Below are 70,861 nucleotides of genomic sequence, written 5' to 3' on the forward strand. Positions count from 1 at the left end.
TGCTAAAATGAGCAATTATGTGTTTATTATTCAGCAAATTGTTAATTACCTCGCTACAACTGCCAAATTCCTCAGGACTAGAAGCAATGTCTATTCAAAATAGGTACTGAACTTAATATAAATGTTCTGTTGAATGGTAGCTGATTGTGTTGGTCTTGTGGATAAAAATGTAACTATGAACAGGTTGCAAAAAGCCCCTTTAAATACTGTACCTTAATCCAATTTTTAACTATTGGTGGCTGCCTGTGACCCACCCAGTGAGTACGCAAATTTAACCAAATGTAGACCAGCAGACCTGATGCTGGTGTCAAACTCAAGGCCCGGGGGCAAAATCTGGCCCGCAAGATCATTTTATCTGGCATGCGAACACCTTGTGTGTCAATAAAGTACATAATATTTTCTTTTATTAAATGTAGTTGATTTTTAAAGATTTTGACAGAAAAAACAATATGTACTGCTTGAAATTGCATAATTTTTTAACTTTATTAGTATCCATTATAGCAGGGGTCGGGAACCTTTTTGGTTGAAAGAGCCATGAAAGCCAAATTGTTTTAAAATGTATTTCCGTAAGAGCCGTATAATATTTTTAACACCGAATACAACTGTCAGGTTCAAACACTGATGAAATCTATTAAACAGACAAGAAGCAAGGAATTAAACAGAGACAGGATTCAATTTAGCTCAATGAGGAGAAACCCGTAGACCTGTACCCTTGTACAATGTCGTCCCAGGCTCTGACAAGAGAATTCTACACCTCCTCTTTTATTTGGACTTTCCCTGATTACAACAACTAAATGCGTGCATCTCTTATTCTTTTTAATAACATTGTTATTCTGAAGCTAAGCAATAATAAATAAAATACTTTTGACATCTTGAACAGGTGCGATAGAAATGGATGGATGGATTCAAATGCATGAGAATGTTTTATATTTTGAACGTTATTTTTAACACTGTGATTACTAGCGGAATTACTAATTACTTATCGTGTTAAGCAACGTCAACTAAAATTTATCTGAGAGTCAGATGCAGTCATCAAATGAGCCACATCTGGCTCTAGAGCCATAGGTTCCCTACCCCTGCATTATAGCAACAAATGTTACTGTATATCATCATACTTTCCAAACATGTTTTTTTCTTAATAAAAATACCTAACTTTACCCATCAAATTAATAAAAATGACAATACATTTAACATTGTTCTTGTTCTATACAGCATAATACCGTAAATTGAAAAAAAAATTACTTCTGTTTTTTGCGTAAAAATTCTGTTGACGGAGCTGCCAGTTTTTGACTGTAAAATCTACGATTGTTGTTTTTAACGGTGTTTTAATATAAATGGTAAAACGGTACATTAGTTTTCACGGTAGAAAAACTGGCAGCAAAGATGTCGGAATAAAAAAACAACTTGTGCTGTTTTTCCGTTAACAATATAATGTAAAAACCAATGTCAATTTAATACAAAACTGACAACCAAGCTGTCAACTTTTCTGTAATGGTGATACAGAATAAATATATAATAGAAATATGGCTATGTGCCATAATACCAGCATTTTAACTTATAAAGGAGAGATGTGTATTTTCCTCCTTCGGAAAACTTAACATTTGCAGCAATTAAGACTTTAGCACTTCTCCATCCGCAACGGTGACTTCATTTTTGTTCTGTCCTGAGCTGAAGTCATGCAGGATCCTACTGTTTTATAAGGGGTCTCCATTTAATTTGATTTGTATCATTATATCTGAGTCTGTGTATTTTATCGGAGTGTTTATGTCGGATGTTGGTGCTGTCTAACTTAACTCTTTGTGGTCCTTGTTGTATAAACCATCATCCTGTGGGAGACTGCAGATGGAAATTAGCCTTTGGCTACAATATGGCAGATTTATATTTTCTATGTTCAATAATGAGGTGGTTCGGGCATCTGGTCAGGATGCCACCCGAACGCCTCCCGAGGGAGGTGTTTAGGGCACGTCCAACCGGTAGGAGGCCACGGGGAAGACCCAGGACACGTTGGGAAGACTATGTCTCCCGGCTGGCCTGGGAACGCCTCGGGATCCCCCGGGAAGAGCTAGACGAAGTGGCTGGGGAGAGCGAAGTCTGGGCTTCCCTGCTTAGGCTGCTGCCCCCGCGACCCGACCTCGGATAAGCGGAAGAAGATGGATGGATGGATATTCAATAATGTGCATTGTCCCAGCAACAAAGATATAACAAATGTCAACTTTTATTGTACTATACACTATAACAAGCCTTTTGGTGTGTCTAGTGCAGAGATGTCAAAGTCATTTTCTCTCAGGGCCACATCATAGTTATGTTTGGCCCTAGAGGGCCGATTCTAACAGTGAATACTATTATTACACAATGTTTTAATGCTTTTGTTAGTATATTTTTAAAAACTAAAATGTAAAAAAAAAAAATTTGGTAAGTTGCAATAATTTCACCTCAAAAAGTAGTGAATATTCCTGTATATGGAAAAATAGTACTCCTGTTTTTAATGGTTAGAAAAAAACTGGCAGCTCATTTGGCAGAATTTTATTGGAAAATTTACATTAGTTTTTTTATTGTAAATAAAAAAAAATGCAATTTACAGTAAAATTTGGCACCTGAGCAGCCAGTTTTTTTTGTTTTTTTTTACCAAAAATAAATTGTAAATTTTTCGGTGTGTTACTGTAAATGCCAAATCGGCACCACAGTTTATCACAGTAAAAAAAAGTACAGTTTTTCTCATCTAGAGAAAAATGTCGTAAAAACCACAGTAAATTTCACAATTTTACCATGAAATCTTTTGTTACTTTTACATTACACAATTTCATGAATAACTTGCTTTGAAATCATTATTCCATCCATCCATTTTCTACCGCGTATTCCCTTTCCGGGTCGCGGGGGGCGCTGGCGCCTATCTCAGCTACAATCGGGCGGAAGGCGGGTTACACCCTGGACAAGTCGCCAACTTATCGCAGGGCCAGCACAGACAGACAACATTCACACTCACATTCACACACTAGGGACCATTTAGTGTTGCCAATCAACCTATCCCCGGGTGCATGTCTTTGGAGGTGGGAGGGGCCTATCCCCGGGTGCATGTCTTTGGAGGTGGGAGGGGCCTATCCCCGGGTGCATGTCTTTGGAGGTGGGAGGGGCCTATCCCCAGGTGCATGTCTTTGGAGGCGGGAGGAAGCAGGAGTACCCGGAGGGAACCCACGCATTCACGGGGAGAACATGCAAACTCCACACAGAAAGATCCTCAGCCTGGAATTGAACCCAGGACTGCAGGACCTTCGTATTGTGAGGCAGACGCACTAACCCCTCTGCCATCGTGAATTAAGTATTAATTTTTTTTTTTTTTTTTTTTTTTTTTTTTTTTTTTTTTTAAATGGTATAAATGGTCATATATTTTTGCATAATTTACATAATATTTAAGTTAACATTATTTGCGATTACAGGAGTAGATTTTTAATTTTTTCTCCCAAAATTGATAGAAAGAATACATTTAGTAAGAAATGTTACAGTACTTTAAATGATAAATGATAAATGGGTTGTACTTGTATAGCGCTTTTCTACCTTCAAGGTACTCAAAGCGCTTTGACACTACTTCCACATTTACCCATTCACACACACATTCACACACTGATGGAGGGAGCTGCCATGCAAAGCGCCAACCAGTGATGGAGGGAGCTGCCATGCAAGGCGCCAACCAGCACCCATCAGGAGCAAGGGTGAAGTGTCTTGCTCAGGACACAACGGACGTGACGAGGTTGGTTCTAGGTGGGATTTGAACCAGTGACCCTCGGGTTGCGCACGGCCACTCTTCCACTGCGCCATGCCGTCTTTGATACATAGTATTTCCAGGCTTTCAAGGGCCAAATATAATGAAGTGGCGGGCCTTGAGTTTTACACCGGGGGTCTAGTGGGACAGGCAAAACTTAAGTCAGAGAAAAGGTGGTCTTTTTATAAGCTTTCTGTGCAGGCCGGTAGCATACATGTCAGAGACCCATACTGGTCCCCAGGCCGGTGGTTGTGGACCGCAGCAATTAAGCATTGATAAATCCACAAAGGTTTTTCAGGCAGCACGGTTGAACAGATTAGTGTTTAACCTTTCAATGGATAACATGTGAAAATCCGCTGCCTGCGGGGTCTGTATGTTTGAACACACACAAAAACACAAAGCATCAAGCTGGACACACACTCCGGCTGTCTGTGTCGTGTCCAAAACAGGACTGACCCGCAGGAGTCAGGCCAGATGCTTCCCGCCACACACGGACTATCACAGGCGAGATTGCTGAGTAATCCCAAACAAACCACACACTGTAACCTTGCCTATGTCTGTTTCTTTTCACTCCCAAGCTGGAAAGGTTCATTTTTCGGCCCAAGTGAAGCAAGTCACCTGCCAGACAAGCTGCTTCTCCAACAATAACACAAATTTGCATTTTCGCATCGGAAAACTGACTGGCGAGAAAATATTTGCAAAAAAACACATTTTCTTGAGTCTTCCTATTCTGGGCTGGAAGGTCACTAATCATTGAAAAAATAAAGTAGTACCTCGATTTTAGAACGCCACTTTTTCATAATTCACCCAAAATGTTTGCCAACATATTGTCTTAGTTTTAGTATGATGTCTCAGTTAAGGCATGCGCGTAACAAACTGCTGAAAATTATGGAGGCAAAGTTGGGGTTTTTAAAGCAGATTTGAACAACTTCCTGCTTTTCAAAACCCATCCATCTATTTTCTATTGCTTTTTGTGGGGGTGGCTGAAGCCGATCCCAGCTGCACTATAACTAACATTTGTAAACGTAGGTATGTTTGTGCACACCTGGATGTAAGAAACACAAACAAAAACAAAAGTGATCTCCTGACAAAACCAGTATCTTTATCGTCCAGCGCCATCACATCCATAATGAAATCACAGTTTGTTTAATCCCCCAAGCAGTCTTTGGCAAACATTTCGCACTTTTCAAAAGCTTCAGCAATAGGAACACACCTTTCTTTGCAGCTAACTTTGGGGCAACTTTTTAAGAGGCAGGAGTCTTTTAATATAGGCAATTAAAACCCTGTTGTAGTGATGCTGCCGTTTTAGGTGACTAATAAGTACAGATGTCCGATAATGACTTTTTTGTCAATATTAGATATTCCGATATAGTCCAACTCTTAATTACCGATTCCAATATCAACCGATACCGATCTGTAGGTTTCAGCAAGTCAAATTTAAGACTTTTTAAGACCTTTTTAATGCCACCTTGAATGAAATTTAAGACTGAAATAATAAAAAATCTATAAATATAAGTGATGGTTGGGGATCCCACTGTACTACAACCTCAATGACAATCAGTCAAGTTAACTTTTTGTATAAAGATCGCCAATCCCGTCATTTGAGGTGTAGGATTGATGTTTCACTACAGTGTGCAAGATGCATAACACCTCGGATTTTAATGTTGCTGTCCCGCCGAAGATTAGTGTCAGGTCAGTGCTGCTAGCTGGGGGGGGCGTTGGCGCTGGACCCACGCAAAACTAAGAGATGCCCGGTCTTTGTTTTTGGCTCTCTGCCGCGATTTTATGCTTACCGCACTGCATGTGCGATTCGACCGCTCTAATTCCCATGGTGCAAAGTTTGAAATCCCTCTTACAAAGTATGCACCTGGCCTCCTCGGGATTGGCAACAGGCTTAAGCCAGCTTTTAAACCGGCTGTCCTCCAGCCAACGCTCGCAAAACTTGCATTTCCCCATACTGACTGAAAGGCGTCCGCGAGGCAGAAAGGAAGGACTCTGCGCGCGACTGACACTGAAATCACTCACTTTTACTCAAAGACGTGCCCCTGAAAAAAGAACAAAAAATCTGGCCCGACAATTTAAGACCATTGAGTACTGAATTCAAGACCATCTTAGGAATTTCTAATAAATTTAATACTTTTTAAGGCCTTAATTTTAGACACATGAATTTAAGACTTTTTAAGGATCCGTGAATACCCTGGATATATACAGTTGTTGAATTAACACATTATTATGCCTAATTTTGTTGTGATGCCCTGCTGGATGCATTAAATAATGTAAAGCAACTCAAATTATGGAAAAAAATACCAACATAGCATTGCCATATTTATTATTAAAGTCACAAAGTGCATTTTTTTTTTTTTAACATGCCTGAAAACAGCAGCTTGGAATTTGGGACTTGCTCTCCCTGAGAGAGCATGAGGAGGTTGAGGTGGGGGGTAGGGAGTAGCAGGGGGTGTATATTGTAGTGTCCTGGAAAAGTTAGTGCTGCAAGGGGTTCTGAGTATTTTATTAGGTTATATTGTTGTTTATGTTTTGTTCCGGTGCATATGTTCTCCCGAAATGTGTTTGTCATTCTTGTTTGGTGTGGGTTTCACAGCGTGGCGCATGTTTGTAACAGTGTTAAAGTTGTTTGTACGGCCACCCTCAGTGTGACCTGTATGGCTGTTAACCAAGTATGCATTGCATTCACTTTGTGTGAAAAGTTGTAGATATGTGACTGGGTCGGCAAGCAAAGGCAGTGCCTTTAAGGTTTATTGGCGCTCTGTTCTCCCTACGTCCGTGTACACAGTGGCATTTAAAAAAGTCATAAATTTTACTTTTTGAAACCTATACCGATAATTTCTGATATTACATTTTAAAGCATTTATCGGCCGATATTATCGGACTTCTCTGCTACTAAGGTTTGATGTGCTTAAGTTCTTTGTTTTTTCCCTCCCCATGGAAGGTCTGCAGAACATTCATCCATTCTCTACAGTTTGTCCTGTTCGGGGTCGCGTGGGGTGCTGGAGCCTAAGCTGCTTGGGGCGGAAGGCGGAGTACACCCTGGATAAGTCCCCACCTCATCACCGGGCCAACACAGATAGACAACATTCACACTCACACACTAGGGCCAATGTAGTGTTGCCAATCAACCTATCCCCAGGTGCATGTCTTTGGAGAATATTTGGTGCAAAAAAACAGTCAAAATGCCTCAGTCTAAAACAGTCAAGAAGTCCCACAGCATCAATGCCATGTCGACAATCAGCTCAGGGGGAGTTTACGGCTACATTTGCTCACCGTAACCCGCTTACCAACAAATATGGCACATTGTTTTTTTTTTTTTAATAATAGGTCCTCAAGGTTATCAAATAAGGAAAAAAAAGCTATTTACTAATGAACATTAAAAAAAAGTAAGCTGTGAAGGTGTGGCTACCAGAGTGGCCTGTATTAAAATGAGCAACATCCCTAATTAAAGCTGCAAGCAGCGTTGGTCGGGTCCGCCTTTGGCTGCTGCCCCCGAGACCCACGGCCGGATAAGTGGTAGAAGACGCCTTGGTGCCACTATTTAATGCATTGTGAAAGTAATGCAGTTGTTGTATTGAAGTGAAAATATCAAGCTTCCTGTTGATTTTTGCCAAAGTATGTTAATTATTAAAATGTAGGTCTAAATGAGACCTACATAGTGGTTTTTGTTTCATGTCTCTCTGACATTCCTACCGGAAGTTACAAGCAGTTTTGTCTGTTTTCTTCATAGGAGCAGTTTGTCTGTGTTGTATTCCTAGGGGGCGCTAGAGCACAATTTTGAGTTTTGGGGTTTGTTTTTTTTATTAGCTCGCAATTGTTGCCAGTCCTGATGTGTGTGCCAAGTTTGGTGAGTTTTGAAGCATTTTAAAAGGGGTCAAATTACAGCTGAAAGAGGCAAAAATTACATTTTTTAGGAAACTTTGCGCAGGGGTTCTTTGAAGGCGCGTAAAATCCAAACCGGAGCAGTAATCAAAACTTTGTTGGACAGTTTTAATCAAAAGGGTTCAATCTCTCTCCTCTGCGAGTTTGAAGCCGAAACGACAAACGCACTCGGAGTTTTCGTTTGAAGAAAGGTGACGGGTTTTCACAAAACTTTTATCTTGAAGGGGTAATTGCCAACTTCCTGTTGATTTTTTCTGCTGGCTGTCGATTATTAAAATGTAGGTCTAAGTGAGACCTACATAGAAGTTTTTGTTTCATGTCTTTCCGGCATTCCTACTGGAAGTTACAAGCAATTGTGTTTGTATTTTCTTCCTAGGAGCAATTTTTTCTGTGTTTTATTAAAAAATTGCGCTAGAGCGCATTTTTTGATTTTGGGGTTTGTTTTTTTCATTAGATCGCAATTTTTGCCAGTCCAGATGTGTGTGCCAAGTTTGGTGAGTTTTGAAGCATTTTAAGGGGGTCAAATTACAGCTCAAAGAGGCAAAAATAGCATTTTTTGCGAAAATTTTGCTTTGAATGGGTTTTTGCAAAATTTTTGTTGATTTTTGCCCTAGAAGGTACGATTATGAAATCTAGGTCTAAGTCAGCCCTATATAGAGGTTTTCGTTTCATGTCTCTACGACATTCCTAACGGAAGTTACAAGCGGTCTGTTTTTTTTTTCCTAGGGGGCGCTAGCGCGCAATTTAGATTTTTCTGGTTTGGCTGCCTAATAAGTTGGGAAGGCATGCCAGACCGATGTGTGTGTCAAATTTGGTGAGTTTTGAAGCATGTTAAGGGGGTTAAATTACAGCGCATAGGTGCGGAATAAAGAAAGTGAGATAAAACACAGCGGTTTCAATAGGGTCCGCCAGGCCCATTGCAAAGGACTCCACAAGAGTCGTTTGCAAAGGGCCTGGCGGACCCTAATCAAAACAATATCCAAGACTGTGCACTCTCATTGCATTGATAAATGTGTGCTTGCTGTGCTTAATGCTATGATGGAATAAATGCAATGTGTTGCCCATAGATTAACTTTTAATGTCATTTAACACGTAACGTGTGCAAGCGGTCCTGACTGTTTCCAGGCCTTGGTGACATCAGCAAAGAAGTCTGACAGCAGTGTGACAAGGAACAGCCCTGCTGCCATTTTAGGAGTTTGTGTTGCTATGTTGTTCAATACACGTTAGTGCTGTGATGTGAAAAACATTTGAGCTGCATTTGAGTCGTACAAGGTGAGCTGTATGAACTACTGTGCATCAATGGAGTGAATGTTTACACTGTATTAACAGCGCTGTCAACATTAACCTGTTAACACATGTGATTAGTTCAATCAAATTCATCGTGTTACCATAAATAAATGATTAATTACAGTGGGGGTTTTTTATGCGGCGGAAGGCAACGCGCAAACTCTGAATTTTTTTTTTTAGATAAAACTGAGGTATTTAGTTGGTATTGCAGCGACAAACTTTCTTGTCAAGTTTAAAATAGCATCTTAAAGCAAAACATGAACATAAAGATGGCGTAACGAGGCCTTTTAGATTTACTAAGGTCTGACATGTTTCTTAACTTTCCTTGTGGCAGTAGGTAGACGCACAAACTGCGTAACTGGCAACCTGGATGTAAAACACTCACGGACTTTCTAATTGGTTAAAACGTTGAAGGGTGGGACGTCGAAAAGTAAATAAGATTTCGGGTCTGTAAATCTTAATTTTGAAATGAGCATATTCCGGCTGGACTACTGTTATCAGTTAGAGGTATCCGAAAATATGATTTATGAATTCCTTTTGACATATCAGGGCCACACCATTTAATGACTTGGCAAGGATTTTTTTACATATGGCTCCTTTAAGGAGAATTGAAAAATATTAAAAAAATATTGTGCATCCGAATCTTTTGAAATGGATATCACAAATGCATTTGACCCCTCAAACATATTTTTCTTAATGGATTTTGGTTTCCTACTGGCTCCACTGTGGACGGGACTCTCTGCTGTGTTGGATCCACTTTGGACTGGACTCTCACGGTTGTGTTGGATCCACTATGGGTTGAACTTTCACAGTATCATGTTAGACCCGCTCGACATCCATTGCTTTCGGTTCTCCTAGAGGGAGGGGGTTGCCCACATATGCGGTCCTCTCCAAGGTTTCTCATAGTCATCATTCTCACCGACGTCCCACTGGGTGTGAGTTTTCCTTGCCCTTATGTGGGCTCTACCGAGGATGTCGTAGTGGTTTGTGCAGCCCTTTGAGACACTAGTGATTTAGGGCTATATAAATTGCTTGATTGATTGAATCTTGACAGGTCAAAGAGTTGAACATTCTCCTGGAATTAATTGTGTTTTTGTACTTAGGGTCAAGTTGCTGTAATAATATTTCTTGCATTTATGACATCCGCTGCAGCTACTCTGAGGCCTACCGTCAACACAATATTAATTTCTATAAATGCAGATCAATAAAGGTAAGGCATGCAAGAGCACTGAACAAAAAACATTTTACAGACCATAGGGCGCACCAGATTATAAGGCGCATTAATGAGGTCATATTATATATATTTTATCAACATGTAAAACAATTCCTTGTGGTCTACATAACATGTAATGGTGGTTCTTTGTTAAATTTTGATTAGATCATCTTTAAGTCGCTTTCTGACAGTCGCTTCAGGATATGCCATTTTGTGGGCGGTCTTATTTACGTGGCTCACCTTCGACAGAGTCTTCTCCCCGCCATCTTTGTTGTAGCGTGCAAGGACGGGAGTGGACGAAGTGTCAAAAGATGGAAGTAACTGTTTCAATGACATTCAGACTTTACTTTAATCAATAATGTATCTTCTCATTCGGAAACAACAAACCAGAAATGTGTCCCGTGAAAAACTGTCTGACCGGAACTCTAATAACTAAAGTTTATTTGGTGAATAATAAAACTCACTACAACGGTATGTTTTAGTGCTTTTCATGGCAAGATTACTGACAGATATATGTACAAACTTTGCACTACTTTATATTAGAAATGGCAACAGCGGAGGAGGAATGTCCCATAAAAAGAAATAGAAGCTCATCTACTATGTCGGCAGAGACTACACAGGCGGAAGCGCGCCGTTTTTCAGGATTTATGCAGATCCCAAATACAGATCAGCAGGTACCAGAAGGTAAGAAAAGTTGCTTTCGCATAATATTGCGAAACAAAATGCCAGATAATAAGTCTTACCTTATACACACTCAATAATAGTCGTATGTTTAAGCACATCAAGCGGTGCGGCTTCATAGCTTACCAAAGTCGTACTGAAATTTTTATGGATTTTTCAGCGCTGTGTGTAATGTTGTATATTTTCAAAGGAACATAGAAAATATTTATGTTTACTTGAGTCATATTGCCATCATAGTGCAGTCTACACGTATCTCTTATGTTTGACTGCCATCTACTGGTCACACTTATTACACCACGTACCAAATAAAATGCTTCGAGGTCGGTAAGCAAAACCAGAATTCATCTGTACATTAGGCGCACCGGTTTATAAGGCGCACTGTCAAGTTTTGAGGGGAAAAAATTATTTTAAGCGTGCCTTATAGTCCTTAAAAATCTGGTATTATCACAGCATTTAAAATATTGGAGCCCTTTGAAGTTTTGGGACATCAGATGTCAATATTTTTGATTAAAACATCATGAAAGAGATAGGTTGTGTCTAAAACAGGTGATATTTGCACATATGGCTTCTCCATCTAGGTCTTGTCCTGTCCAACACCATTACACCATGGCCATTATATCGGCCATGTGTGCACACACAAAAACTTAAACACACATTCTGTATATAGTGTGAGACTGGGGGCGATCGTTCTCCATTATTAAAACTAGGTCAGGGAGGAATGGGGCAGTAATTATTTTCATCATTATTAATTTCCACCTCCAGGATGCACCAGGGCTTTTTTGTCCATTTCAATCTTCATTTCAGACCCCCTGCCTGCATCCATACACTCAGGCACCACCATCACCACCACCACTGTCTTTATACAGGCTGCGTGCCAAACCAGGCAGAACAGAGGGCGGGGGCACAAAAGTGAAAAGAGCTAAAAGGGATGCAAAGAGCGCGCAATCAGAGAGGGAGAGATGAGCAGAGGAAGCAGGAGGGGTCAGATTCATCACTCACTGGACTACTACCAGTTGTTTACTCGATATGGCAAATGAAAAGCTGGTGTTGGAGGAGGGGAGGAGGCAAGGAGAAAGAGAAGCCCTGCGGGAGCACTTCAGCTGTGATGGCTTGTACACTCCAATTAGTCCCAAGAAAAGCTACTAAAGGCTGTGGCCCCACACCCCAAAAAAGAAAGTCATAAGGAGAGGGAGCTACTTCGGCGAGGAATCAAACCCAAAAACTCAATACCACTTCCCCTCTGAGACATCAATGATATCACTGGGTGGCACGCTGTCAATGTTAACCCAGCAGTCAATAAACGCAATAAAAACACACTTTATTTGAACTGATTTACACTCTGGTTTGTATATACCGTATTTTTCGGACAATAAGGCGCACTTAAACTTTTCGATTTCTCAAAACTTGACAGTGCGCCTTATAACACGGTACGCCTAAAGTACAGAATCATTTTGTTTGTACTTACGGACCTCAAAGCTATTTTATTTGGTACATGGTGAAATGATAAGTGTGACCAGTAGATGGCAGTCACACATAAAAGATATGCGTAGACTGCGATATAATGCCAATCTAAGAGATAGGTGTGACTGCCATTTAATGGCAGTCACACATCGATAAACGTAGACTGCAATATGACTCAATTAAACAACACCAAAATGTTATATGTTCCATTGAAAATATAGAACATTACACACGGCGCTCAAAAATCTATCAAAATGTTTTAGTACGACTTTGGTAAGCAATGAAGCCGCACCACTTGATGGATTGTACTGTGCTTCAACATACGTGTATTATTATGCTGTGTTTATAAGGTAAGACATTATCTGGCGTTTTGTTTTGCAATATTATGCAAAAGCAACGTTACTTACCTTCTGGTACCTGCTGATCTGTATTTGGGATCTGCATAAGTCCTGAAAATTTACGCAGGTCTGCCTGTAGTCCGTGGGGACACCATAGTCGATAAGTTTCTTTTTCCTCTCTCTTCTTGTTATAGGACATTCATCCTCCGCTGGTGACATTTGTAATATAAAGTAGTGTGAAGTTCTTATATCTGTCAGTAAACTCGCCATGAAAGCGCTAATACATACCAGTGTAGTGAGTTTACATTACTCACCAAAGGAACTTTACTTATTAGAGAGTTCCGGTAGGACGGTTTTTCACAGGACATATTTCCGGCGTTGTCCTTTCACTAGTGAGCCACGGCTGAGGAGATGCTGCTCTGTTATTGATTGAAGTAAAGCCTGAATGTCATTAAAACAGTTAGCGCCATCTTTTGAGACTTCTTCCACTCCTCTCCTTGCACGTTACAACAAAGATGACGGGGAGAAGACACTGTCGAAGGTGAGCCACGTAAATAAGACTGCTCACAAGACAGCGCATCCTGAAAAAACTGTCAGAAAGCGACTTGAAGATGATCTGTAAAACATAACCTATGCAACATCTTGACCAAAGAACCATCATTACATGTTATGTAGACCACAAGGAAGTGTTTTCACTTTAGAAAATAAAATTATATGACCCCATTATTGCGCCCTATAATCCTGTGCGCATTTTGTATGAAAAAAGACCTGAATAGACCCGCTAATCGGCAGTGCGCCTTTTAGTCCGGTGCGCCCTATGGTCCGAAAAATGCGGTGAACACAGCCTCTAATTTATTAATGGTCTGGGTATTTACGATAATATATATAATAATGTATTTGGCAATTAATTGATAATAGAACCATTTACAGTTTAAAAAGGCTCATAATTTGGCTGCTCACTTATGCAAGAACCGATTGTGTAATCTCCTATTTTATTATTTTCTCAAAACTTGTATTAATCTACTTGCTGATTTATTGTTAAAATCTGGTTACTTTGGGCTGCAACACAGTTCTATCTACATTTCTGGTAAAATGTACCAGAATGTCTGGAGACTTTAGACTTAGACTTCCTTTTTAATGTCATTCAAATTTGAACTTTACAGCACAGATAAGAACGACATTTTGTTACATAAGCTCATGGTAGTGCAGGATATAAAAAAAAGCAATAAGGTGTATGTATAAAATAAATATAAATAAATCGATTACTGTACAGATAAATATATTGCACTTTTTCACGTGTCCACGTTATGGATGTATGTTATATTGTCTTTTTTATTCCAGCGAGTTAATCAATGTTGGGGAGAGTTGAGGGGATAATTTAATGACGTCTTCAAGAGTCTTACGGCCTGAGGGAAGAAGCTGTTACAGAACCTGGAGGTTCTGCTTCGGAGGCTGCGGAACCTCTTTCTAGAGTCCAGCAGTGAAAACAGTCCTTGGTGGGGGTGGGAGGAGTCTTTGCAGATTTTCACATTTTTTACATCAGTTTTGTGCGATTCTACAAATTTGGGTACCGAGTACAGGGGCAGTATTGGCCATACAAATGCTGATACTTAAAATTTTCAGATTATTAAAATAATACATTTTAAAATAAAAATTGTAATCATAAAAAAAACACAGGATGGTATAACAATATCAATTAAATATTTAAATTGTTATCGGCTTTAGCGGTTTAGCTCAGTTGGTAGAGTGGCCGTGCCAGCAACTTGAGGGTTGCCGGTTCGATTCCTGCTTCTGCCATCCTAGTCACTGCCGTTGTGTCTTTGGGCAAGACACTTTACCCACCTGCTCCCAGTGCCACCCACACTGGTTTAAATGTAACTTAGATATTGGGTTTCACCATGTAAAGCGCTTTGAGTCACTAGAGAAAAGCGCTATATAAATATAATTCTATAAAATGCTATTCTATAATGTCCTTAAAAAGTCCTTTTGCATCAAATTACTTATTTCCTGAGTTTATAAACAACAAATATGATTAAAAACATTTTTGCGATATGAATAATAGACCTCACCACTATAGTATCAAATATATTGATACTATTGCTGTCGATATCTGTATCGATCTGCCCACCTTTGTTAACATTAAAGAGCTCTCGCTTGCGTTTACAATGTCCTCCTGTAGTGTGTAGTGTAGCATGTTTAGCTATCAACATGCAGTATCACGATATAACTAAAGCATTAAAAAAGCTCCATCTTCGGCTAAATGCTTCTTGGTTTTAACGTACGTCGTTTATATTGCGCAACCCCAGTTACAATGAGTAGTTTACAATATGGAGTAAAGTCTCTGGACACAACTCTAAATCAGTTACGAGTTAGGTTTACCTTGAATCTTTATGTCTTATCTTAGCAAGACATTACTGTGCTTCAGAATGTGTAACAACAGTTTAGGGAGGGCACCTGATGGTGTGGCCGCAGTGCACAAAGCAAGGATTATGAATATGTTGAATGAGCTTCCAAGGAACCCTTAACCTATATCCTATCAAAAATGTTTGGATCAAATAGAACAAGATGTGGCACAAACATTTGGTAGGGCTGGCGTAGCCATTACTCACAGAAAAACTACTTTTCTGACAATGTGCTCAAGGGCTGCAACAATTAGTCGATTAATTTCATGACAAAAAGCTTTGATATCCTGTTGCTTCTATAAATCATTTAATGAAATAAAAGTAAATATGTATAAAATCCGGACTGAAACTTAAAATATGCAGACAGTTTCTGTAAGGCCGCTGCAATAGAGCTTAAGGGCCGATGTGCACATGTTAAAAGTGCAATTTCAATGATGAAATGCATTTATTGCAAAAACGATTGAAGGTTAATGGATGGCAGAAAAAAATATATATTTTAAATATTTTTCGTGAAATACACATTGAGGCTATGCAGACTTATTAATTGAACGAACTAATCTATGGATTACTCAAATGCTAAAATAATCGATAACTTCATTCAGAGTGTGCTCTTTACTCTAGAGCAGTGGTCCCCAACATTTTTGTATCCGCAGACCGGTCAATGCTTAATAATTTGTCCCGCGGCCCGGTGGGGGGGATCCTTTTTTCTTTGTCATGAAAAAGGGACGTTTTTGTCATGAAAAAGGGAGGTTTTTGTGGTTGGTGCACTAATTGTGTTTATTTTGTTTTTTATGTTGATTTAATAAATAAAAAATATTTTTTTTTAAATAAAAATTAATTAAAAATTCTTCTGCGGCCCGGTGGTTGGGGACCACTGCTCTAGAGCACCGGTGTCAAACTCAAGGCCCAGGGCCAAGACCGGCCCGACACGTCATTTAATGTGGCCCGCGAAAGCCTGGGAATAATGTGGATACTTCATCTTTCTTACTAAATGTTATGATTGTTTCCATTACTACAGAAAAAAAATGTAGGTAATACATGAAATTTCACGTTTATATACGTACAAATATTCAATTGTTATTGGTGTTAATCTTTGAGCCCCTCGCCATTCGATTTCGATTCTTGGGGTGAGGATTTGATTCACAAAAGATACCCGATTCAACACAATTCTCGATTCAAACTAATTTTTGCAATGTCTTTGGTACAATAATAAGAACACCAAAACAGAACAACTTACAGGATACAAAACCTTTTGGTTGCTGACGTAAGACGTATACATGCACCAAGTATAGAGATGGCCTAAAAAAAATTTAATTTTTTATTGATTTGCCAAAAAATTTAAAAAAATACATTCAATTAGGGCTGGGCGATATTGGCTTTTATTAATATCTCCATATTTTTAAGCAATGTCACGATACAGCATATATATCTCCATATTTTGCCTTAGCCTTGAATGAACACTTGATGCATATATTCACAGCAGTATGATGATTCTATGGGTCTACATTAAAACATTCTTCTTCATACTGCATTCATATATGCTACTTTTAAACTTTCATGGTGAGAGGGAAATCACAACTAAGTCAATTGACCAAAAGTGTATTTATTAAATACTCTTCATTCTCTCACGGGTGACTTTTTAAATGAAAGAACAAATTAATAGTGTTTCTACCTTTTTGTAGTAACACTTCTGCTGCATACTTTGTATATTGCTGTTGTCTGCTTAATATCTTCCCGCTTGGAGCCAAACCACCGCCAGATGATGGATCCCCTGCTCTTTATTTTGGGCATTTATTGTTCTTCCTCCATTTGTGATCAGTTTCGCACAGTCTCTCTCTTGTAATGTCCCAAGCTCCGCTCCGCTCTGCTTGTACGACCTGCCTCAGCTAACGTAAGCCATGCTGCTACCTCTCTGGTCGGCGAAGGTATATGATGCTACACTCGCGACAGTATGCGACGTAAGAAGGCGGGCTTGTTTTCCGTCTCCGTGAGAAGGAGAGACGAGGAGGAGTGAGAAACGCCTGTATTTTAATGCCCTCAGCTAACGGTAGCCATGCTGCTACTTCTCTGGTCGGCGAGAGCGTATGAAGGTAGACGCACGAGAGTATGTGATGTATGTAAGAAGGCGGGCTTGTTTTCCGTCTCTGTGAGAAGGAGAAATGACGAGGAGGAGTGAGAAAGGCCTGTAGTGTAATGCCCGCAGCTAAAAGCAACTGTGTGGGAACATATAATCAAATATTACGATAGTCATTTTCTATATCACACAAAAACAAACCTGCGATATATCGTTTATATCCATATATCGCCCAGCCCCACATTCAATTTTTGAAAATTACAAAAAAAAAAAAAAAAAAATCGGGATTCGAATGTGATGGAAAACATTTTTTTAGCAAAGTTAATTATATAGAGTATGATAGTTGAAAATAAATGACCAAATAAATGAAAATAACAATACTTAAATATCTGCTTGTCACATTGACTTACGATTTCAAAGCAAGTTATCCATCAATTAGTACGTACATAAATCAAATAACCAAATGCATAGGCAGTAATATAATGAGGCGTTTTAACTTTTATATTTTTGTATTTACTGTTACATGCGACCCTCAGAGGACGGCCATGACTGCGATGTGGCCCTCAATGTAAACAAGTTTGACACCCCTGCTCTAGACTAGTGGTTCTCAAATGGGAGTATACGTACCCCTGGGGGTACTTGAAGGTATGCCAAGGGGTCTGTGAGATTTTTTTAAAAATATTCTAAAGATAGCAATGATTCAAATATTGTTTATAAATATATGTATTGAATAATACTTCAACAAAATATGAATGTAAGTTCATTAACTGTGGGAAAAAAACAACGCAATATTCAGTGTCGACAGCTAGATTTGTGGACATATTCCATAAATATTGATGTTAAATATTTCTTTTTTTGTGAAGAAATGTTTAGAATTAAATTCGTGAATCCAAATGGATCTCTATAACAATCCCCTAAGAGCGCACTCTAAGTTGATTACTTATGTGTAAAAAATCTTTATAATTGAATCATTTGTTTATTTTTCAACAAGTTTTTAGTTATTTTTATATCTTTTTATCCAAATAGTTCAAGAAAGACCACTAGAAATTAGCAATATTTTGCACTGTTATACAATTTAATACATCAGAATCTGATGACATAGTGCTGTATTTTACTTCTTTATCTTTTTTTTCCAATCAAAAATGCTTTGCTCTGATTAGGGGGTACTTGAATTAAAAACATGTTCACAGGGGGTACATCACTGAAAAAAGGTTGAGAACCACTGCTCTAGACTATGTCTACTCTCTCATTGCAGGAGCTAAATTCAGCTAAAATCAAATATATTGCCTTTAACAAAGCCAAAGTAAACTTAACAGGTTAGAAAAAGAGGTTTTCCTTGATTTTTTTTTTTTCAAACTTTCCTTGAATGCTTCTGGCTCCTCCCAGTGGTGGTCTGCCACTCATTCAAATGACAAACTCCAAAATCTTAGAAGAAACTCCATCCATCCATCCATTTTCTACCACTTATCCGTTTTGAGGTCACAGGGGATGCTGGAGCTTATCTCAGTTACAATCGGGCGGAAGGCGGCGTACACCCTGGACAAGTTGCCACCTCATTGCAAGGCCAACACTGATAGGCGGACAACATTCACACACTATGGCCAATTTAGTGTTGCCAATCAACCTATGCCCAGAAAAGTGGAAGCGTTTAAAAAAGGGTCTAAAACGTTGTGTTTTTATCCATTTTTACTGTTGGTTTGATCGCGCACGCCATAAAAAAAGAGCACGTCATCTTGCTAGTTAGCACAATTTACTACAGGGCATAAGCACATACACAAAATAAGAAGATATTAAATATTCTTGTCTGCCTGGTTCACTGGTGGAACTAAAAAACGTGCTGTCTGAGTCTGCAGGCCCCACAGCAGATGCAGTTAAATGGTGACGACACATGGCCTGGCACCATTTAAGTGTGATACATTTTTCAACAGCTCTGAGTCACCGTTGTGAGCTCTGAGCATGGCAAAGTGCGCCGCTCATGGCTGCTGCCATGCACAGACGGCTGGCCTTGGACTTCTTATGCATTTGTTAGACACAGAATCCGCTTGCCAAACGTTCACTGTCACTAAAGCGCCCCCTCTCATGCTGCCGTCATGGTAACAAGAGCTGTGAAAGAACAAGCTGAGAATTATGAGAAAGGGAAATGACGGACACAAGGCCACGTTGTCACAGAGACAGACGAGTGCTCGGTGGCTTTGTAAAACCAACTTTTCCCCCCATCAATCATAATGCATGCAAGAAATTAAGTCTCTTGGGGGGTATTCATAAGCACAATATGAGGAAAGTATTTTCAAGTTTTTATTGCTCAAAGTGCAGTTTTATTTGTGTCATTTCAATATTTATTGTAATTACAAACACCTTGACCAGCTCAACTTGAAGCTCTTTGTCAGGCTCGAGCAGGCTATGTCAACTCTCTTAAACACAGCTCCTGTCGACTATCTGGGGGGGCTGTATAGCTCAGTTGGTAGAGTGGCCGTGCCAGCAACTTGAGGGTTCCAGGTTCGATCCCTGCTTCCGCTAGCCAAGTCACTGCCGTTGTGTCCTTGGGAAAGACACTTTACCCACCTGCTCCCAGTGCCACCCACACTGGTTTAAATATAACTTAGATAGTGGGTTTCACTACGTAAAGCACTTTGAGTCACTAGAGAAAAAGCGCTATATGAAATTCAATTCACTACTTGTTAGCTTTTTTCCTTGCGAGTGAACGATGAGTGTTTTTGTCACTTGAACTAATCGATGGGTTATAGTTTTTTTTTCATTGGCTCTGAAGGAGAGTCCTGAACGAGTCCTACAAAGCTTGGCAAATAAGTCTTGCAGGTTGTTCATTCAATTGTCCAATATTGTTTAAAAAATATATATATATAACAGACATGACACAAAACTAATCACATTTGGGCTGTAAGAAATACTAAAAGACATCAAGAAAATAAATTGTAGTAGATCTTGCCCTATGTAGAGGACTTCAAGTACCTCAGAGTCTAGTTCAGGAGTGAGGGAAGAGCGGCTCGTGATATCGACAGGAGGATCGTTGCGGCGTCTTCAGTAAGGCGGACGCTGTATCGATCTGTTGGGGTGAAGAAGGAGCTGAGCCGGAAGGCAAAGCTCTCAATTTACCGGTCGATATACGTTACAATCCTCACCTGTGGTCGTGAGCTTTAGGTTATGACCGAAAGGACAAGTTCACGGGTACAGGCGACCGAAATGAGTTTCCTCCGGCGTTGGCGGGGCTCTCCCTTAGAGATAGGATGAGAAGCTCTGTCAACTCAAAGTAAAGCCGTTTCTCCTCCACATGGAGAGGAGCCAGATGAGGTGGTTCGGGCCTCTGGTCAGGATGCCACCCGAACGCCTCCCTACGGTGGTTACGGCACCTCCGACCAGTAGGAGGCCACGAGGAAGACCCAGGACACATAGGGAAGACCCAGGACACATTGGGAAGACTATCTCCCGGCTGGCTTGGGAACGCCGCAGGGACCTGTAAAAAAAAAATCGTATGTGACTGGATAAACCACTTGTTTGTAATCTTGAATGACATAATACTTCAACCACTCACATTGAAATCAAGCCGTGACGCTGATGAGTAACGCTGCGAAATCCAAAACAGAATAGCCGACATGTTGGATAACGAAAGAGCGAAAAATTCTCTGTTCACCTTTTAAATAGTTAATATTCGCTAGGTTTGATAAAACAGTTGCAATAGCAGCTTGGGCTGCATGCCACCATTGTGGTTTGAATCAAGCAGTAGCTTTTGCGCTACGTCACATCGATGAAACCCCGCCCAGCGATTCTGATTGGTTCATTATTTGTTGCTACCTGGAAGGACTTTGCAATGCCTTCAAGCCCAGATCCTTGTGTGTAGCTCAGCGAACTACAAGGGTCTGGCGAGAGTCATGTTAGCAATCAGGGGCTTGTTTGAAATATCTTAAGGTGTAGTTTAACAAGAAAAAACAGCAAGTCACTAATTTTAATAACTGACTCGTAATGATGATGTAAAGACAGAATATCAAATTCGGGGGGCACATATGCTCAATGTGCATCACAGGAATTCAACATGCTGTTACTTAGGATTTAAGAATCAAGAACGAGGCCACATCGCTACAATGGTGGTTCATTGAATTTGCACATCACAAATAATCTCTACATTGATTAAAATAAAATGTTTCCTGTAGACATACACATAAGTCATATGATGGCGCTTGTTTAGCAATGTGTATGCAGCTGATAGCTAGGAAAACTGGCTGTTGCTTCAAACTGCGCTTTAAAATTGGCCTGTTGTATGGGAATTGAATACACCTGGCTATCATGCCGATAACTGTATGTGTTATTTTTGCACCACTCTGCTTATGCTTTCATATCCATTTGTGGGATTTCACTCACAGGGGTGTGTTAATTTTTCATTTGTCTCTGATGTAAACAATGTGAACTTTCTCACTGTAATTGTCTACATGCTTTCTGGACACAATGAAAACAATTTTTTAAAAGTGACCTAAGTACTTACTTGCCATGCCAATGACAAAGCCAACTTGTTATCTTAACGAGGTAGCTCATTTCAATGGGTATTTAACTCAAGAAAACGTCATTTCGAAAGAACCCTGGAGACAATCTGGCAAATGACAGTCAACTGCATGTGCTGGAGTTCAAGAAAATAATTACAGACTGAAGCCCACAGTCAAGGTGAAAGACATTTGGCACATTAACCTTTTATTTAAAACCAAGTGTTAGCTTGCGTATGCCAAAACCACTTAGTGGACCTAAAATGTACTGCATTATTTAAAAGGACGTACAGGAGATGAGGGGATTGTGTACTTTGCGTATGGAAGTGCGATGTGGAATCCTGGATGTTTTGGCATGCAAAGCCTCACAGATGGATGAGGATCATGACTTGACTCAGACGTGACATTATATTTCCTAAACTGAGCACAATCTCTTGATAACTGCGCACAGGCAAGGATCTCTTTGAACAGATGATAATGTGCCCTTCATCTTTGTGCCAACAAAAAGATGGAGGATGGACTTTTGGCCTTAATCATATGGGTCAGCACACAAGGTTCTGCTGGTCCTCTGACCTGGAGGGGCCAACTAGTCATACAAATGCACAGACACAAGCACACACACATCTCTTTGCATTAAATATTGGATCAATAAGGACACCCAACCCCTCCCTACCATGCTGTATAACAATGAAACATAGCACAGACAAAGAGTTGCATATATACAGTAGTATATTTGAATTAAAAGTGTCCCACCTCACAAGTTTTTTGGGATACCAGCTGTCTTGGCGAATTGTTACGCTCTAGTTTGCGACTAACAAATTGGGTTACGAGCCTCCCCACTATTGGTTGGCATAGCGAATGTCACAATGAACCCTCTAATTGTAGTTGCTTGGTTTTAAATTACGTCAAGTCCAGCACATTAAATATGTGTGGCGGTCAAACCAGCGGCGGTTCTCAATGGGTACTTGGAGGCATTCAGTGTTTATCGTAGAAAAACGCCCTACGCTTGCGTTGTTTCCGGCTGTACAAATCGTTCAAATACCGAAAGGGATCAAAGTTTCTTCAGAGTTCCCCGAAAAGGTAATCATGAAGGGCGAAGGAGTGCAAGATTTCACAAAAGACAATGACAAAAGCGGAACACACTGCAGGAAAAGGGAGCAGAGTTAAAGAATGCACAAGTTTACAGTGATCACTTATTTAAAGGTCTGTTTGATATAGTTTTAACGTTTCCTATTTAAGTATTATCTTGATATTGATTGTATTTCATAAATACGTTTACTACAAGCACAAATTCAGTGAGCCTATATAAAAGAAATGTGAGCAAAATCTAAGAGTTATGTTTTTATTAAAGACAGCAATCATAAATTAAGCTTTCCGCACATACACAACGTTGATATCTATACATATATGTTGATAAAGACGGGGAAAAACATGCGTCCTTGTAAATAGCGCATGCAACAGCAACAACAAACATGATGGTTGACATGAAGTCAAACCATGAAATCCAACTTTACCCGAGCAAAACGATGCATATTTATGCATGAGTCTTGATACCATTTTCCATGACCCAGGCACACACAAAAAAGTTGTAGGCCTCCATGCTTTTCTAAATTTCCACTACACAAATTTACACTAAAACATATCAAATACAAATTATCTAGACCACAAGAAAGTGTGATAATTCTAGATTAGAACTATTAGGTCCCCTTTAATGAAAGACTATATTCCTTATATAACTTTATTTAGTTAACTTTATAAAAAAAATACCATAAATGCGACTTAAGGTAAACTGCGAGCAAAATTTAACCATTCGGATTTGACGATAACAATTCTTAGTTGAAGACAGCCCTACCATTGTTACTGGCTGAGCAGTTTGCTCCTTAAGGAACATTCACACATTGCCGGTTTAGACGGCAATGGCAAAACTTGGTCATTTGTCACTCATTCGCCATGAACCCCAAAAACCCCAGGGACCAGACAAAAAAATGAAACATGTTTAATTTTCTTTGCGGTCTTGGTAATTTGAAGTGGACCGTGTTCAAAACATTTGCACGGCTAAATCTTTGACAATACTGTGTTAACACTGTCATAATTCAGTCAAATTCCTCCTCCCGGACATTTACAACGTGAACATGGTGACTACCAGGGATGGCAGAGTTAAAAACAATAGAGCACATTCATTACCATGAATTGATTAACATGGACCCCGACTTAAACAAGTTGAAAAATGATTCGGGTGTTAGCATTTAGTGGTCAATTGTACGGAATATGTACTGAACTGTGCAATCTACTAATAAAAGTTTCAATCAATCAATCAAACCGGATTAAAAGACGCACTGCTGATGAGCGGGTCTATTCAGGACTATTTTCATACAAAAGGCGCACCGGATTATAAAGCGCATTAAAGGGCTCATATGATTTTTTCTAAATTTAAAAGACTTCCTTGTGGTTTACATAACAAGTGATGTTAGTTCTTTGGTGAAAATGTTGCATAGATGATGTTTTACAGACCATTTTCAAGTCGCTTTCTGAGCGTCTCTTCAGGATGCGCCGTTTTTTGGGCTGTCTTACTTACGTGGCTCACTTTCGACAGCGTCTTCTACCCGTCATCTTCGTTGTAGCGGTGCAGCGTGCGAGGACGGGAGTGAAAGAAGTGTCAAAAGATGGAGCAAACTGTTTTAAAGACATTTAGACTTTACTTCAATCAATAACGGAGCAGCATCTCCTCATCTGTGGCTCACTAGTGCAACAACGACGGAAATGTGCCCCGTGAAAAACCGTCCGACCGGAACTCTCTAATAACTAAAGTTCCGTGGGTGAATTACGTAAAGCCGCTACACCGGTATGTTTTAGTGCTTTGATAGCTAGTCTGCTGACAGATATAATAACTTTACACTACTTTATATTAGAAATGGCAACAGCGGAAGATGAATGGCACATAAGAAGGAAGAGAAAAAGAAAAAAACTTATCGTCGAGGGTGTCTCTACGGACTACAATGGCGGAAGCGCGCACATTTTCAGGACTTATGCAGATCCCAAACACACATCAGCAGGTACCAGAAGGTAAGAAAAGTTGGTTTAACATAATGTGAATATGTGCCATTTTTCAGGTCTTTATACACAAACCATAATAATACTTGTATGTTTAATGCGCCGACAATCCATCAAGCGGTTCGGCTTCATAGCTTACCAAAGTCGTACTAAAAACATTTTGACAGATTTTTGAGCGCCGTGTGTAATGTTCTATATTCTCAATGGAACATTTGAAGTTTTGGTGTTGTTTACTGGCATAATCTTGCCGTCTACACATATCTCTTATGTATGACAGCCATCTACTGGTCACACTTATTACACTATGTACCAAATAAAATAGTTTCGAGGTTGGTAAGCAGAATTATGCCATACATAAGCGCACTGTCGATTTTTGAGAAAATGAAAGGATTTTAAGCGCGCCTTATAGTCCGAAAAATACGGTAAAAACATGCTTTGGCTATAACTGTAGCATTTACAGTAAACTCGAAATGGAAAAGGGAGCAAGGCCTCATGCAAGCACTTCAATGTAATCATCAATATCAAGGCGAAAATACACATTACCAGAAACAAGCGCATGCATTTTCACCGACAGGCCATCAAACACTCGTCCACTCAATTAAAGGTTAACGGTCACAAAATACATTCGCTGGACCAGTCGGCAATGGGCCTCCCCCACTCGCTTCTCCCCAACCTCCCAGCATGTTGCTCATTTAATCAGCACCTTCCCTTTATCAGCTGTCATCTCTTCCTCTAAATGGCCATTGACTATACTTACAGAGCTTATGTTCTTTGTTCGTCTTTACCACACGTGTCTGCCAATCCAAGCATGTGTATGACTACATCCAAACAATAGATATTTTTCTATTTTTATCATTTTTTTCAGAAATATCTGTTCTCCTCTAAGTGTGACTGCAGCAGTTCCAATAATGACCTCTACTCTGTGGTTGCCCACATCTCCAGGCACTCTCCTACGCTCATGCATGGCTGTTGAATTGTTCTTATGCCTTAATTCATCCAACTCTCCATCACATGGTTAGATTCAAGCTGGGGGCCATGGTGGAAGATCTACTCTTCAACAAGCCTCTGGCACTGCTTTAACAAAAGTAACAAAACGCACTACTTTTGTAGAAATACCCGCAAAATATCCGCTTCAATTTATGCAATTTAGTGAATGAAAGGGATCTTAAGCCAAATAGCTGGGATCAGACCCAGGCACATAGCGTATGCAAACAACTACAAAGCCCACACAGACAAGCCATGCCTCATTAATCTATCACGGCATCAGGCATCCCTTCCTCCCTCTTAGCTCCTCCAAAAAGCATTTGCTAGCGCCTCCGATTTATAGTTGCCCTCCTCACACTCAGATGTGATGAGATTATATACAGTGAGCAATTATTAGCCAAATGGGGAAAAAAGATGAGAACATAGATTTGAGCTCCCCTGGAACATTCCCTGTTAGTTCTTGCTGTCCTGCCATAGGTTTACAAAGAGCAGGGAAACGCATTAATGCTCTGGGCAACTGCGGCGTAATTATGACTAACGAAATGCAGACTTTTATAGCCAAACATGGGCCTAATTGTAATTTGTGTTCATTATGTCACAAAAGAGAAAGCCGCACTCTGTTGCATTGGCATAACCATTATAAAGATGCAGAATCAAGGTCACCTCGGCAGATTATCGCAGCCTGTAAATGAGTTCAATTAAACAAGATGCTAATGACTGTCAGCTAATGACCAAGTCCCACAATTTACAGCTCAGTTACGGCAGAGCAAAACCCAACCTGCAACATTTAAACTTGAGCGTAACGCTGCTTTGTCAATGGTTTCTAATTTATTATACAATTACTAAAAACAAAATAAAGATGCTGTCATGACAGCTTTGGATTTGTGTTTATTTTCCTCTGCTTTGCCAGCCCTGTTCCTCTGGACAACTGAACCACCTTTCATCGATAGTGGCTATGCTACTGACACATGCATTGTTTTTTTGTGCACACCCTAGCTGCACTAATTTTTGTGCTATATAAATGATTTTTATAGCTGCATGCTGTCTCTTGTCTCTGGGATCAATTTGTAAGCAACGCAGTCACCTCGAGACATCTACAAGAGAGTGTGGAGAGAAATCCAGTGTGTTTTTCCCACTCCTATTTGCTTTTTGTTTTATAGTATTTAACATTATTTTATTTCTTTTTCTGGCCCAATTAGAAAATGGTAACCCTTGAACAAAGTGGGCAAACATGTTTTTAATGACTGACTGCACATATGCTTCAAAGCCTCAACATGCTAAACACATTGTGTAAAAATATTAGATATGTAAGTAAGCATATTGCTAAAGCGCTTTTCACAAATAAAATCACAAAGCGCTGTACAAAAAATAGGTGAAGTGAAACAATTCAATTAAAACAACAGGGTCAAAATCATAAAAAGGATACAAACTGGATTAAAATTGATAGTTAAAAGTTGCATTAACTAAAGAGTCTGTAATCTATAGCCTGGAATGCCAGGTCTACACGGGTTTTAAAACAAGTTTTGTGGATCTTTAGAAGACATGGAGAAAGGTTAGGATTAAATATGGTCCGATTCTTCCTACTCCCTTTCAGACATGTTGACATGGTGTAAATGTAACCATATTTGTCCGTAATCCAATTTATGAAGCACGTCCAACACAAATAAACCTTGACCAATAATTAAATCAGTGCAAAGAGCTCTTCAATATTCAGACCCTGCAAGAATTTGCAATTGAGCCACTTCATTCAAACTGACCAAATTTAAGAAAATAAAGTTGCACAGTCTATCAACTTTGTTCAATTACCGCAATGTCCCCGTAGACTGTGGTCAATCATCACTTTTGTCAATCAAACTTTTGGATCCCTCCTGTTATTGTTACATTGACACTGCAGACCATACTTTTATTTTTGCTAGTCTTGGTTTTAGAGCAACAAACTCAACGGTATATAACACTACTTCTCCGGTTTAAAAGCCTGTAAAATATTTGGACTATAATGACAACACTTTTTTATATTAACGAGAAAATTGAGGAACCACCAATAACAAAGATATGATGGTGATAAACAACATTTTGGTAATTTTTTTAAAATTAATTTACTGTCAAGTAAATGGGGCTTCCCGGTGGCAGAGGGGTTAGTGCGTCTGCCTCACAATATGAAGGTCCTGAGTAGTCTGGAGTTCAATATACGGGCTCGGGATATTTCTGTGTGGAGTTTGCATGTTCTCCCCGTGAATGCGTGGGTTCCCTCTGGGTACTCCGGCTTCCTCCCACCTCCAAAGACATGCACCTGGGGATAGGCCCCTCCCACCTCTAAAGACATGTACCTGGGGATAGGCCCCTCCCACCTCCAAAGACATGCACCTGGGGATAGGTTGATTGGCAACACTAAATTGGCCCTAGTGTGTGAATGTGAGTGTGAATGTTGTCTGTGTTGGCCCTGTGATGAGATGGCGACTTGTCCAGGGTGTAACCTGCCTTCCGCCCAATTGTAGCCGAGATAGGCACCAGCGCCCCCCGCGACCCCAAAGGAAATAAGCGGTAGAAAATGGCTGGATGGATGGACTGTCAATTATGAATTTCAAGAAGGGATCTCATCATCAGCTGGAGATGACACATGAGGGTCATAAGCCTGTGCCTGCTCACCGCAAGCCAGCACGGCCCCTTCTGCTCGCCGTTATTTCCACCAAGCTATTTAACGAGCCGTCATCTTAAATGTTGAATGTCTGACCTGGGCAGTGATGTCAAGGAAATCTCAGCAGCAACTGGGGGACAAAGCGGCCAAGAAGAGACAACAAAACAAAGTTTGCTTGCATCTTCTGTGAGGCCATGAAAAAAAAAAAAAAAAATCTCACACTGAAAACTGACGTCAAAAATAAACTCCAATAACATTATATAAATGCACCCGGTCACAACATTAGGTACACCTGCTCACTCGCTGGTTGATTCAGAGCTGCATAAAAAAAGTTATTTATCAACATGTATGTGACTGCATGTCGGTGTTATCTACTTGCCAAGATTATATGAAAATAATATTTTATCCCACATTTTTGTTGATTTGCATAGTCTGTAGTTAACCCCCCTTCTGGCTAGAAACTCAACTTAAATGCTTCCGCCTCTCACTGACGTCACAACTTAGCAATCAGCAAAACCCAGGGAACAGAGGCCCTGCTTAAACGCATTAACCGTTTGATTTGATACAACGGCATTGTATAAATGGACTATCCAACGAGACAAAATTGATCGTAAATATTTTTTTTGTTTGATATACAGTACAGGCCAAAAGTTTGGACTCACATTCTCATTCACAAGACAACTGATGGTCCCAACCCCAATGATGAAGCAATAAATTCCACTAATCAACCCTGATAAGGAACACCTGTGAAATGAAAACCATTTCAGGTGACTACCTTTTGAATCTCATTGAGAGAATGCCAAGAGTGTGCAAAGCAGTAATCAGAGCAAATGGTGGCTAATTTGAAGAAACTAGAATATATTTTTGTTGAGTACATAACTCCACATGTGTTTATTCACAGTTTCGATGCCTTCAGTGAAAATCTACAATGTAAATAGTCATGAAAATAAAGATAATACATAACGGCGTGGCGCAGTTGGGAGAGTGGCCGTGCCAGCAACCTGAGGGTTCCTGGTTCAATCCCCACCTTCTACCAACCTCGTCACGCCTGTTGTGTCCTTGATGGTTCGTGGTTAGGGCCTTGCATGGCAGCTCCCTCCATCTGTGTGTAAATGTGTGTGTGTATGGGTGAATGTGGAAATAGTGTCAAAGCGCTTTGAGTACCTTCAAGGTAGAAAAGCGCTATAGAAGTATAACCCATTTAAATGAGAAGGGGTGTCCAAACGTTTGGCCTGTACTATATGTAACTAAGCAAGTTGCTAACAGCTGAGCCCCTTTTAAAATGGGTCTATTTATTTGTAGTTCTTATATTATGTTTCTAAAAATGTTGTATTGACTCGCTTTGGTGGCGGTATGATATGGTTATAATAACAGACGGATTAATTCATGTGGAAAGTGTGTCTGAAATCAAACAAGGACATGACATATACTATTCTAATAAATATTTAAAGAAATTACATTTTGTAACAGCACAAATACCACCTAAAAATCAGTCAAACTCAAATGAACCACAATCGATGTACCGGTTTTGTTAAGAGTAGTGCAAATGTTAAAGTACATGAAATTGTCTTCTGAAATGTTTATGGGTTGAGCCGCACCGGAGAAAAAAAAGAGACGGAGACTGAAGTTTGCAGAGGCAATGCTGAAATACTACCGCTAGTCTGATCATTAGCAGTGGAAGCACAAAATATAGCAGCAATTGTCTGCTGACCAGCAATAATAGATTTTATATTTTTCTCGTCAGGAACAGCATGTACGCGCGGACACTGTATGAGCAAAATCTTTTTCTTCACCGCCAACAGGTTTGCTTATTTTATTAAAGCATGTCTTCATAACGTTAAGACACCATCGACATGAGTGAGCACAACATGGAGCAGTGGAAACATGGGTTTATTTATTATCAAGTTCCCATCTAGTTGTTGAAACTAAATCCCCAGTGACTGGCTAATTGTTTTCGTAGCAGCTAAGCTAGCATGTCGTGAAACCTGCGATACTGTGTACACGTGATACCGGGCCAGAATGTAATCATCTGTTCCTATACCGTAAGCGATTTAGCGCTATGCAACCTTACTCTCATTTTGAGTTCTTCCCCGTGTTATTATCTTGTGTCCTTGTCGCTCCAAACTGAACACTTCCGTTCTCGCGTTGACGAGCTGTGTGTCTCTTCATTCCTTGTTCCCCTGCGTCCCGGACTGCCTCTTAGATCTCGACCTCCCACTAGGACATGGACCTCCTACGCTCCCGACTTACTGCTTGTTTCACGGATCTATGAGCCTGCCCTGCCCCCCTTTTGCTCAACATTTACGGTAACACTCAGTTAATTCATACACATAGTCGCACACACTATACACTCTCTTGGATTTTGTCACATTCCCCGTTGTTTTGTTTATTATATACATATATATACATAATAAATCATAGAGTTAAATAGGCAGCACAGTGGAACAGGGGGTAGTGCATGTTCCTCACAATACGAAGGTCCTGAGTAGACCTGAGTTCAATCCCAGGCTCAGGATCTTTCTGTGTGGAGTTTGCATCTTCTCCCCATGTCTGCGTGGGTTCCCTCTGGGTACTCCAGCTTCCTTCGACCGCCAAAATCATGCACCTGGGGATAGGTTGACTGGCAACTGTGAATGTGAGTGTGAATGTTGCCTGTGTTGGCCCTGTGATGAGGTGGTGACTTGTCCAGGGTTTACCCCTCCTTCTCCCCCCAAAAGGAACAAGCGGTAGAAAATGGATGGATGGATAGTTAAATACTACGCCCCCTTAGGTCTACTCTTCCTGTATGTAACATTTCTAGCTAAAAGTTAATGTTTTGGGTGGCTATTACGGCGTTCAAGGTAGCAAGTTGAGGTACTACTGTAATGCCATTAATTTGAAGAAATTGACACTGCCTGTGCCTCCAAAATGTAGTTGTACGGTCTGTGCCCTCTGTATTCCCTCTCTTGGTTAGTTATTGAGGCCAAAAGCAGGTCAGCAGCCTCCCAGGACCAGTAAACTCAGCAATATCATAGGCCAAGCTCCCACAGTGTCATTGCCACAGCCCACGGTGATGTTGGCACACTTCCGATGCCAAATTTCCAACTGGATCCTGACAAGGACAAAAAAAAAGGTTTCCATCTCATCCGCTGGGGCCGGAGCCCCACGCCATGGTTGAACAGGAAGAATAAATCATGCTAGTATGACTGGGAATGTGTGGAGCCAGAAAGCCTCAAGGAACAACAGAGTGGCTTCAGAGCTTCTTTCATATGAACAGACTGCCAGCCTCATGGCTGGGGGAGCTGAGCCCTTCGAAACGCAGGCTGTTGTGAGAGAAACACTGAATTATGCATCCAAGAAGGGAGGGGAGAGGCTGCTTGGTCCAATACCACCCCCTCCTCTTTTACCATTCACTGACATAAGCACAGCGAGATGGAAGTTTCTTAGGTCAATTTTGCACACATAGGATTGATACACTGTCAGGCGTTTTTCTTTTCTTTTCTGCACCATTTCACTAAATTGGGGGTTGAGGAGGAGATTCCTCCTCTCCACCCTCTTACCCGACAAGGGGCAGGTTGAGGTACATCCTGTCGCCTCTAGCGAAGACATGTACTCAATGACACATTAATGACACATTTGGGCCTGTGAAATCCGCCGGGGGAGGGGGTCCATAAAGGTCTGCTGCATCGATTTTAGAGATGAGTCTTTTGCTATGCCTCCAATGAGCAATGAGGTCAGAAGGTTATGCTTTAAAAAATAATCAATTCCTTATTAAAACGTATTCTCCTTTGGAAAGGGGTAAAATGGCATTTAAATGAAGACTAAATACATTCACCTTTGTCAGATATGATTATGAATAATGACTTGTTTCCCTCCTGTTGTTCTGGAGGAATTTCAGAGGTGCACTCTTTGTCTCATTAAATGCTCCTGCAATGTTACTCCTCCTCCTCCTCCTCCTCATTTGAACTTATTGCTCCATGTTCTCTTGACAGTTCATTGACAGGATGTTGCTTCTATTTCTGGTTATTGCCGTGGGCTATACATTCTGCATAATGTACATGTACAGCTGAAACCCACATATGCAACACCTGCCATCTTTACACACTAAAACATTACTTTCTGTAACAAGTTGTTTTTTTTAAACTTATTTATGGGCTACAAATGTTGATTATATTTGTATAAAACAAACAATTGTGAGTAATGTCGTGCCTCTGCTAAAATAATAAATAGCCTATATTTAAAGCTAGAACTTTGGTTCTAGCTTGGTATGCAACAGCAGAGTGTCATGTAAGCAGCAACCATATTGGACATTTCTGGTTGATTTCCATCATTCCAAAAAACAGGAAATCATAGTAAGTTGCGAAATAACACAAAAAGGTCCATGGCACAATGACTATTTTCTAGGGGTGTAACGGTACACAAAAATTTCGGTTCGGTACGTACCTCGTTTTAAAGGTCACGGTTCGGTTCATTTTCGGTACAGTAAGAAAACAACAAAATATAAATGTTTTGGTTATTTACCAAATTTGTAAACAAAGGCTTTATCCTTTTAACATTGGGAACATTATAATAATTCTACCCACGTTAATCCACATTAAACTGCCTCAAGTTGTTGCTTTGATTAAATAAAATGACAAAACCTTTCTTCTACATATAAAAAGTGCAACATTAAACAGTTTCAAGTCAACTCATCATGCTTAATTTATTACAGCATTTGGAAAGTCTGTAGTTGACTTTTATTATACACACCCACACACACACCCACACATGCACACACAAGCACAGCAAAATGAGCTAAAGTAACGCTAAAAGCTAATTAGCCTTCACCTCAACTATTAGCTGAGCTGCAGTTTAAGTTTCTAGAAGGTCAACGTGCTCATAGTGATGTTTGAAATAGTTGTGACTGGGAAGTGTTTTTTATCATTTGGGGAGTGTACGATGTCCTCTGCTCACCTGCTAAACACATATCTGCTCATCTCGACGCCGGAGCACTAACTCCATGCTTTCTGAATACGCACTGCTGATTGGCTGTTACATCGCTCTAAATACGCACTGCTGATTGGCTTTCTAGGTAACCAATCAGGTGGTTGTGTGGGCGGGACAATGCTGGGTGCTCACTGATCAGACAGAGGCAGAAAGCAGAGCAGCTTGCTAAGACTTTAGTTTACAAACTCGTTCAATACACCCTCGTACCGAACCGAAACGGTTCAATACAAATACACGTACCGTTACACCCCAACTATTTTCGGTATCCATTTGGGTTATGTTGACAACCGCTTAATTTTTTCTTTTAATTCATGATGTCCTTAAAATGTTGCTGCGACTTTCAAAAACATCACCTGAGGTTGTCTGGGGTTCACAGAAGTTAAATAGATGAGGTAATTCATGCATCATCTTACGAGCCAAAACATGGTCCTGCCTTCAAAGTAGAGCAGAGTGTCCCAATGTGTCCTCCACACTCTCTCCCTCGCGCTCTCTGCCTCAGACAAACGGAAAGAAGTCACACATAAGCAGGCCAAGGATAGATGGACAATTGCGACATGAGCCACAAGCTGGTTATTCCATCGAAACTCCACCCCCAAACACCACTTTTGGAGTGTTGTTCTGTGGGAGACACTGAAATCCCCACCTAAGTTGCCCTATAACTGTAAAGACAATAAATACATCAAATAAAAGTCTAAATTCACACAACTCGTATGCTGGTTTAAAAGCCAAGGTGTAAAAATTATATTTTAAGACGTGTTTTAAAAGTCATTAAAGAAGGAGCTGTCTGAATAGCAAGTTTTGGAGCAACAGCAAAATGCACAATCCCCTGTGGATTTTAACCACGTCTTTGAGGCGGCAAGAAGAAATTGATCAGCTGACCTCGGAGACCTTGTGGGACTTTAGTTAAATCTTTTATCTGACACGCAGTACAGTCCAAAAGTTTGGACACACCTCATTTCAATGCATTTTTTTTTATTTTCATGACTATTTACATTGTAGATTGTCACTGAAGGCATCATAATTATGACAGCTGAAGTGAAAAACATTTCAGGTGACCAACTCTTGAAGATCATCGAGAAAATCCCAAGAGTGTGGAAAGCGGCAATCAGAGCAAAGGGTGGCTATTTTGAAGAAACTAAATAACACGTTTTCAGTTATTTCACCTTTTTTTGTGAAGTACATAACTTCACACGTTCATTCATAGTTTGGATGCCTTCAGTGACAATCTACAAAGTAAAAACATATTGAATGAGAAGGTGTGTCCAAACTTTTGGAATGTACTGTATATTTTGACACTTATCCATTAAGAGAATAACAAACAATAAAATTTAAACATGAATTCTAGAATAAACTGGGAGCCAGTGACGGGATGCTAAAATAGGGGTAATGTGCTCATGTTTTTTGGTGCCAGTTTAAAAGGTGAGCAGCAGCATTTTGGACAAGCCGCAATCATGCGTTTGAGAACTGGTTCATACCAGCAAACAGGTAGTTGCAAGTAGACCAAATGTGACGGAAATAGAAACATAGTTTACACGCTCAAAGCTGTTAAGATAAAACCGATCTCATTTTTGCAAAAAAGCCTTAAATGGTAAAAAACGGATCAAACAGAGTTCATTTGCCGTTCCAATTTAAAATCATAATCGAACCTAAAACCAAGATTTGTGACTGTGGGTTTAAGATAAGGCATCAGGCGGTCCAGGTCAGGCATGATCCTTCTGGTTTAGTTTTGAGTTAAATAAAACTACTTCTGTGTTGTTCTCAGATTTTATTTTTTATTTATTTTTTTCTTCACGGGGCTTCACGGTGGCAGAGGGGTTAGTGCGTCTGCCTCACAATACAAAGGTCCTGCAGTCCTGGGTTCAAATCCAGGCTCGGGATCTTTCTGTGTGGAGTTTGCATGTTCTCCCCGTGAATGCGTGGGTTCCCTCCGGGTACTCCGGCTTCCTCCCACTTCCAAAGACATGCACCTGGGGATAGGTTGATTGGCAACACTAAGTTGGCCCTAGTGTGTGAATGTGAGTGTGAATGTTGTCTGTCTATCTGTGTTGGCCCTGCGATGAGGTGGCGACTTGTCCAGGGTGTACCCCGCCTTCCGCCCGATTGTAGCTGAGATAGGCGCCAGCGCCCCCCGTGACCCCGAAAGGGAATAAGCGGTAGAAAATGGATGGATTTATTTTTTTCCCCCAAGATGGCGCTGCTGTAGTGGCTGCTGTAGGCAGGAGCTCTGCGCTCTTGTGTCTTCCTTTTGTTTCCCTCTTATTTTCATGTGTTATTATATTTTCTTGCCTTTTGGTCCGAGACCCTTTGGGACTGTGTGACAAGGGGAAGGACTTTCGTGACCTGTGGTGCTTTTTTGGTGGACTTCTGGATCTGCCTCCCGGGAGCCTTTTGGCCATGGAGACCAGCTGCTGGGTGTCTGCCACACCGAAGTCGGTTTGGAGGGACTGGAGGAGATGCGGATGAGGGGACAGGGCTGCGGAGCTAGCACTGAGCGCTGGGACGGAGAGGCTTCGCGGTGTCTTGGCTGGGTGAGCAGGTGTCGGACACCTCAGTCACCTTGGACGTATCCTCGCTCATCCATGCGGACTGGACACTGGCCGAGAGTGGATTCGGCTCTCTTGATTACTTTGTTGGGTCTGCTCCTGTCTCTGGCCATACTCCCTCCCCCCCAGCGGACGATGGCGTGGAACACCGCAGAGGCCACCACAGTGTATATGTTTCTTTTACTTTTTATTCATAGCTGTATGTAGAAGTGTCTCTGGTTGTATCTGCTGCTTTAATGTCTAATGTCCTCTGTGTTCTTTGATGTTTGAGGTTTCCCTCTTACACACATGGAAGAGGGATGTGTTCTATGGCTATGAGTTGTTTTTTTCCCTTGGCCTTAGTCTGCACCCCCTCTCCAGGGCCCAGGAAAAGACCGATTTTTTTTAAATTTTATTTTAATTGTGTTTTTTTTTTTTTTTTATGAATATGATGCATGTGCAGGATGTACACTGAAAATAAGACTGGTCCAAGGATCGAGCTCAGAGGGACACTGTTGGTCAAGGAAGCACAGGCTGAAACAGAATAATCAATTTGGATCTTAAATAATCTCTATGTCAGATATGACCTGAGCCATTCAAGGGTGTGCCTCTTAAACCCACACATTATTCTAAGAGACAGAGCTGTGAGATCTAGTGTGTCAATTGCAGCAGTTGGATCTAAAAGAATCAAAATGGCAGAATTTAGAAAATCAGAGGATATTAAAAGGTTGTTAAAAACCTTTAAAAGTGCAGATTCAGTGCTATGAAAGGCTTTAAAAACGACTGAACAACATCAAGAGTTGCATGCAAGTCAAGACAAGACTAATTTTAAAAGCAAAGCTTTCTCTAAAATCTTTGAAATAAAAAATAAGCTTTGAATTTGGTTTAAAATTTGATAAAATGGGAAACCTAAGTTGTATTTCCTTAACAGAGGTTATAAAACAGCTTGCTTGAAATAATTTGGGACAGTTCCTAAATCAACCTTGCTGTTAATTAATTTCTGGACGTGGGGGGCGATGACATCCCCGTCGTCTTGCAACTAACGAGGTGGCATTGAGTCCGTGGGACATGTTGCAAGTTTGAGCAGTGATATGATTTTGTTGAGCGAGGACAGAGACAAAGGCTCAAACTGCTTGAAGGTTAATGAACAGGTGACAAAAATAGAAGGCTCAAAATATGAGGGAGCAGAATGATCCTATAGCTTTGACAAAAAAATTAATAAATAAATAAAAAGACTAAAATCAAATGTCGACTGCAGAGGACACTGGTTCTCCAGAATATACATACCAAGACTAATAGTAAAAGGAGAAGTCCAGCTCCCTGGTCCTCAGCTTTCTGGAAATGTGGTCCTTAAAAGCCTACTGAAACCCACAACTACCCACCACGCAGTCTGATAGTTTATATATCAATGATGAAATATTAACATTTCAACATATGCCAATACGGCCTTTTTAGTTAACTAAATTGCAATTTTAAATTTCCCGGGAGTTTCTTCTTGAAAACGTCGCATAATGATGTGTACACGTGACGTCACGGACTGTTACGAAATATGAGCGCTGCACACACACAACAGCTAAAAGTCATCTGCTTTAACCGCATAATTCCACAGTATTTTGGAGATCTGTGTTGCTGAATCTTTTCCAATTTGTTCAATTAATATTGGAGAAGTCAAAGTAGAAAGATGGAGTTAGGAAGCTTTAGCCTTTAACCACACAAACACACGGTGATTCCTTGTTTAAAATTCCCGGAGGTGAAACTTTACTATGGATCAGAGCGGTCAAGCGAACATGGATCCCGACCGAATGTCAACCAGCAGGTTTCGGTGAGAAAATTGTGGTAAAGTGTCGCTTCTTACCGGAGATCAGCTGAGTTTGTGCCGTCCATAAAGCTGCCGTCGACTTCCCTGAGACACCGGCGTCAAGACACCCATGGACACACACCTCCGACTATCAGGTACTGTTAAACTCACTAAAACAATAGCAACACAATAGAAAGATAAGGGATTTCCCAGAATTATCCTAGTAAATGTGTCTAAAAACATCTGAATCTGTCCCAATGCAATCGAGGTTTTATTTTTGTAGTCCGTCGCTATCAATATCCATCCATTTTCTACCGCTTGATCCCTTTCGGGGTCGCGGGGGGCGCTGGCGCCTATCTCAGCTACAATCAGGCGGGAGGCAGGGTACACCCTGGACAAGTCGCCACCTCCTCAGACACAAATCTTTCATCCTCGCTCAAATTAATGGGGAAATTGTCGTTTTCTTGGTCCGAATAGCTCTTTTTGTTGGAGGCTCCCATTAAAAACAATGTGAGGAGCCATCAACGGGTGACGTCATCGTCTGCGACTTCCGGTAAAGACAGGGCTTTTCTGTTAGCGACCAAAGTTGCGAACTTTATCGTGGATGTTCTCTACTAAATCCTTTCAGCAAAAATATGGCAATATCGCGAAATGATCAAGTATGACACATAGAATGGACCTGCTATCACAGTTTAAATAAGAACATCTCATTTCAGTAGGCCTTTAAAACAATGTAGTTGAATATCCTTGCTTTAAACCCTTTGACAGACTGTGGATTCAATCATAAAATGATCAATTAATCCAGCCAGCATCCATGTGTACATGCCCGTGCAATAATATGTAAGATAGTATTTATTCCAGATACTGTAATATATTTTCATGGTTATAGTACTTGCAAACAGTGACAAGAAGTCATATTTGCAGATACAAACATCTAAATGAGTGCATAAATATAAATGGCATGCTCCAGGCTTAAAACATGAATATATGACCACCTCGGGCTATTGATCTTTCCCTCTTTCTTCCCCCACTTGGAGCGCAGATGCATGGATCAAATATGAAGCTCTTTAAAGCGTAGCAAAATAATGATTTTAATATGTTGAGCGTACAAACAGCCTGTTGCATCTTTAGTGGAACTACTACAGAGTATTTGTACAGCCGACTCAGCTGACTCCAAATTTGCAGTATTGCTTAACCCTAGCAGATGGGTGATATGACTCGAGTGGAAATATAGATATCTTTGAGGAATTAACTCCAAAAAGATCCTTATATTTGGTGAGTTTGACTAAAACTTTTGGGTTGCAGAATCACAAAGTAAAGTTGGTCTCATCACCTTTTGCGGCAAAACAAAATATCCAGTCGCACATGTTTAGAGGTGCAACAATTACTCAATTCTATCGAATAATTCGGTAAGAATAACGCTTTGATTTATATTCTGTTGCTTTGGTTTATCGTTTGAGTGTAACTCATAAAAAAAATAAAAATAAAATCCGGACCGTGGGAAGTGCCACAAATATTAGAAATATGTGGACATAGTTACCGCACAGACGCGGCAACATAGCGCACGAGTGGTGGTGTGTGGATGCAGAGGGTTTTTTTGGGGGTGTTGCTTGAACGCACATGTTTAAAGAGCAAGATGTGGGGTGTGAGTTGGGCGGGAGCAGAAGATGGGGCTGTTGACTGTCCGATCCTTGGTTATAGAAGTTAGCTCGTGTGACGTGTAACGTCAACTCGCTGGGGGAAAATAGCCTGAGCTGGCTTCCCTTCGAGGCACAGCAAGGGCTCTGAACACTACATTCTGGACGCTACATTCCAGATATTAGATGACAGTATCACCTTCAGTTACTTGTTGCAGGAGGCCGAGTCTGCATTCATTTAGCACCGAAATGAGGCACAGTCTGGTTACTACAGTTTACATCTTTATGAAAACAGGTTTAGGTACACATCCCTACTTTCAAATGCCACATATTCTCTTTTATATCAGAACATAGCAACCTCTTTTCTCTTTCATCCACTGACTTGCAACATCTTTACCACTTCACGTTGTTGAAAATGACTCATAATACAATATACATTTTTAATGTGCAGTATAATTAAATATTGAAAGGTTCCATGCCCCTTCTTTATTCTGAGACTGGAAAAAAAACAAGACTCAATAATGAATGAAAGAAAGGTTTGCTAAAAAAAGAGAACCAGCGTTGTGCGACTAAGCAGAGGGCTGACAGAAAAGGTGATGGAGAGTGGAGGTGGAAAAAGTTACTGATTATCAATATCCTGAATAAAGGCTTGAGACTTTTTGTAAGTGAGTAGAAAGTGGTCAAAACATGTCCACATGTTGTCTTGGTCCATATGTACACACAATGTAGCAGGCAGCTCAGTAAACTGTTCAGTCACGCACAGCAAACGGAATCTGTTCTGTCTCAGTCACAAAGGCAAACAATACACACGCACACACACACAACCTCTGTGAATATATACTTGTCACGATAAAAGCACATTAATAGCTCAAAAAGTATTTTGTCACAGAAAATCTTAAATTTACACAGCAAAGCTTATAATAAAAATGAAGCAACCAAGGCTTCTGTCAGGGTGCCACCTAGTGGCATAAAATTAAACATTTAATATTGATGTTGAGGAAACTACTCACAAATGTAGGGATGCTTGACAGCAAAATACTCATTGCATTGGGATTTGCACACAAAGTAATTATCATAGATGTGCATTCATTTATTGGTTCCTTTTATAACCATTACCCTGTTTAGGGTCCCAGCAAAGTTGGAAACAATTCTAGTTGAATTTGGGCAAGGGGCATGCTGCACCCTGGACTAGTTGTCAGTCAATCACAAGAACATGGATACATACTGTATGTTCAATTCAAAATAATTGCATTTAAAGTCCACAAAAAGAGATGTTCAAAATGCACATTGAAACATTTTCCTAATGACTATCAACCAAACACTGCAAATACATATTTCAAGCAGGATTACTGCCTTATATAATTTTGGTAGGTCTAAGAAAGTGTTGCAAATTTTGCACAAAAAAAATCTGATTTTGTAAAAAGAGAAAAAAATATGCTACATACATGATTAGTCAAAACAGTTAAGTAATGCCACTTTAAACGGTCCTTTTTATGCAAAACCAACTATTAACCTAATGGTACTTGCTTATGTTTATTTGGGATCTGCACAAGTCCTGAAAATTTGAAATCAAACCGTAGAGGCATTGCAGAGATATTTACAAAAAATTAGCCTTTCTCCCTACTTTCTCCAAACGTTCCATTTGGAATGTGTCTGTCCTGTGATGTTTTTCTGACCTGTATCTCTATATATGGTAAAGGCTTTTACCCATAGGTCTTTGTGTGGATCCGCCTTCTTATCGCATAAACATTTGTAGTCCAAACGGGTTACGACCAACGTATGACACAGAGACCGAAAATGCCCTGTTGGTTGTTTTAACCAGCACAAGTCACTACACAAACATTCAGCCTAATCTGCCTTACTTTTACCTTTTATAATTCGAGGTACTGTGTCTTCAACTTGGAATAAGTCACTCAGAGTGTGTACAAAGAAGAGTCCTGCTTCTCACAACATTTCACAAAAAGATGGATTTTCCGAAAAACTACTTTTATTGGTGTGCTCGGGGCCTACTAGTTATGGCACTGGGGGAGACAATGAAAGAGTAAGTAATAATAAATTAGAAATGTGTGAGTGACACGTTAGCAATGTTAGCTCATGTTGTGTAGCTAACTTAGCCTTCTAATGTAAGACAATGGCATTCCCGTCCTATGGCAAAATAAACAATGAGTTTCGTAAAAATTAAGAGTTAAATGGATCAGTGCCTACTGTGTTTAATAACAACCCGTTAATACATTCACAATATCGCGCTTAGCTTGGCTTAATGCAGGCGGCTTGACCACTCATTGTTTGCAAGCGTTCAAAGCAGCAGCAGTGAAAGCACTAACATGATATAACGAAGTGAATTATATTTATATAGCGCTTTTTCTCTAGCGCTTTACATAGTGAAACCCAATATCTAACTTTTACATTTAAACCAGTGTGGGTGGCACTGAAAGCAGGTGGGTAAAGTGTCTTGCCCAAGGTCACAGCGGCAGTGACTAGGATGGCGGAAGCGGGGATCGAACCTGCAACCCTCAAGTTGCTGGCACGGCCGCTCTACCAACCGAGCTATACCGCCCCCACATTTCTATAGAATAGAAATGTCCTGATCTAGAAGCTCTGCTGCCACCTGTGTTCTTTTTTTTTTGCAGTGCCTGGTTTCTGGGTCATGAGGCTGAGCCACCTGCGTGCACACCTGATATTCATTTTCTCCTGACTACTTATTCTCTCCAGTCCAATCATTTTGCAGATTCTTAAAGATTCACCTTTCCAGTCATGCTCATCTCCTCTACTTTGGCTCCACTCACGCTTCTAGATTCCTAGGCTGTGGCTCCGTCCCGGCGTTGCAGTGTAGTGTTGACGGTTACCTCTCCACACATTGTGTGCACTTTGTTTCTCGACACCTTGTTTGCATCCTTCGTTATTCACCTTCACTTCTTTTAAGTGCGCTTTTTGTTATTTTTCTTTTTTTTGCTCTGCGTTGGGGTCTCACTACGGCTAAGCCGATTGTGACAAGAAAATCATTTTGCAGTTAGTATACAGGTGGATATGTCCAGGAACTTTGAAGAGATACAGACTCTGTAGATGTTTAAACTTTGTGTATAGTTACAGACCTGCAGCCTCAATTATCTGGGATGATGTGGTGTAAAGTCACTTCAAACAGATGGCTGTTGCCTGCCATCAATGTCAAAATTGTACAGTAAAATCAGAAAAAGTAAAGAACATCTGTGCCAGGCGGGGGCGAATGCTGACTCAGCGTGAGGGTGTGTGGAGAAGGTTTAATTTGCATCTAACAACGCCGTCTCTTAAAACGAACTGTTTTGAAAGGGAGTAAAAATATGGCTTACAAATAGGTGTGTAAAACAAAATCCATGCCAATATTTCACCATCATTACACTCATGTATACTAAAAAAAAAGTGTTTTAAAAATAGAAAAAAATAAAAAAAAGTTGACCTCTTCAAATGGGAACCGTCCTTTTTTTTGACAAGTTAGTCTATAGTTCACAATAATTATGAAAGGCCTGATGACGGATGTAATTTTATAAACATAAATTCCAAACGAATAAATTTGATCAAAAGTCCTATAAAGCTCATAAAAAAACATTCAAAGACATCCATTAAATGTTTTCACTTTACTGTAAATAACCATACACTGGGGGTAGATCACTGTACAATACAGCACAACCATGTTGAAGAATTAAAAGTATAGGATCCATTTAACACCTTTTACTTCACCTAAACACCAGCAAGGTTTGTTTATTCTCATTAGCATTAATAAAGTCATGCTTAAGTTCATACGCCCAACAGACATACAAGATGTTACAAGGCTCATTAGCGTGCCAGCGGGTTATTGATCTAATGAGGGCATGTAAACATATTAATCAGAGGGAGACAGCAGAGCATCAGAATTACAAATGCTGAAGCTGAGTTTCACGTAGATTCCTTCCCTTAAAAACATCTCAGGAGCAAACAACATTGGCCGCTCCTTTCTCTGCAGCTTGGCCACACCAAGATCCACTGGATTTCTAACTTCCAAGCAAATGTCACATGTATCTAATTTGTTCTGTTCAGCATATGAATTATAGAAAACTACCAAACATGACCTAATATATTCGACCATACACAGTGAACAAGTACCATACCGCCAGCAGAAATAATTAAAAAAAACGAAACTCAGTTGACAGTAAAAAGTCGTTGACGCAATTGTTGGATATGAATTCAAACCATAACCAAACATGCATCAATATAGCTCTTGTCTCAAAGTAGTTGTGCTGTCATATCACATAATGACTTATTTGGAGTTTTTTGCCGTTTTCCTGAGTGTAGGGTTTTTGTTCTTGTCTTGCACTCCTATTTTGCTGGCTTTTTCTCTTTTTTTGATATTGTCCTGTTACAGTTTCATGTCTTCCTTTGAGCAATATTTCCAGAATCTACTTTGTTTTAGCAATCAAGAACATAGTTGGTTTTATCCTTTGTGGGGACGTTGTCGATTGTCATGTCATGTTCGCATTTACATTGTGGACGCTATCTTTGCTCCACATTAAGTCTTTGCTGTCGTCCAGCATTCTGTTTGTTTACTTTGTAGCCAGTTCAGTTTTAGTTTCATTCTGCATAACCTTAACTAAGCTTCAATATATTTTCTTAGGGGCCCTCACATTTTGTTTATTTTTGGTTTAAGCATTAGACACCTTTTTACCTGCACCCTGCCTCCCACTGTTTCCGACATCTACAAAGCAAAACATCTACCTGCTGCCACCTGCTGATATGGAAGAGTATTACACGGTTACTCTGCCGGGCTCTAGACAGCACCGACACTCAACACATAATTTGCACACTATAATTACTAGTTTGCAAAAAATATTTTTTACCCCAAATAAGCGAAATTAGATGATCTCCCACGGCACAGTGGTTGAAAAACACTGCTCTAACCCATATTCCAACAACACAACCTCAGTGTGTGGATTTTGAATGGTCTCCAGCTTTCATTTGGCTGTTTTTATAGTTTGTGTAGTGATGGGTGTTATAATTAAAAAGGATGAGGGGGGGGGGTCGTGTTGGCAAATGCTCTGATTGATCCACGATGGTGGATGAAAAGCTCCAGCGGGGGAAACAAGAGCATTTTGGAAACACCAGTCTGTTTAAATTACAATGAAAATACATGAGGCTTCTTGACAGCCTTAGCTTCAGTGTCAGAATTACGATGATGCCTCAACAAAGTGTTTTGTGTCACAGCGGGAGCCACCTCCACTAAAGGCAAAACTAAGCACCAACTGGGGAACAAAAAGTCCTTTCAAGATAGACTTCTAGCAAGATGATGTGTTCATGCACAGCTTTTTTAAACAGTTGCTCTACGCTGGCTGTAAGATTGAGTCTTTTGAACAGCTCTTTTACGTGAACACTAAGAACTACACTGAACAAAAATATCAACGCAACACTTGTTTTGTTCCCATTTTTCATGAGTTGAACTTAAAGATCTAAAACTTTTACTATATACACAAAATACCTATTCCTCTCAAATATTGTTAACACATTATCAGGGAGCATTTTTTCTTTGCCAAGATAATCCATCCCACCTAATAGGTGTGGCATGTCCAGATGCTGATTAAACAGCATGATTATTGCACAGCTGTGTCTTAGGCGGCCTACAAAAAAGGGTAACTTTGAAATGTGCAGTTTTATCACAGCACAATGCCACAGATGTTGCAAGTTTAGGAAGCATGCAGTTGCCATGCTGACTGCAGTAATGTCCATCAGAGCTGTTGCCCGTGAATTAAATGTTCATTTCTCCACCATAAACAGTCTCCAAATGCATTTCAGAGAATTTGGCAGTACATTTAACAGACCTCAGAACCGCAGACCACGAGTAACCACACCAGTTCTCGACCTCCACATCCAGCAGGTGCACATCCATGATACCCTGACACCAGCCACCCGGACAGCTGCCGCAACAATTGGTTTGTATAACCAAATAATTTCTGTGAAAAACTGTCTGCTCATCGTCTTCAGAGTCTCCACCTGACTGCAGTTTGTCGAAGTAACCGACAGGAGTGGGCAAATGCTCACGTCTGGCATGTTGGAGAGGTGTTCTCTTCACAGATGAATCCTGGTTTTCCCTATTCATTGCAGATGGCAGACAGCTGTGTGGCGTTGTGTGGGAAAGCGGTTTGCCGATGTCAACGTTGTGAGTCAAGTGGCCCATGGTGGGTTATGGTATGGTGTATTTCATTGAAGCCATTGTGAATGCAAGCAGATACCATGGCTAGATCCTAAACCCCATTGTTGTGTCATTCACTTGAGACTATCACCTCATGTTGCAGCTTGACAATGCAAAGTCCCATGTTGCAAGGAGCTGTACACAATTCCCTGAAGCTGAAAACATTCCAGTTCTTGCATGGCCAGCATACTCACCGGACATGACACCCATTGTGCATGTTTGGGATGCCGTGGATCGGCGTATATGACGGCGTGTTCCAGTTCCTGTCAATATCCAGCAACTTGGCACAGCCATTGAAGAAGAGTGGACCAACGTTCCACAGGCTACAATCAAAAACCTTATCAACTTTTTGCGAAGGAGCCGTGTTGCACAGCGTGAGGCAAATGGTGCTCACACATGATACTGACTGCTTTTATGGCCCCCCCCCATAGACCCCAATAAAGCTAAACTGCACATTTCAGGGTGGCCTTTTATTGTGGGAAACCTAAGGCACACCTGTGCAATAATCATGCTGTTTAATCAACATCATGATATGCCACACCTGTGAGGTGGGATGGCAAAAAAGAAGTGCTCACTAAAACAGGTTTGTGAACAATATTTGAAAGGGATAGGTATTTTGTATATAAAGTGAAAGTTTTAAGATCTTTGAGTTCAAATCATGAAAATGGGATCAAAAACAAGTGTTACGTTTATATTTTTGTCCAGTATGTCATAGAATGGTAGAAGATAGTAACTGAAAATCAGTTTTCAACCTTCACTTACAGTAGATAACATTTCAAAAAGCTCTTCGTTCTTGATCACATCTCGACACCACACACACACAAACTCCAGACAACAATGGTGAGCCGAAGCGAGCTATAGGAGTAACTGACAATTTTTCTTTACTTTAATTTAATTTTATTTGGCCTAAAATGTATATTGTGATAGCAATTGCAGCCTTTTGTGACTATATATTATATAGTCAATGTATATTGACTATATAATATCACAATATACTGTATTCTTCAACATATACGTTACTGTACAATAGAACAATTTCAGAACAGGTTTAAAGTCCTAAGGAAAGCCAAACTGTTAAATGGTTATTTGATAAGTGTAAATATACAAGTAATACAACATAATGTTAAAATTCTAGAACTAGTACTGAAGGAGGAAAATGTTTATGTAGTAGGTTTATTTCCTTACTACAAATGGTACAATAAACAGATAGATTTAGTCATTGATGCTAAATCCATCCATACATCCATCCCTTTTCTACCACTTATTCCCTTTGGGTTCGCTCTACCATGTCTAAATGACACCTAAAATACAAAGAGCAGGAAAAATTGCTGCCTTGTGTCATAGTGTGAATTAGGTAAAAAAATCAGTATTAGGCGTCGCTACTTAAAATAAAGAAAATTACATTGTACATTGTACACATACCTCAGATAAAAAAAAACATTACACATAATAGCCAGCAACATTTTGTGCTGTATATTTTCCTGATTAAAGCAGTCTAAATTTTAATCTGCTGTGTTGCCTTTTGATGTTCAGAATTCTGGTGTTCTGTAACTCAAAAGGCCTCCGCTCTGGACAGAAGCCACAATACCTTGCAGAGGTTGTTTAGCTGAAATAACTAAAGAGTGGCTATGTACTAAAAGCAAAATATATTAACTAAGACTTCAACTAACTATTACAATACAGTAGTCATCGACTATCTTAATAATTAGTCGACAGACTGGATTATGGAACAATGGCGGTAATTTAGCCTTCAGCATTGGCCTTTTGCTTACTAACAGTAAAGATGACTACTTCATTCCCAAATATTTATTCAGACTTTCACTGAGCTGCTCATTAAGCTCTTACAAAAATAAATAACTATTCAACTTTTGTCCATTTAAAGTATTTTTGAATTTTTTTTTTTGTGGGGAATGAGTTTTACAACACCCACCAGAGGTTGAATAGAGGCAACTGGACTCTTCTTGTTTGTTGAAGTTTCAGAGTTGCATCTATTCAACCTTTGTAGATTACATGACTGAAATTGTACACACTTATTTTTATACTATTTGACTCCAAATAGAATTGAATGAGATGCACATGTTCTAGATACTAAGACATGGGAAACAAATGCTTTGATAAACATTTTTTTAGTCCAAAATATAAAACTAGCACAAAATAAGGATTATATTTTTCTGAAATATAAATATTTCCTGCTTAAAAGGGGCTATTTGCAACATTTACAAAGATGTCGAGAGGCTGCGCACTTTGTAATATATTTTAGACAGTCTATCCCACCCTCTCTCAGGCTTCTCGTCTTTAATTATGTACGTAACATGCATAAAAACCGCCAACAATACTCCATATACATTTCGTGATTTGAATATTAACCATGTATTAGTGATATTGTTGTTATAAGGGCTAACGCAGACAAATTATAGCAGCACCGTGATCACAAGCTTGTGAGCCAATGTTTAATTCATCGAGTGGTCTGCTGCTTCCTGTAAGTTTATTCAAGATCATAAAGCATGAATCTCACCTGGACAGAAGAAGTCTGAGTAGGCATCAGTCACCATCTCATCGCAGGGCCACGTGGCATCTGTAAAGTATTTGAGTAGTGTTAAAGCTGCCGTAGGCTAACACAGCTCAACTAACTTTGTGGCACTTCAACAGTAGCCACAAACAAGACAATTATCAACACATGAGCATACACTCATTTATGTGCCCTAGAAAAAACGAGCAACAAAACAGTCTTATCTCAACACATGCAGGCCTTCTCTCTTTGGCATTCATTCACTCACACAAACGCACACACACGTTCGCAGACATGCCTGTCTTTCATGCCTAAATTCATGGAGGCAAATCTCTCTCATCCGCTACCAACCATTCTTTTCCTCTTCAACTCTCACAGCCACTGTTCCCCTGCTCCTCGGTCTCAACACTGCCTCTGAAATCTCCAGCCTGGCAAACACTGACCAGTTGAGCTTTGCTGCTTTCTGCACTTCCCGTCTCTAAAATTAAGCTTGTGTCATGCAAAGACTATGGATTTTCACCAGGCAATGATCACATGTTTGACAAGATGGAGGAAACTTTCCTCAACTTAAAATAATGCAAATTTAGTGTCTGGGTATTCGGTAAGACCAGGGCAATTCAACTACCGGCCTGGTGGACAAATGCCACCATACTGATCCCTGAGTTGGATTCAAAATTTGGGAGAAACATTTTTGCAACAAATTCATAAACACAGTACAGTGCTCCTGTTACATAGATCTGTGTTTTTCAACCTTTTTTGAGGCAAGGCACATTTTTTTCATTGTAAAAATACGGAGGCACACCACCAGCAGGAAACATAAAAAATTAAACTCAGACAAAAGTTGTTCTCACAAGTGATGGATATGAATTCAAAACATAACAAACCAAGCATCACTATAGCTCTTGTCTCAAAGTACTGTGACGACCTGTCACATCACGCCAAAACTTAAGTTTTTTGATGTTTCTGTGTGTAGTGTTTGATTCCATGTCTTGCGCACCTATTTTGGTGGCTTGTCCTCTTATTGGTATTTTCCTGTAGCAGTTTCATGTCTTCCTTGAACGCTATTCCCAGCACCTGCTTTCTTTTCGCAATCAAGACTATTGAAGTTGTGAAGACGCTATCCTTCTTTGTGGGGACATTGTTGATTGTCATGTACAGGATTTACTTTGTGGATGCTGTCTGCTCCACACGCTGTAAGTCTTTGCAGTCGTCCAGCATTCTGTTTTTGATTTCTTTGCAGCTAGTTCAGTTTTAGTTTCGTTTTGCATAGCCATTCCTAAGCTTCAATGCCTTTTCTTAGGGGCACTCGCCTTTTGTTTCTTTTTGGTTTAAGTGTTGGATACCTTTTTACCTACACGCTGCCTCCGGCATATTGTGATCACGACAAACCATGTTCTCGACATCGACAAAGCAATTAGCTACCTTCTGCCACCTACTGATATGGAAGAGTATTACATGGTTACTAGGCCGAGCTCTAGACAGTACAGACACTCAACAACGGAACATTTGCGGATTATAACTACTGGTTTGCAAAAAATTTTTTTAACCCAATTAGGTGAAATTACATAATCTCCCGCGGCACACCAGACAATATCTCATGGTACACTAGTGTGCCGCGGCACAGTGCATGAAAAACACTGTCAGAGGAACTTGGATCACTGTAAACACATTGGCAAGTTATTGCATTGACATTTTAAACTTGCAAACATAACACTGGTGATTTACACAAGAGAGGTGTTCCTCAATGCACCCATTTAAGCCCTCTAATTTTTAACAGTTAAAAAAATGTTTGAAATGTGATTCCTATAACAAATTATTTCTGTAGATTTACTTTAGATGCAGTCAGTAGTCATTGGTTCAACATCTTAAGTTATAGTAAGGGTGTTCTTTAAACGCCTACTGAAAACCACTACTAGCCACCACGCAGTCTGAGTTTATGTATCAATGATGAAATATTAACATCGCAACACATGCCAATACAGCCTTTTTAGTTTACTAAATTGCAATTTTAAATTTCCCGGAAGTTTTTTCTTGAAAACGTTGCGTAATGACGTGTACGCTTGACGTCACGGGCTGTTAGGAATATGAGCGCTGCGCACACACACAGCTAAAAGTTGTCAGCTTTAACAGCATAATTACACAGTATTTTGGAGATCTGTGTTGCTGAATCTTTTGCAATTTGTTCAATTAATATTGGAGAAGTCAAAGTAGAAAGACGGAGTTGAGAAGCTTTAGCCTTTAGCCACACAAACACACTGATTCATTTCAGTAGGCCTTTAAAGGCCTACTGAAATGAGATTTTCTTCTTTAAACGGGGATAGCATTCTATGTGTCATACATAGAATACTGCCATATTTTTGCTGAAAGGATTTAGTAGAGAACAGACGATAAAGTTAGCAACTTTTGGTCGCTAATAAAAAAAGCCTTGCCTGTTCCAGAAGTAGCAGACGATGTGCGCGTGACGTAGGGCTGGGCGATATATCGCAAGTTTGACTCTGTGCAATATAGAAAATGACTATATCGTAATATTGGAGTATACGTTGTCACGCAGTTGTTTTTAGCTGCGAGCATTACACTACAGGCTCTTCCCACTCCTTGTGTCTCCTTCTCACAGAGTGTAAGCGCAGGTTCTTACATACGTCACATACTTTCACGTCATATGTCAAATACGTATACACCCTCGCCCACGAGAGAGGTAGCAGCGTGGCTAACATTAGCTGTGATGCGAGCGGACTTGGAAGTGCTGATTCTCATCCCAGTTGAGTGGTATTACAAGAGAAAGAAGGTGCGAATATGGTAACAAATAGCTGTGCAACGCATCAACATTGATCCGTGATCTGTTCGGATCAATATCTTCAGTTCGGCACACACGTGATCCGCGGTCTGATTTATGAAAAAAAAAAGAAAAGTTGTTCGCACGGCGTGGTAATGGCGAGCGGAGTAACGGAGGAACTTTAACGGCCCGTACCATTTAATTAGTGTGTTTATAAATGCAGACTCCATTGTGCAAAACGAGGGTTTTAAACACATGCTGAAAGTGCGTCAGCAACATTAAGACATTCCGTCGCGCACCAACATTAATTATAAGATTGTGCCAGATTTTTATTAGCGAGAGAAGAAAAAAGTTGTGGACGAACTATCCCGAGCGTCATCTGTTGCGCTCACGACAGAAGGGTGGAGGTCCAGGGGAACTATGTGACCATAAGCGCTCATTTCATCAAAGCAGAGTGGAAGATGAGAAGACACGCCCCCTCTACGAGAGTCACCTTGCTCAGGTACCGACACGAGCAGTGGAGGAATTGGTAGATAAAGATATCCCAGTCACAACTGATAATGCCAAAAATCAAATAAATGCAGTGAATGAGGCAGGACTGGGACCACAGGTAGGGTGCTTTGCACATGTAGTGAATTTGGCATCACATCTCAGTCAATAGGATGGAGCGCCTCCTTGGGAGGATCAGGAAGGTTTCCTATTTCCACCCAAGCACAACAGCTGATCTTGTGTTTAAGAAAAAGCAAGAAATGCTAAAGCTGTCTACTCAGAAGCTCATACATGATGTCCCAGCAAGATGGAACTGCACTTTTGATATGTTGCAGCATCAGGCAGCAATATACTCTGCATTGACCCACAAGACACTGAAAACAAATGTCAAAGACATCATCATCCTGTCTGATGATGATGTGAGAGTGGCAGAGGAGGTCATCCAGGTGCTTAAAACCCTAAAAATTGTTACATCTCTGCTGAGCACTGAAACTTCATCTGTGTCAATGATCCTGCCACTGAAAACAAGTTTTCTACAATCTACAAGTGTGGAAAACAGCAGAATAACTCCAGATGTCAAGCTTTATATCACTTCCTATATTTCAAGGAAGCTGTTGTGCATTCTTATGTTGCACTTTTATTTTTATTTTTATATTAATGGTCATTGGTCAAAGTTTAAAGAAAGTAGAAATGCCTTTTTATGTGGCAGTCTTTCATTCATTATGTTAAAAGAAGATATTATGCCTTGTGCACTTTAACATGATTTTATATATTTTTAATTTAATAATTTAAAAGTGTTACAAAGCAAAACAACAAAACTATTTTTTTTTATTTGTCGTCTTTTTTTTTTTTTTTGCTGATCCGAAAAATGATCCAATCCGTGATTACGATCCGAACCGTGAGTTTTTTGATCCGTTGCACCCCTAGTAACAAATGAAGAATTAAATTCCCAAAAAAACAGCAGGGGGTCCATCGTCTGGCGGAGGTTCGGCTTCAAGCTGGAATATGTCGAATAGACAACTTTAATTTGTCAATTGTAGGGCACAAGCGTTTGTACCGAAAGTAGCATTACTGCTAATATGTAGCATCATTTGAAAAGTCACCTGCTAATAACTGTTTAATAAATACAGTTTTGGTAAATTGACTTAGTTGTGATTTCCTTCTCTGCATGAAAGTTTAAAATGAGCATATATTAATGCAGTATGAAGAAGAATGTTTGAATGTAGACACGGAATCATCATACTGCTGTGATTATATGCATCAAGTGTTAATTCAAGGCCAAGGCAAAATATCGTAATGTATATCGTATATCCCAATATGGCCTAAAAATATCGCGATATTAATAAAAGCCAATATCGCCCAGCCCTAGCGTGACGTCACGGGTCATAGCGCTCCTCACATCTGAACATTGTTTACAATCATGGCCACCAGCAGCAAGAGCGATTCGGACTGAGAAAGCGACGATTTCTCCATTAATTTGAGCGAGGATGAAAGCTTCGTGGATGAGGAAAGTGAGAGTGAAGGACTAGGAAAAAAAAAGGAAAAAAAGAAGCAAAGGCAGTGGGAGCGATTCAGATGTTAGACATTTACAAGGATAATTCTGTAAAATCCCTTATCTGCTTATTGTGTTAGTGTTTTAATGAGACTATATGGTACCTGAAAGTCGGAGGGGTGTGGCCACCGCCAGTGTCTCCGGTGGGAGGAGGTAAGAGAGTCCGCAGCAGCAGGACGCAGCAAGCTCCGCTCATGTCTACGGTAAGAGCAGACTTATTACCACAATTTTCTCACCGAAACCTGCCGGTTGACATGTGGCAGCGGCGATGACCAAGAAAAACGTGGAGTTGGAATATAATTACAACACTTTATGTACATATTTATATACATATTTATATAATATTTACATATTCATATATGTAACCACAAGCCACATTCAGAGACAGAGTCCCTATTACTTTTATGAGCGGTCGAGCGAGTCAAAAGCCGAAAAAAAAAAAAAAAATATATATATATATATATATATATATATATATATATATATCTTTAATATATATTTTTTTAATTTGTGGCGGGCGTAATTCTTCCATGGCGGGCCGCCACAAATAAATGAATGTGTGGGAAACCCTGCATTCATACAACAGAGTAACTCATAGCTTGGTGGTGAGCCATCAGATAATTCCAATGCAATAAAGCATGTAAAACACAACACTATATGTACAAAGAGTTTGGGACACTTTCATTAATAAAACAGGAATTAAAGTTGTGTAAAAGGTATTTCAACTTGCGCACTTACACTTAGCATTTTGAGTACGGAAGTGAATGTTTTATTGAATTTACTTACACACTTAAAAGCCTACTGAAAGCCACTACTAGCGACCACGCAGTCTGATAGTTTATATATCAATGATGAAATATTAACATTGCAACACATGCCAATACGGCTTTTTTAGTTTACTAAATTACAATTTTAAATTTCCCAGGAGTTTCATCTTGGAAACATTGTGTAATGATGACGTGTACGCAGGACGTCACGGGTTTTTAGGAAGTATGAGCGCTACGCACACACAGGTAAAAGTCGTCTGCTTTAACGGCATAATTACACAGTATTTTGGAGATCTGTGTTGCTGAATCTTTTGCAATTTGTTCAATTAATATTGGAGAAGTCACAGTAGAAAGATGGAGTTGGGAAGCTTTAGCCTTTAGCCACACAAACACACGGTGACTCCTTGTTTAAAATTCCCGGAGCTGAAACTTTACTATGGATCAGAGCGCGGTCAAGCGAACATGAATCCAGACCAAATGTCAACCAGCAGGTTTCGGTGAGAAAACCCGTGGACAAACCCCTCCGACTATCAGGTAATATTAAACTCACTAAAACACTAGCAACACAATAGAAAGATAAGAGATTTCCCAGAAAGATCCTAGTAAATGTGTTTAAAAACATCGGAATACGTCCCAATGCTATCGTGTTTTTTTTTTTTAAACTCGTTTTATTTATTTTTTTCTTCTAGTCCGTCACTATCAATATCCTCAAACAATCTTTCATCCTCACTCAAATTAATGGGAAAATTGTCGTTTTCTCAGTCCGAATAATTGTTTTTGATGGAGGCTCCCATTTAAATCAATGTGAATATGTGAGGAGCCCCCACACTTGCGACGTCATCGTCTGCGACTTCCGGTAAAGGCGAGGCTTTTTTAGGAAGTACCCAAAAATGTTTTCAGCAAAAATATGGCAATATCGTAAAATGATCAAGTATGATATATAGAATTGGCCTGCTATCCCAGGTTAAATAAGAAAATCTCATTTCAGTAGGCCTTTAAAATGTGAGTATAGAAGTGCACAAACTGGCTTTGTAATTGTGGCTCCCTTATAGCTTTCACAAGAGAAAGTCAAACAGATACAGTAGATCAGTGGTTCTCAAATGGGGGTACGTGTACCCATGGGGGTACTTGAAGGTATGCCAAGGGGTACGTGAGAATTTTTTCTAAATATTCTAAAAATAGAAACAATTCAAAAATCCTTTATAAATATACTAATTGAATAATACTTAAAATATCTCTTTTTTTTGTGAAGAAATGTTTAGAATTAGTTGGCCCTGCGATGAGGTGGCGACTTGTCCAGGGTGTATGCCGCCTTTCGCCCGATTGTAGCTGAGATAGGCACCAGCGCCCCCCGCGACCCCAAAGGGAATAAGCGGCAGAATATGGATGGATGGATGTTTAGAATTAAGTTGATGAATCCAGATGGATCTCTATTACAATCCCAAAGAGGGCACTTTAAGTTGATGATTATTCTATGTGTAGAAATCTTTATTTATAATTGAATCACTTGTTTAGTTTTCAACAAGTTTTTGGTTATTTTCATATCTTTTTTTCCAAATAGTTCAAGAAAGCCTGCAACAAATGACCAATATTTTGCACTGTTATAAAATTGAATAAATCAGAAACTGATGACATAATGCTGTATTTTACTTCTTTTTTTCTACTAAAAATGCTTTGCTCTGATTAGGGGGTACTTGAATTAAAAACAATGTTCACATGGGGTACATCACTGAAAAAAGGTTGAGAACCACTGCAGTAGACATCGAAAAGGTAAAAGAAAACATTTTTGGGTGTAATACTAGATGATAAAATTAATTTGAACTCGCTTGTGAAAAATATACAACATAAAGTAGCAAGAAACACGTCAATTAATAAAGCTAAATATGTTGTAGACATAAAAATCACTTCATATTATTTACTGCTCGCTAGTGTTACATATCTTATTGTGTATAAATATCGGAAATAACTACAAATGTGCGATTCATTCACTAACGGTGTAACAAAAAAGATCAATTAGAATAAATAATGTTGGATATAGAGAACATACAAACCCTTTATTAAATCACAATTATTGATATTCGACAATTTGATACATTTGCAAACAGCTAAAATGATGTACAAAAGAATGTACAACAATTCGTATCCAAAAAAGAGAAATACAACCATAGTGGAAAATATAATTTCAAACATTTGTATACACATACAACACTTAAAACCTTTAGTATAACCGGATGTGGAATAAAAAATTATGGAACTGATTAAGCAACGAAATTAAAAAAAAGCACCAATAGGATTCAATTCAAGAGACTGTTCAAAGTAAAACTCTTCACAAAGTACACAGAACAAAAATTGATAAACATATTTAACCCTTTTTTTAATTTGTGTTTTTTTAATTGATACAATTATTATTCATGTATTTATTTATTTTTTTACTATGGTATATTATTAATTATTCACTGTTCTGTTATAGAGAAAGTGGAAATTGGATAAAATTGCTAAAGTATGAAAAGGGGTCGGATTAAATAAACTCAGTTTCTTCCTATTCCTTTTCGGACGTGCTGTTATGAAACAACTGCAAATGTGTGATGCATCAAATTGTAACGTAGGAGTGTTCCAAATAAACTGAAACTGCATGTGATCATTTTTGCTTATTCAGAGCAAATAAAAGAGTTCAACACCAATTGATTAAATAAAACAAGTGTTCCAATTTTTATTCTGAACTGTAAATCTGAGTGGTTGTGAGTGTGCGCATGCGTGTATCTGTCACAGTTATCTTTAGTTTAAATTAGCCTACAGCGTCCTCTGCTGGGCTGATAAAATCCTATAATTTAGAATAAACCTCACGTTTCAGATAACCTTGATAAATGAATTGTAAAAACAGACAGGGAGAGCAGACATTTCTCACCACACTTTTAGAGACTTACCTACGTAGTGGGAGTTCAATTCCACCGGCCGGAAGATGTCAGACAGGGCCTAAAACTGGGGGCGATTAGAATCAAATTGACGTGCAGTTTAGAAGGCAGGGGTCGTTTTTACACTTCAAAAACATTACATTTTCTAAAAAAATCTCAACAAATAAAAGCTTAACAAACCATAACTTTATCTGCAAAGCTTAAAATAAGCGTTAGCTTGGTGACGACATGGTTAATATGTTTGGCAATCAAGGATCAGGTGCGAACAAGAGGGAAGCCCACTGATTGGTTAAAAAACCGGAACAGGGCGTTAATATGGGCGTGGCCATATAATTTGGGATTAGTGCTGATTGGATAGAAAGTTGCACAGGAGAAAGTCAGTGCTGATTGGATAAAAAGTTGCGCAGGAGAAAGCAGTGTTCCCCAACCACCGGACTGCGGCTCGATTGTTACCAGACTGCAGAATAATTTTTTATTAATTTTTAAATTTTTAATTAAATCAACATAAAAAATTAGTGCACCAACCCCCCAAAAAACTCTCTTTTTCATGACAAAAATAAATAAAAAATGAAAAAAATAATCCTCCCTCTCCAGGCCGCGGGACAAATTATCAAGCGTTGACCAGTCCGCAGCAACAAAAAGGTTGGGGACCACTGAGTTAAAGCACCCTTTTTATCCGTCATTCGGGGGAACGTCACCATTTTATTTTTATTTTTTATTTTTATTTTTATTTTTATTTTTATTTTTATTTTTATTTTTATTTTTATTTTTATTTTTATTTTTATTTTTATTTTTATTTTTATTTTTATTTTTATTTTTATTTTCATTTTTATTTTTATTTTTATTTTTATTTTTATTTTTATATTCTATTTTGTTCAATTTTTTTATTAATCAATCCAACAAAACAATACACAATGATACCACAATAATGCAATCCCCTTCCAAAACCAAGCCTGACCCAGCAACATTCAGAAAAGCAATAAACAATTTCAACATAGCAGTGATTAAAAATCCCTCATTGACATTATCATTACAAACATTTATAAACATCACATGAATGAAGGCTTTTTCTCGCTTACAATATTAATGTTATTAGTAACGCCCGCATTTCATGCCGACTAATACAAGCTTAATGCAAATCCATCCATCCATCCATTTCCTACCGCTTGTTCCCTTTCAGGGTCACGGGGGGCGCTGGCGCCTATCCAGAGGGTAATCTGGAAATAATTTGCAGCAAAATAAGAGTCCTGTGTTTATGACAAAGTCTAAAAAGTCACTTGTGACTTCTGCATTGATTGATTGATTGATTGATTGATTGATTGATTGATTGATTGATTGAAACTTTTATTAGTAGATTGCACAGTTCAGTACATATTCCGTACAATTGACCACTACATGGTAAAACCTGAATAAGTTTTTCAACTTGTTTAAGTCGGGGTCCACGTTAATCAATTCATGGTAACTGACGAAGTGAAGCAGGTGTGGTCGTCTATGTTTTCTTTGTTTTTTTTTATTTATTTTGATTTCTATTTATTGTTTTAATTGGTTTTACCCTTTAACATCGTTTTTAATCATAATTGTTTTTATATGGTTTTTATATTGTCCATCCATCCATCATCTTCCGCTTATCCGAGGTCGGGTCGCGGGGGCAACAGCCTAAGCAGGGAAACCCAGACTTCCCTCTCCCCAGCCACTTCGTCTAGGTCTTCCCGGGGGATCCCGAGGCGTTCCCAGGCCAGCCGGGAGACATAGTCTTCCCAACGTGTCCTGGGTCTTCCCCGTGGCCTCCTACCGGTTGGACGTGCCCTAAACACCTCCCTAGGGAGGCGTTCGGGTGGCATCCTGACCAGATGCCCGAACCACCTCATCTGGCTCCTCTCGATGTGAAGGAGCAGCGGCTTTACTTTGAGTTCCTCCCGGATGGCAGAGCTTCTCACCCTATCTCTAAGGGAGAGCCCCGCCACACGGCGGAGGAAACTCATTTCGGCCGCTTGTACCCGTGATCTTATCCTTTCGGTCATGACCCAAAGCTCATGACCATAGGTGAGGATGGGAACGTAGATCGACCGGTAAATTGAGAGCTTTGCCTTCCGGCTCAGCTCCTTCTTCACCACAACGGACCGGTACAACGTCCGCATTACTGAAGACGCCGCACCGATCCGCCTGTTGATCTCACGATCCACTCTTCCCTCACTCGTGAACAAGACTCCTAGGTACTTGAACTCCTCCACTTGGGGCAGGGTCTCCTCCCCAACCCGGAGATGGCACTCCACCCTTTTCCGGGCGAGAACCATGGACTCGGACTTGGAGGTGCTGATTCTCATTCGGGTCGCTTCACACTCGGCTGCGAACCGATCCAGCGAGAGCTGAAGACCCCGGTCAGATGAAGCCATCAGGACCACATCATCTGCAAAAAGCAGAGACCTAATCCTGCGGTTACCAAACCGGAACCCCTCAACGCCTTGACCGCGCCTAGAAATTCTGTCCATAAAAGTTATGAACAGAATCGGTGACAAAGGACAGCCTTGGCGGAGTCCAACCCTCACTGGAAATGTGTTCGACTTACTGCCGGCAATGCGGACCAAGCTCTGGCACTGATCGTACAGGGAACGGACCGCCACAATAAGACAGTCCGATACCCCATACTCTCTGAGCACTCCCCACAGGACTTCCCGAGGGACACGGTCGAATGCCTTCTCCAAGTCCACAAAGCACATGTAGACTGGTTGGGCAAACTCCCATGCACCCTCAAGAACCCTGCCGAGAGTATAGAGCTGGTCCACAGTTCCACGACCAGGACGAAAACCACACTGTTCCTCCTGAATCCGAGGTTCGACTATCCGACGTAGCCTCCTCTCCAGTACACCTGAATAAACCTTACCGGGAAGGCTGAGGAGTGTGATCCCACGATAGTTGGAACACACCCTCCGGTCCCCCTTTTTGAAGAGAGGAACCACCACCCCGGTCTGCCAATCCAGAGGTACCGCCCCCGATGTCCACGCGATGCTGCAAAGTCTTGTCAACCAAGACAGCCCCACAGCATCCAGAGCCTTAAGGAACTCCGGGCGGATCTCGTCCACCCCTGGGGCCTTGCCACCGAGGAGCTTTTTAACTACCTCAGCGACCTCAGCCCCAGAAATAGGAGAGTCCACCACAGATTCCCCAGGCACTGCTTCCTCATAGGAAGACGTGTTGGTGGGATTGAGGAGGTCTTCGAAGTATTCCTTCCACCTGTCCACAACATCCGCAGTCGAGGTCAGCAGAACACCATCCGCACCATACACGGCGTTGATAGTGCACTGCTTCCCCTTCCTGAGGCGGCGGACGGTGGTCCAGAATCGCTTCGAAGCCGTCCGGAAGTCGTTTTCCATAGCTTCCCCGAACTCTTCCCATGTCCGAGTTTTTGCCTCCGCGACCGCTGAAGCTGCACACCGCTTGGCCTGTCGGTACCTGTCCACTGCCTCCGGAGTCCTATGAGTCAAAAGGACCCGATAGGACTCCTTCTTCAGCTTGACGGCATCCCTCACCGCTGGTGTCCACCAGGGGGTTTTAGGATTGCCGCCCCGACAGGCACCAACTACCTTGCGGCCACAGCTCCGATCTGCCGCCTCGACAATAGAGGTGCGGAACATGGTCCACTCGGACTCAATGTCCAGCACCTCCCTCGTGACATGTTCAAAGTTCTTCCGGAGGTGGGAATTGAAACTTTGTCTGACAGGAGACTCTGCCAGACGTTCCCAGCAGACCCTCACAATGCGTTTGGGCCTCCCAGGTCTGTCCGGCATCCTCCCCCACCATCGCAGCCAACTCACCACCAGGTGGTGATCGGTAGAAAGCTCCGCCCCTCTCTTCACCCGAGTGTCCATAACATGAGGCCGCAAATCCGATGACACAACTACAAAGTCGATCATGGAACTGCGGCCTAGGGTGTCCTGGTGCCAAGTGCACATATGGACACCCTTATGTTTGAACATGGTGTTCGTTATGGACAAACTGTGACGAGCACAAAAGTCCAATAACAAAACACCACTCGGGTTCAGATCCGGGCGGCCATTCTTCCCAATCACGCCTCTCCAGGTTTCACTGTCGTTGCCAACGTAAGCGTTGAAGTCTCCCAGTAGGACAAGGGAATCACCCGGGGGAGCACTTTCCAGTACTCCCTCGAGCGTTCCCAAAAAGGGTGGGTACTCTGAACTGCTGTTTGGTGCATAAGCACAAACAACAGTCAGGACCCGTCCCCCCACCCGAAGGCGGAGGGAGGCTACCCTTTCGTCCACCGGGTTAAACTCCAACGTACAGGCTTTGAGTCGGGGGGAAACAAGAATTGCCACCCCAGCCCGTCGCCTCTCACTGCCGGCAACGCCAGAGTGGAAGAGGGTCCAGTCCCTCTCGAGAGAAGTGGTTCCAGAGCCCTTGCTGTGCGTCGAAGTGAGTCCGACTATATCCAGCCGGAATTTCTCGACTTCGCGCACTAGCTCAGGCTCTTTCCCCCCCAGTGACGTGACGTTCCACGTCCCAAGAGCTAGCTTCTGTAGCCGAGGATCGGACCGCCAAGTGCCCTGCCTTCGGCTGTCGCCCAGCTCACAATGCACCCGACCTCTATGGCCCCTGCTATGGGTGGTGAGCCCATTGGAGGGGTGACCCACGTTGCCTCTTCGGGCTGTGCCCGGCCGGGCCCCATGGGAACAGGCCCGGCCACCAGGCGCTCGCCATCGTGCCCCACCTCCGGGCCTGGCTCCAGAGGGGGGCCCCGGTGACCCGCGTCCGGGCGAGGGAAATCTGGGTCCATGATGTTTCTTCTTCATATAGGTCTTCGAGCTGCTCTTTGTCTGATCCCTCACCTAGAACCTGTTTGCCTTGGGAGACCCTACCAGGGGGCTTTATGCCCCCGGACAACATAGCTCCTAGGATCATTGGGACACGCAAACTCCTCTACCACGATAAGGTTGCAAATTCAGTCGTTGGTGGAGCAAAGGATAATATTTGAATATTGTTTTCAATATTGTTGTGCAGCACTTTGGAAACATTAGTGTGGTTTAAATGTGCTATACAGATAAAGTGGATTGAACTGATTGGTGACGTTATGGCGTCTGTTAAGTGATGAACCTTTTTTCTTTTTTGACATTCTTGATTTTATCCAAGCAGTATTATTTAACTTGTGTGGCTATATCTATTTCACATTAACATGTATGGCGTTTTTTTTTTTTTTTAATAAATTACACATTTAAATATTTTTGGGGCCCAGGTACAACATCCCCACTTACTCCTCCGCTGCTCATATACAGTATGTAATTAATGATGTGTTAATTGTGCAATATGTGTAAGTAATGCTAATATTCCCTTCTCCTGCAGGTATGTAGTTTTTTTCCAAGACATTCTTTGTAGTGAACGTGGGAAATTTCAGATAAGAAGACTCCCAATCCATCTGAGGTGAACTCTCCCTGTAAATCCAAGTGTTAATCCACGGGAGGCAAGCATTAAAGCACACCAGCAATCATGGGAGCAAATTTAGGACAATGCAGCCGAGTCAGGGCATTCGGTTAAAAATGTCTGTAATTCCCAATAAATTAGTCGTGTGATACGTGCGTTAAACCCCACTGGATTGAAAGATAAAAGTATCACGATTTAATTTCAAATCCATTGTGCAAATTGATGAATATGCAGTGTCTTATGTAACTGGCTGTGGAGGATGCACTGATGGAAACAAAGATTGCTTAACAGTACCATCTGCTGGTTACTCTTCAAAAATACAAACACAGTAGAATATTTGCTGACATGCATTATTAGGGGTCGGCAACCCAACATGTTTAAGAGCCATAGTGGACCAAAAATACAAAAAAACAAATCGGTCTGGAGCCGCCAAAAAATTGAAAGCCTTATATCAGTGTTTGAGGTGACGACTTGTCCAGGGTGTACACCGCCTTCTGCCCGATTGTAGCTGAGATAGGCACCAGCACCCCCCGCGACTCCAGAGGGAATAAGCGGTAGAAATGGATGGATGGATGGATATCAGTGTTATGTCTTAATGAAATAAACAATGGATGTCCGCTAACTTTTTGCAACTTGATTGATTGATTGATTGATTGATTGAAGCTTTTATTAGTAGATTGCACAGTACAGTACATATTCCGTACAATTGACCACTAAATGGTAACAACCGAATAAGTTTTTCAACTTGTAAATCAATTCATGGTAACTTAACGCTAAGAAAACGGAAATGCTGATTATCGGTCCTGCTAGACACCGAAACCTGTTTGATAATACCACCTTAACATTTGACAACCAAACAACTACACAAGGCGACTTGATAAAGAATCTGGGTATTATCTTCTACTCAACTCTCTCGTTTGAGTCACACATCAGAATCAGAAAAGTTTTTATTGCCATTGTTTGAGAACGGGTTCACAAACTAGGAATTTTTCAAGAGTTTCAATCAATCAGTGTTACTAAAACGGCCTTCTTTCATCTCCGTAATATCACTAAAATGTGTTCCATTTGTCATGTCTATGTGATCATGTTCTATTTTTGCACTTCCTGGTTTGTTTTGTCACCATGACTACCCATTAGTTTTCACCTGTCCTCATGTCTCACACCTGTTTTCACTAATCACCACAGTATTATTTAAGCCACAGTTGCAATGTAGTCAGCCTGGCAACATCACCGTCTACCACCTCCTTCACACCATCGATCACCGTCTACCACCTCCTTCACACCATCAATCACCTTCTATGCCTTCCATGCCAATGATCCATGCCCCTTGTCTTTTTCCAAGTAAGCTTTTTGTTATTCATGCCATAGTGCAAGTTTTTGTTTGTTTTCATAGCCAAGTTTTGTACCTCCATTGTGAGCGCCTTTTGGTTGCTTCCTTTTTTTGTAGTTAGTGTCAAAATAAAAGATGTCTTTACCTTCATGCCATCACCGGTCTAAGCTCACTTGCATCTCGGGAAAACATCCACCTCATAGTCTAGGTATTGACTATATTTTGTCCCCTAGCAACGCTGAGATCATTATTCATGCCGTCGTTACGTTTCGTCTCGATTACTGTAACCAATTTTTTTCGGGTCTCCCCATGTCTAGCATTAAAAGATTACAGTTGGTACAAAATGAGGCTGCTAGACTTTTGACAAGAACAAGAAAGTTTGATCATATTACGCCAATACTGTATATACCTTTATATACATATATACATACAGATATACCTATAGTGTATATACCTTTATATACATATATACATACATATATACCTATACTGGCTCACCTGCACTGGCTTCCTTTGCACCTAAGGTGAGTTAAGTGACTTCAAGGTTTTACTACTTACGTATAAAATACTACACAGTCTTGCTACTTCCTGTCTTGCTGATTGTATTGTACCATATGTCCCGGCAAGAATAACTCCGGCTCATTAGTGATTCCCAGAGCCCAATAAAAGTCTGCGGGCTATAGAGCGTTTTCTATTGGGGCTCCAGTACTCTGGAATGCCCTCCCGGTAACAGTTAGAGATGCTACCTCAGTAGAAGCATTTAAGTTCCATCTTAAAACTCATTTTTATACTCTGGCCTTTAAATAGACCCCTTTTTTAGACCAGGGGGTGTTAGGGGGTTGGTGTCCCCACATCTGCGAACTCCTCAAGGTTTCTCATTGTCATCCCATTGGGTTGAGTTTTTCCTTGCCCTGATGAGGGATCTGAGCCGAGGATGTCGTCGTGGTTTGTGCAGCCCTTTGAGACACTTGTGATTTAGGGATATACTTTGTACAAACTTTTGTATAAGTAAACATTGATTGATTGATTGATTGATTGGAGTGAAAATGAAGGCAACACATGATGTAAGTGTTTATATCATTTATATTAGCCTACTATCTAAGGCTGACGCAATACTTCATTGACAGAAATGTTTTTTTGTTTTTTTTATTCTACACATTTTTGCAACATTGGAAAACATCAGTAAAATGGAGGCTACTCCCAGGTTGAGATAACTTCTGGAAATTACTGGCTTTTAATGGCCAATGGTAGAGTTTTGTGTGTCCAAGTTAAATTAAACGGCAGGCTGTCTTCTTCTGATGGATTTATTAAAACATTTTTCAAGCTGGGTAACGTTTGCTGTGGTCTGGAACAACATGGCACACAAACAACTTTTAGAAATGCAGCCAATATTACATACAGATAATGTGACCAGAGTCATGTAAATATAAATTATATACACAGAGGACAAAAGTAAAGGCAATTAAATGAGCTCAAATATACCTACAAATGAGGCAAAATGATGCAATATGTGCATACAGCTAGCCTAAATAACATGTTAGCTTCAATTAAATTTCAGTCACGGATTGACCAAATATACCTGATAAGCACTCCAGCAAATCAATAAAATCAACAAAGCTCACCTTTGTGCATTCACGCACAGCATAAAACGTTTGGTGGACAAAATGAGACAAATAAGGAGTGGGATAAAACACGTCTTTCTGTGGCAGCATCGGAGAAAGTTGTACATGTAAAGAAACTACAAACTTCCAGGATCAAAACAGTGCTTGCCAAATACTCTCATCAGTGAAGCATGTTTAATATAAACAGTGGGATTTCTTGTCAAAACTAGGACTTGTTTATTGTTTTCCCGAAGTGCAAAGCGATTGGAGTGGACTTTGGGGTTTGTTTTTCCAGAAGGCAAAGGAAAGTTGGCACGGGCAAGGCGTGAATGTAAGTACATAATTTAATTTTAACTAAAAAACAGGAACAAACAAAAGGCACGCACAATGGCGGAGAACAAACTTGACTAATGAAAACAAAAACTTGAACAAACGCAGAACTAAGGACAAAAAACAAAACTCAATAAATGTGACATAAATAAACCAAAAACTTACGTGGCATGGGCAGGAGGGAAACTATGGACAGTAAGATTAGCAGGCATGGTATGGCATGAAGGGAGTAGAGGTATCGGGGGTGACAGATGGTGGAAGAAGGTGATGTTGCCAGGCTGACTAGCTTGCAACTGTGGCTTAAATAATACTGTGATGATAAGTGAAAACAGGCGTGCGAGTGGAAAACGTGAGACATGATAAGGTGAAAACTAATGGGTTGCTATGGTGACAAAAGTGCACAAAGAGTCCAAAAACAAAACCGAACATGACTAAAACAAAATATGATCACACAGACATGACATTTCTAACAATTAGCAAGGTTGTGTCATGCTTGTTCTCCTACAGGAAATGTATTAAAACAAAAAATATATATTTTTCTATTTTCACACATCTCTGAAAGAGGTCCAGGGAGCAGAGGGCGGCGCTAAAGAGCAGCATGCGGCTCTAGAGCCGTGGGTTACTGACCCCTGACTTAGTCCCTGGCCCCTGAGCTATAAGGTCCTAATACCACGCACTAAACAGCGTGTCCATCCATCCATTTTCTCCGGCTTGTCCCTTTTGGGGTCGCGGGGTTTGGAGCCTATCCCAGCTGTACGGAAGGCGCTGTACACCCTGGACAAGTCGCCGTCTCATCACAGGACCAACACAGATAGACAGACAACATTCACACTCACATTCACACACTAGGGCCAATTTAGTGTTGCCAATCAACCTATCCCCAGGTGCATGTCTTTGGAGGTGGGAGGGGCCTATCCCCAGGTGCATGTCTATGAAGGTGGGAGGGGCCTATCCCCAGGTGCCTGTCTTTGGAAGTAGGAGGGGCCTATCCCCAGGTGCATGTCTTTGAAGGTGGGAGGGGCCTATCCCCAGGTGCATGTCTTTGGAAGTAGGAGGGGCCTATCCACAGGTGCATGTTTATGAAGGTGGGAGGGGCCTATCCCCAGGTGCATGTCTTTGGAAGTAGGAGGGGCCTATCCCCAGGTGCATGTCTTTGAAGGTGGGAGGGGCCTATCCCCAGGTGCATGTCTTTGGAAGTAGGAGGGGCCTATCCACAGGTGCATGTCTATGAAGGTGGGAGGGGCCTATCCCCAGGTGCATGTCTTTGGAAGTAGGAGGGGCCTATCCCCAGGTGCATGTCTTTGGAGGTGGGAGGGGCCTATCCCCAGGTGCATGTCTTTGGAAGTAGGAGGGGCCTATCCCCAGGTGCATGTCTATGAAGGTGGGAGGGGCCTATCCCCAGGTGCATGACTTTGGAAGTAGGAGGGGCCTATCCCCAGGTGCATGTCTTTGAAGGTGGGAGGGGCCTATCCCCAGGTGCATGTCTTTGGAAGTAGGAGGGGCCTATCCCCAGGTGCATGTCTTTGGAGGTGGGAGGGGCATATCCCCAGGTGCATGCCTTTGGAAGTAGGAGGGGCCTATCCCCAGGTGCATGTCTATGAAGGTGCGAGGGGCCTATCCCCAGGTGCATGTCTATGAAGGTGCGAGGGGCCTATCCCCAGGTGCATGTCTTTGGAAGTAGGAGGGGCCTATCCCCAGGTGCATGTCTTTGAAGGTGGGAGGGGCCTATCCCCAGGTGCATGTCTTTGAAGGTGGGAGGGGCCTATCCCCAGGTGCATGTCTTTGGAAGTAGGAGGGGCCTATCCCCAGGTGCATGTCTTTGAAGGTGGGAGGGGCCTATCCCCAGGTGCATGTCTTTGGAGGTGGGAGGAAGCCGGACTACCCGGAGGGAACCCACGCACTCACGGAGAGAACATGCAAACTCCACTCAAAAAGGCCAATTTTGATGTTTTAACAAACTTATGTAGAATATCCAGTGGCCGCATCTGGCCCGCGGGTTGTATTTTGCCCAGGTCTGCTCTACCACATAGTGATGTAGAGCGCACACCAAGTACATTTACAGTCATATCATCAACCTTTCGTCACCTAAAAAAAATACATGACCTCGGTGTCCAGATGTGTTTTAAAAAGCTATTTTCAAATCTATGCCATAATGTGCATGTAAACATACCAAGTGTGTTTGTATGGGGCGGCAATGTTGGGTTTAATGTGGGATGGGGAGGTGTGGGGGACCTTGTGTATGGGGTAGGGTTGTACGGTATACCGGTATTAGTATAGTACCGCAATACTAATGATTCATATTCGGTACTATACTGTCTCCAAAAAGTACCCGTCCATCACCCCACGGCCCCCGTCATGTCGTGTCATTGCTGGTTTTACGAGCAGAGGAGCATGTTCGGCAGCACACAAACACTGAGTTCTTACAAGCACACAGTGTGTAGACAGAAAAGGGAAAACAGACACATTTTGCCTTAAAAACTAGCAATAAAGGTGAAGTTATAACACTGAAACACCTCCAGGAAGATGCGCTTTAAGCTAGCAGTTAACGTCCGTCACCAGTGTTTTAGCTATTTCTAAATCCCTAATCCTTGTCTCCATGGCAACAAAGTAAGTTTCTCACAAGTATCATCCCTGCAGGACGAGGAATAGCTAAACAAGCTTCACTACACACCGTAGCTCACCCGCGTCACCGCTAATGATGCCGTTCCTGAAAATAAACAAGATGCCCTGAGTGGATCTACATCTGACATCCACTGTAATGATACCAAGTACAGGAGCATATCTAGTTGATACCATGATTCCATCAATATTTTTTAGCATCACAAAATATTCTTTCTTTTTTTTAACTGTATATTATGTTTATAAACTAGGGAAATACGCCTATGCACACATGAGGACTTTGAATGTATGATCTTGTGACTACTTGGTATCGAATCGATAGCTAAATGTGTGGTATCATCCAAAACTAATGTAAAGTATCAAAGAAGAGAAGAATAAGTGATTATTACATTTTAACAGAAGTGTAGATAGAACATGTAAAGAGAAAGTAAGCAGATATTAACAGTAAATGAACAAGTACATTAATAATTCATTTTTTACAGCTTGTCCTTAATGTTGACAAAATAATAGGCGTATAAATGACACAATATGTTACTGCATATGTCAGCAGACTAATTAGGAGCCTTTGTTTGTTTACTTACTATACTAAAAGACAAGTTGTCTCAAATGTTCACTATTTTATTTAAGGACAAAATTGCAATAAGAAACATTTGTTTAATGCACCCTAAGATTTTTTTTTGTCAAAATAAATCATGTTTAATGTACCTTTAAGATTTTTGGTTAAAAAAAAAAGCCAATAACGCCATTTTTGTGGTCCCCTTTTATTTAGAAAATGGGTTAATCAAGGCAACTTTATTTTTATGGCACATTTACAACTATTTTTAAAATGAACCAAAGTGCTCTACAGGTTAAAAAGCATAGAGCAAAAAACAAAACAAAAAACAGTGGATGAGCTAAACAAGATTGTGCAGAAGCAGTACGGTAAAAGGGGTCAAATAAAAAGAAAAACAAAAACAAAAAACACTTGTATAGCACTTTTCTACCTTTCTACTCAAAGCGCTTTTGACACTATTTTCACATTCACCCATTCACCCACACATTGATTGATTGATTGAAACTTTTATTAGTAGATTGCACAGTACAGCACATATTCCGTACAATTGGTGTTATCATGGACGCCCCTGCTTATTTCAGCAAGACAAGCGTTACAACAGCGTGGCTTCGTAAAAAAAGAGTGCGGGTACTTTCCTGGCCCGCCTGCAGTCCAGACCTGTCTCCCATGGAAAATGTGTGGCGCATTATGAAGCGTAAAATACGACAGCGGAGACCCCGGACTGTTGAACGATTGAAGCTCTACATAAAACAAGAATGGGAAAGAATTCCACTTTCAAAGCTTCAACAATTAGTTTCCTCAGTTCCCAAACGTTTATTGAGTGTTGTTAAAACAAAAGGTGATGTAACACAGTGGTGAACATGCCCTTTCCCAACTACTTTGGCACGTGTTGCAGCCATGAAATCCTAAGTTAATTATTATTTGCAAAAAAAAAAAAAGTTTATAAGTTTGAACATCAAATATCTTGTTTTTGTAGTGCATTCAATTGAATATGAGTTGAAAAGGATTTGCAAATATTTTATTAGTAGATTGCACAGTACAGTACATATTCCGTACAATTGACCACTAAATGGTAACACCCCAATAAGTTTTTCAACTTGTTTAAGTCGGGGTCCACGTTAATCAATTCATGGTAATGCACACACTGATGACTGGTGACGACCCATCAGGAGCAAGGGTGAAGTGTCTCGCTCAAGGACACAACGGACATAATGAAATCGGTAGAAGGTGGGGATCGAACCAGGATCCCTCAGGTCACTGGCATGACGACTCTCCTTACCTGTGCCACCTCCGTCTCCCAAAAAGTATCGAAATACATTTTTGGTACCGGTACCAAAATATTGGCATCGGGACACAGCAACCTCCATGATCCCAAAAGGGACAAGCGGTAGAAAAATGGATGGATGGATGGCTGGGACACAGCAACCCCTATGATCCCAAAAGGGACAAGCGGTAGAAAAACGGATGGATTGATGGATGGATGGATGGATGGGACACAGCAACTCCCATGATCCCAAAAGGGACAAGCGGTAGGAAAATGGATGGATGGATGGATGGGACACAGCAACCCCTATGATCCCAAAAGGGACAAGCGGTAGAAAACGGATGGATGGATGGATGGGACACAGCAACCCCCATGATCCCAAAAGGGACAAGCGGTAGAAATTGGATGGATGGATGGATGGATGGGACACAGCAACCTCCATGATCCCAAAAGGGACAAGCGGTAGAAATTAGATGGATGGATGGAAGGGACACAGCAACCCCCATGATACCAAAAGGGACAAGCGGTAGAAAAAATGGATGGATGGATGGATGGGACACAGCAACCCCCATGATCCCAAAAGGGACAAGCGGTAGAAAAATGGATTGATGGATGGATGGATGGGACACAGCAACCCCCATGATCCCAAAAGGGACGAGCGGTAGAAAATGGATGGATGGATGGGACACAGCAACCCCCATGATCCCAAAAGGGACAAGCGGTAGAAAAATGGATTGATGGATGGATGGGACACAGCAACCCCCATGATCCCAAAAGGGACAAGCGGTGGAAAAATGGATGGATTGATAGGACACAGCAACTCCCATGATCCCAAAAGGGATAAGCGGTAGAAATTGGACGGATGGATGGATGGGACACATCAACCCACATGATCCCAAAAGGGACAAACGGTAGAAAAAATGGATGGATGGATGGATGGGACACACCAACCCCCATAATCCCAAAATGGACAAGCGGTAGGAAAATGGATGGATGGATGGGACACAGCAACCCCCATGATCCCAAAAGGGACAAGTGGTAGGAAAATGGATGGATGGATGGATGGGACACAGCAACCCCCATGAGCCCAAAAGGGACAAGCGGTAGAAATTGGATGGATGGATGGATGGATGGATGGATGGATGGATGGATGGGACACAGCAACCCTCATGATCCCAAAAGGGACAAGCGGTAGAAAAATGGATGGATGGATAGGACACAGCAACTCCCATGATCCCAAAAGGGACAAGCGGTAGAAATTGGATGGATGGATGGGACACAGCAACCCCTATGATCCCAAAAGGGACAAGCGGTAGAAAAATGGATGGATGGATGGATGGGACACAGCAACCCCCATGA

The 70,861-nt window shown here is 40.9% G+C and overlaps 1 long non-coding RNA gene across 1 annotated transcript; it reads right to left on the minus strand.

Annotated features, from left to right (window-relative positions):
• Positions 1-19,738: 19,738 nt before the first annotated feature.
• On the minus strand, positions 19,739-56,623 carry LOC133563841 (uncharacterized). Its single transcript, XR_009809134.1, has 5 exons — positions 56,388-56,623; positions 52,801-52,894; positions 47,889-47,948; positions 20,239-20,570; positions 19,739-20,162 (listed from the first exon to the last, which is right to left on the minus strand). It is a non-coding gene; the product is annotated as an uncharacterized LOC133563841 (long non-coding RNA).
• Positions 56,624-70,861: the final 14,238 nt, after the last annotated feature.

This window comes from Nerophis ophidion, linkage group LG12 (assembly GCF_033978795.1).
Source record: "Nerophis ophidion isolate RoL-2023_Sa linkage group LG12, RoL_Noph_v1.0, whole genome shotgun sequence".
Lineage (NCBI taxonomy): Eukaryota > Metazoa > Chordata > Actinopteri > Syngnathiformes > Syngnathidae > Nerophis > Nerophis ophidion.